This window comes from Paramisgurnus dabryanus, chromosome 1, assembly GCF_030506205.2.
Source record: "Paramisgurnus dabryanus chromosome 1, PD_genome_1.1, whole genome shotgun sequence".
NCBI lineage: Eukaryota > Metazoa > Chordata > Actinopteri > Cypriniformes > Cobitidae > Paramisgurnus > Paramisgurnus dabryanus.
Genome location: NC_133337.1, coordinates 24,640,992 through 24,691,496, shown reverse-complemented (window position 1 = coordinate 24,691,496; position 50,505 = coordinate 24,640,992). Strand labels below are relative to the sequence as shown.

General features: G+C 37.0%; 12 protein-coding genes across 12 annotated transcripts; 5 read left to right on the top strand and 7 right to left on the bottom strand.

Annotated features, from left to right (window-relative positions):
- Positions 1-8,689: 8,689 nt before the first annotated feature.
- Positions 8,690-9,531, bottom strand: LOC135779418 (histone H2B-like). Its single transcript, XM_065290139.2, has one exon. It carries the CDS (start codon positions 9,514-9,516, stop codon positions 9,142-9,144), a length of 375 nt encoding a protein of 124 aa, XP_065146211.1. The 5' UTR covers positions 9,517-9,531; the 3' UTR covers positions 8,690-9,141.
- A 727-nt stretch (positions 9,532-10,258) lies between these two features.
- On the bottom strand, positions 10,259-10,702 carry LOC135752595 (histone H4). The gene has a single exon (XM_065271092.2). It carries the CDS (start codon positions 10,694-10,696, stop codon positions 10,385-10,387), a length of 312 nt encoding a protein of 103 aa, XP_065127164.1. The 5' UTR covers positions 10,697-10,702; the 3' UTR covers positions 10,259-10,384.
- Positions 10,703-11,239: 537 nt separating this feature from the next.
- Positions 11,240-11,763, bottom strand: LOC135779304 (histone H3). The gene has a single exon (XM_065290033.2). It carries the CDS (start codon positions 11,663-11,665, stop codon positions 11,255-11,257), a length of 411 nt encoding a protein of 136 aa, XP_065146105.1. The 5' UTR covers positions 11,666-11,763; the 3' UTR covers positions 11,240-11,254.
- Positions 11,764-12,670: 907 nt separating this feature from the next.
- On the bottom strand, positions 12,671-13,114 carry LOC135779311 (histone H2A-like). The gene has a single exon (XM_065290039.1). The coding sequence runs from the start codon at positions 13,112-13,114 to the stop codon at positions 12,728-12,730; it is 387 nt and encodes a 128-aa protein (XP_065146111.1). The 3' UTR covers positions 12,671-12,727.
- A 1,848-nt stretch (positions 13,115-14,962) lies between these two features.
- LOC135752611 (histone H1-like) lies at positions 14,963-15,879 on the top strand. Its single transcript, XM_065271107.2, has one exon. The coding sequence runs from the start codon at positions 14,993-14,995 to the stop codon at positions 15,614-15,616; it is 624 nt and encodes a 207-aa protein (XP_065127179.2). The 5' UTR covers positions 14,963-14,992; the 3' UTR covers positions 15,617-15,879.
- A 546-nt stretch (positions 15,880-16,425) lies between these two features.
- On the top strand, positions 16,426-16,958 carry LOC141281955 (histone H2A-like). Its single transcript, XM_073814099.1, has one exon. The coding sequence runs from the start codon at positions 16,426-16,428 to the stop codon at positions 16,810-16,812; it is 387 nt and encodes a 128-aa protein (XP_073670200.1). The 3' UTR covers positions 16,813-16,958.
- Positions 16,959-17,923: 965 nt separating this feature from the next.
- Positions 17,924-18,365, top strand: LOC135779305 (histone H3). Its single transcript, XM_065290034.2, has one exon. It carries the CDS (start codon positions 17,926-17,928, stop codon positions 18,334-18,336), a length of 411 nt encoding a protein of 136 aa, XP_065146106.1. The 5' UTR covers positions 17,924-17,925; the 3' UTR covers positions 18,337-18,365.
- A 516-nt stretch (positions 18,366-18,881) lies between these two features.
- Positions 18,882-19,327, top strand: LOC135752599 (histone H4). The gene has a single exon (XM_065271095.2). It carries the CDS (start codon positions 18,890-18,892, stop codon positions 19,199-19,201), a length of 312 nt encoding a protein of 103 aa, XP_065127167.1. The 5' UTR covers positions 18,882-18,889; the 3' UTR covers positions 19,202-19,327.
- Positions 19,328-20,074: 747 nt separating this feature from the next.
- Positions 20,075-20,658, top strand: LOC135779419 (histone H2B-like). The gene has a single exon (XM_065290140.2). It carries the CDS (start codon positions 20,075-20,077, stop codon positions 20,447-20,449), a length of 375 nt encoding a protein of 124 aa, XP_065146212.1. The 3' UTR covers positions 20,450-20,658.
- Positions 20,659-23,610: 2,952 nt separating this feature from the next.
- LOC141282907 (asialoglycoprotein receptor 2-like) lies at positions 23,611-30,577 on the bottom strand. The gene is made up of 3 exons (XM_073816025.1): positions 30,235-30,577; positions 28,471-28,556; positions 23,611-24,622 (listed from the first exon to the last, which is right to left on the bottom strand). The coding sequence occupies exons 1-3, from the start codon at positions 30,539-30,541 to the stop codon at positions 24,485-24,487; spliced, it is 531 nt and encodes a 176-aa protein (XP_073672126.1). The 5' UTR covers positions 30,542-30,577; the 3' UTR covers positions 23,611-24,484.
- A 15,116-nt stretch (positions 30,578-45,693) lies between these two features.
- LOC135779420 (histone H2B-like) lies at positions 45,694-46,172 on the bottom strand. The gene has a single exon (XM_065290141.2). The coding sequence runs from the start codon at positions 46,134-46,136 to the stop codon at positions 45,762-45,764; it is 375 nt and encodes a 124-aa protein (XP_065146213.1). The 5' UTR covers positions 46,137-46,172; the 3' UTR covers positions 45,694-45,761.
- Positions 46,173-46,626: 454 nt separating this feature from the next.
- LOC141282906 (histone H4) lies at positions 46,627-47,083 on the bottom strand. The gene has a single exon (XM_073816024.1). The coding sequence runs from the start codon at positions 47,022-47,024 to the stop codon at positions 46,713-46,715; it is 312 nt and encodes a 103-aa protein (XP_073672125.1). The 5' UTR covers positions 47,025-47,083; the 3' UTR covers positions 46,627-46,712.
- Between the last annotated feature and the right edge of the window lie 3,422 nt (positions 47,084-50,505).

Genomic DNA, 50,505 nt, shown 5'->3' with positions numbered 1-50,505 from the left:
TAAGAGTGACTTACAGGCAGAGGTGTAAGAGTAGCTGAAAGCCATACTTGAGTAAAAGTACAAATTCCTTACTGTAAAAATTACTCCACTACAAGTTACAAGTCACCAATTTAAATATGACTTGAGTAAAAGTATTAAAGTAACCCAATTTAAAAGTACTCAAGTATTTTTACTCGTACTGAATGTTGGCTCAAAGATGCACTAATCCTCAACACAAAGAGACATTGTAGGTCTGGGCAGTGAAAACTAAGAAAGTTTATTTATGAGGTTTTATTTCCTAATATACAAAAGAAATCAAACACCTCAAAATTTTGACCTGGCAGAACAAACACAGATTAAACATAGTCATAGTCTTCTTTTGACTAAAATTTAATTTAGTTTTAGTCATATTTTTGTCATCTGAATTGATTTAGTTTTAGTCTAATTTTATTCAACTAAATGCCATGAGATTTTGGTCTAGAAATCTACATAAAATTTAAATGTGCCATGCTGAAAAATATATAGCCTAACTTTGTGATATAAATATATGGTAACACTTTACAATAAGGTTCATTAGTTAACATTAGTTAGCTACATTAGTTAACATGAACTAATAATGAACTGCACTTATACAGCATTTATTCATCTTTGTTAATGTTAATTTCAACAATTACTAATACTTTAAATCTTGTTAACATTAGTTAATGCACTCTGAACTAACATGAACAATTAAAGCTTAAATTTTTATTAACTAACATTAACAAAGATGAATAAATAATGTAACAAATGTATTGCTCATGGTTTGTTCAAGTTGGTTAATACATTAACTACTGTTAACTAATGAACCTTATTGTAAAGTGTTACCAAATATTCTTATATAGGCCTATCCTAAAAAATATATAATTTTAATATTTAAAAAAATCCAGTAAACTAAAATTACACCAACAGATATATGATAATGCATATTAAAACGTGAAGTTGTTCATTTGAAAGATTAATTGAAAACACATGTAGTACGTAACACCAATATCTCACATTAAGTGCACTACATTTCTTCCGTCATGCATCCCTCTTTACAGTAAATACATTACAGCATACTTGATTAAATGTGAGGACAGTGAAATTGTACACTTATTATCAATATTATAATGTACTTAAGTTACTTGGGCAATCAGTACAGGACCTCGCTGGTTTATTTTGGCTTATATAGTAAGTTATATCAAGTTATGTAACTCAGGTTAGCTGATAAAGTAGCATCAGAGTATATAAACATTTGTGCTTGCTTTTGAGTTGCGGGATGACCCTCCTGCAATCGCGCATCACTTTTGTTTTGGTTGTAGCATCACAAGTTTAACAAAGGGTCCCTTGACTGAAGCAAATGTGATATGCATCCATATGTTTGCTCTTTATCTCTTCTTTCAGTCCAGACGCGAACTTTTCTCTACAGTTTATGACATACGCAGCACGCAGATGTCCCGCTACGGTGGCTCAATGCAAGCCATTCAGCGTTTGACATCAAAGTACCGCGAGACCAGACTTCTCCATATGCATTTGATTCGCTCTCGCAGTACTTTGATTTTATACGATTGCTCTGCGCAGAGCCAAATGAAGTCCCTCAGTTGTGTGTGTGCGTGTAACCTCGCGACCACAGATTCTATCCATCATCACTCTCTGACACTTTCGTCTCGTTTTTATTTGACGAATAAACAATGTAGCGAGTAACGTTAAGTGTTATTTCAAATGTAGTGGAGTAAAGAGTACAAATACCCAATCAAAAATGTAATTGAGTAGAGAGTAAAAGTTGCCTATATTTTTGATACTCAGTACAAGTACAAAGTAGCCCAAAAAATACTTAAGTACAGTAACGAAGTACATTTACTCGAGTACTTTACACCTCTGCTTACAGGTCAAGCAAATGAAGGGAAAGTTATCTGAGCAGAGCTGATCACTTATTCTACCACTAGGACCTATAACTCCACTAGGTCGGATCTGCCCAATCATGTCAGGTTGTCCGGTCATCCAGTTAATTAAAGAAGTGTTGACTTGTTTTCCATCTGACTACTTCCAGGAGTCCCTAAACAGACCGTGCCACGCGTATTTGTATGGATTCTTCATTGGCACCAATGTTCAGTTTGATCGTGAACAGTGGCCAGATCTGTGTGATGCTGTCTGCAGTATTTCTGAGCTTCAGGCCAACTCTTCAAGGTCTTCATGAAAACAAACTTGTTTGCATTCATTTGATTCTCTGGAATTAAAAAACACATTGTGTACATTTTTCAGAAAGTTTCATCAGTTCTGGAAAGGTTGATTACATTAACACTTCCAATAGAAAGTGTGGTGGATGCGCAGAGAGATGTTAAGAGCTAAACATGTTAAAAATGCACTGCAAACCTGCAAAAAGTTCATTTAAAATCATGCACACACTGCAAAAAAAATGACTTTCTTGCGTAGTATTTTCGTCTTGTTTTCAGTAAAAATATCAAACAATTCTTAAATTAAAATGTATTTTCTTGATGAGCAAAATGACGTAAGAAAATAACTCTAGTTTTTAGACAAAAAAATATTACATTTAAATAAGTTAGTGCTTAAAACAAGCAAAAAAATCTGCCAATGGAATAAGAATTTTTTTCTTGAATTAAGTGTTAATTTTTTTGTGCTTGTTTTAAGCACTAATTTGCTTAAAGTTTATATTATTTGTCTAAAAATTAGACTTATTTTCCTCTGTCATTTGTCTCATCAAGACAATACATCTTAATTTACATTTTCCTGAAAACAAGACAAAAATACTAAGTAAGAAAGTCATGTTTTTTTTTTTTTTTGCAGTGTGTGCATTTACAAAGAGAAAAATCATAGTAACTTGCACAATGTTCACTTTTTGTTTATATGGCTCTTGTATAAAATGACAGCCATGTAAACAGCAACTAACAAGCACTTGCTAATTCATTATAATGACATAAAATAATGCGATTAAACGTACAGATATTGAAACTTTGTGAACATGATTAGCAAATTGCATACGTTTGTGAAAACATCATCTCACAAAGTTTAACTCTCTTTCATTAAGCTTTGTTTTTGTTAATGTGTTATTGTGTAATGGTGGCCTCTAGTGGTGAAAATTGACATATCAAGGCTTTAATATAACACATGCAGTTATACTGAGTATCCTAACAGGCAATACACTACAAAATATTACTTTTTTACTTAGTATTTTTGTCTTGTGTTCAGTACAAATATCTAAAAAAATAAATAAAGATGTATTTTTTTGATGAACAAAATTACCTAAGAAAATAAGTCTAGTTTTTAGACAAAAATATACAATAAAAGTTACAAGCAAATAAAAACAAGCAAACAAATACGGAGCCCCAAAGGGGACATGGAGCAAAAATTAAATAAAGTTTAGTTTCACGTGCGCACGTGAAACTATCGCACGCACATGAAACTTTTGCACACGCACATGAAACTAAACTTTAGATTTTTTTACTCCAATGTCACCTTAGGGCTCGGTAAATAAATCTGTCAATCCTGAAAAAAAATCTTGAAATATTTTTCCTTTTTTTCTTAAACACTTAATTCAAGCAACCATTATCTCATCCCATTTTCTTTCCTTGTTTTAAGCACACATTCACTTTAATTGTATATTTTTGTCTAAAAAATAAACTTATTTTCCTAGGTCATTTTGCTCATCAAGAAAAAACATCTTAATTTAAGAATTGTTAGATATTTGTACTAAAAACAAGATAAGAATACTATGTAAGAAGGTCATTTCACAATCTAGGTTAACTATACACCCGATATATTCCAAATTTGAGCAACCTACTTCTAGCTAAAATAAACTTACATTTGGCTGCAATGTGAACAGTGAATACAAGCTGTTATTTCTGTGTTATGTTTAGATATTTATTTCATTTTCAATGACAGCCCAAATGTTTAACCTAGAAGTTTGGTCTGTTTTTGACTACTACACGTCTTGTAAACACAATTTTGCTTGGTTTGGTGGTGGTTTTGAATTTGTATAAAAATGTTCATACAGCAGTTACATTTTAATGTCATGAATCATTAGACCGCTTTGGACTTTTCAGGGAAATCTTTACAAGTTCTTGATTTTAGAATAGTATTTAACGAGTATTAAAATGTTGACATGCGTTGGTATTATTTCTTACCATCGTAGCACAAGAATGTAAGCAGTTCACTGCACTCTAGATCAACCCAATTATTGAACTCAAATGCAACACATTCCTGTTTCCCATAGCCATTGTTTGGCTCTCTAGTCTTCCAAGCCGTAAATGTTGGATTTTCATCTTGATAAGACCACCGCCAGCCATTAATGTCATTGTACAGTCCAATCCACCCCACTGAAGTCAATGCGTGCTCGGCAGCTTGTAGTCGTGTCCAGTCTTCATTGCTTTGAACAGTGGCCAGATCAATGTGATTCTGTCTGCAGTAAGCTTGTGCTTCATCCCAGGTTTTCTTCTCCTGAACATACTGACATGAGATGCTCTGGATGAATAGACAGAGTCCTGTTGAAAGGAAAGTGTTGAGTGTACAGAAATACTCATATTAACTCTTAATTCATAAACCAAACCAACGTTTGGTGCTTCATTCCATTCTACTCTGGAAACGTTGCTCTTTATGTCTTGGCAAACATTTTCATGCTTTGCTCAATGGAGATTTGCAGTTTCTTAAAACTTCATTAGACATTAGTTTGAGAACTGCAGCCCCTGATGACCACGGTTTCAGCTTTACTGCAGAAATGTACAACAATTTTTCATTTTTAAGTAAACTAACCCCCAAGCACATGTCCAGAACAAGACAGATATTCAAGTGCAGGCACACCATACAAAACCAATTTAACAACCAACACTCATGATAACAGTCAACACACAGCAAACTTTCAAAACACTACACTGCAAAAAAATACTTTCTTTTTCGTCTTGTTTTTAGTAAAAATATCTAAAAATTCTTAAATTAAGATGTATTTTCTTGATTAGCAGAATGACCTATTAAATTAAGTCTAGTTTTTAGACAAAAAATATAAAGTTTAAGTAAATATTGCTGAAAACCAGCAAAAAATCTGCCAATGGATGAAGAAAAAAAATCTTGAAGTAAGTGTTTATGAAAAAAGTTAACTTACACTGCAAAACAAAAAGATTTTCAAGAAAAAAATCTCTTAGTATTTTTTGCCTTGTTTTTAGTAAAAATATCAAAACATTCTTAAATTAAGATGCTTTTTCTTGGTAAGCAAAACGACCCAAGACAATAAGTCTAGTTTTTAGACCAAACGTATCAAATTTAAGTAATTTTGTGAATAAAACAAGCAAAAATATCTGCAAATGGGGTAAGCAAAAAATCTTGAACTTTTTTCTTAAACACTAAATTCAAGAAAAAATACCTTAACCCATTGGAAGATTTGTTTTGCTTGTTTTGTGCACAAAATCACTTAGATTTAATTTTTTGGTCTAAAAACTAGACTTATTTGATTGGGTCGTTTTGCCCATACAAAAAAAAAAACATCTTATTTTAATAACTTTTAAATATTTTTACTGTAAAACAAGACAATAATACTAAAATTGTATTTTCTTGAAAATCAATTTTTTTGTGCATAGGCAGATTTTTTTTTTGTGCATGTTTTAAGCACTAATTTACTTGAAGTTTATGTATTTTGTCTAAAAACTAAACTTATTTTCTAGTAATTTTGCTCATCAAGGAAATACATCCTAATTTCAGAATTTTTATAAATTTTTACTAAAAAAGGCAAAATACTGAGTTAGAAAGTCATTTTTTTTTGCACCGGAGCCACATGCTTAACACTACAAAACATGCGAACAACGAACTCAGAAAAGACTATCGTGAATTTGAAATTATATTTAGTTCAAACCTTCCTATATTAACATATATTTCAAAACGTATTTCAGCGACAACAAACACATTTCTATGTTTACAACCCCTACAGCAAATAACATTATTTTCCTTGCCAAAATATAAAGGTTTTTACAAAGTATAAATATAAAATGAATAAGTACGGATAAAATATTACATTATATGTATATTTTTGCAGATGAGCGATTTTAATTTAATTTTAATTTTTTTCCAATGTAATGTTAATATAAAAGCGTTACAATGAAATTGGTAAAATAAAAAATAAAAATTTCAAAATATGTTTCAGCACATAAATTAGATTTGAATATATATATATATATGTTTTGCCATTTGTGAACGATCTTCTGTAAATCTCTCAAGATCTAACCAGAGGATGAATAAACAATTCCAATTAACTTATGTTCTAGGTAAATAAGAAGTCATGCTATGTCTGTGTTTTAATTAATTAAACCAAAATAAAACATATATGTTCATTCAAAACGCATCACAGAGCATAGTAGAGTATATATTCACCTGACAATATTGATTATTACTCCCAAAGCTGACAAAGAATACGTTTTAATGTTTTTACAACATATTGAGAGCAACTTGTGGACGTTCGAACTATGTTTGTGGACATTTTTCAACCCATGAGTATAACAGCTTATAAATCATACTTAATGATGTGGTAACACTTTACAATAAGGCTGTATTTGTTAACATTAGTAAATGCATTAACTAATGTGAACTAACAACAAGCAAACATACTGTACAATGAATTAAAACGAGTCAAAAAGTCTGCAAAATGAATTCAGACTAACCTGAGAGAAGCAGCAAATTCATCAGTTTTTCCATCGGAGACAAATTGACAGAATGTAATACTGAGACAAAAATAAAATGAAAACAGCTTGAATCATTTGACAAAGTTGATCAATTTAATCATGCCGAACATGTAAATATGTCAAATATGAACAAGCTCGCAAATATAATAATTCATAAAATTCAAGATAAAACAAAACAAGCAGTTTTGAATTAAATGAGAAAATATATCTTATCTCTTAGTTTACCTGCATCAACTGAATGTCATGTGGTTCTGACTGAAGTCTCCACATTCTGGCTTTTATTTCTTATGCAAAAAGTTTTGCTTGGAAACACAAGGGAACACTTTGCACTCAGATTTTGTTTGAGGTTTTACATTCAAATTTGATCACAGAACATGACAAGCTTTGTCCCAAAGTGCAAAATGTGCAAAATGTAAGGAGTGCTTTGATACACAAGTACAATATCTGTGCATTACAAGTTGCAGGTAGAGTTTACATTGTAGCAATGCGATATAAAATAAAGACAGTTCAAAATGAAATCAATTCAATTGAATTATGTCTAATTAGGCTATTCAAGAAAAGTGGTCCTGTATGCATAGTTGAGAATAAATGGTGTGTGTCAGAATAACATGAAACTTAAAAATGTGAAACATGGCAAAGAAAAGATTAAAAAGAGGAATAACATCTTAAAGGTAAATATGTTTATTTGGAAGTCATTCGTGCTCCTATTTGATTACAAATATCTCCCATTGTGTTCAGGAGAATAACGTTTTTTTTTTTTAAACAGGCTTGAAAAACATTTTAATTTTTTTGGGTGAACTGCGCCTTTAAACTGATTATCTGTTCGCAGATCCTTAGCTTTGTCATTCAAGATTGTATTTACTGTTTCAGTTTTGCTCTCTCGTCTATCTCTGATTTATTTTGTCATCTTGATTTAATAACCCAAAGTTTAGGAGGCCATCACCAGTTATTTGGTTCCCTTCTTAAAAACAGTGTTAGGCAAGGGAATAACAGTTGGTGTGTTAGCACAAACATCATTGTGAGTTTTACAGTGTTTTGTTCTTGTGACTTTAGTTATTTTAAGGATAACCAGCACACAATGAAGGAGAAGTCACAGATGAACACAATGTACGCTGCTCATTGCTCCGGTGCACTTGTGCACACGCTTCTGTTAAGACCGAAGACAAACTTTGCATTACTTCATAGTAAGACTATTTTTATTTGAATAAGTGACCTGTATAACATCTTCTGGGTTAAAAGATTGACTGTTTTGCGTTATGTTCATCTAGCTTGACAAGATATTATGGCTTTAATATATAATATTTTATGTGATTTTTAAAGACTTAATAATTCTTTGTTTTGTGGGTAAAATCAGGTCCAGATTTACTAAACAGTGCAAATTAGCATAAGAGCACAATTTCATTAAAGCACTGCTGGGAGTGGACATTTCTGTGGGTGATTTACTGAAAAACAAAGAGTAAAGCACAAAAAAATCAAATCTCACAATGACTGGTATAAACAAGGATTGTTAAAACAAATTAACATGAGCATTACTTCGTAACAAACTTAAGCAAAAAAATAAATAAATAATAATATGCACATTTTTCTGAAACACATATGTTTACAAATGTATTTATCATGAGATGTTTCTGTGCAAAAAAATATGGAGAAAATTTAAGTTGTGACAATTTAGGGCACCTTTAAATAAACGCTTTATTTAAACATTTGTTTGATTAAAAATGAAAAAATAAATAAAAGACACTTGTACATTTTTACTTTGTTTTAAATTTTCACATTTGACTTAACTTACACGCAATAACACAATAATCAATATAAATTGTATTTGTGAAATCTTACCCATCCTGTGGACATGGGTTTGTACAAAATAAAAAATATGCTTTTTAAATAAATAATAGACATAATGTAAAAAAAGAACTTGTGACTTTTTCATTATCTGTCACTTTTTTGTATTCAGGAAGAAATACAGGAAGACATTATTTTATAGTCTGAATGGTTTTATTGGAATTACTTCCATTATTTTTTTTTTTCGAAATGTCATTGCATTACAGTATATTATTGTTTTATCTGCCATTCTAACTAGTGTATCTTTTAAAAAACGGCCACACAGATCCTTTCAGAAGAGGGAGAAGTGTTTGTCTAAAGTAGCAATAAAGGAAAGGAAACCCTGGCCATGCGGCAAACAAAACGATTGAAACAACTGTGAAGGAAATGCCATCCTAGAACTGTGAGAGACTAAAACCACACTTCGTTGAAAACCACAAACTTTAGACTCACTAATAAATATTGAATCCAGCAAACCTGTGGTTCATGAGAGATCAGACACATTTTAAGTGCGAAATTGCAGTCGTTCCCACTTAAACTAAACTCTTGCACGATTATTAAAAGGTAATAAAGGAGACTCTTTTCTGGAAACTGTGGGTGGCTCTTAAAAGAGCCTTTGGGTTCAGATTGGGTACTCTCAGCTTTACTTGGAGCTCGTGTATTTGGTGACGGCCTTTGTTCCCTCAGACACGGCGTGTTTGGCGAGTTCACCGGGCAGCAGGAGACGCACGGCGGTCTGGATCTCTCTCGAGGTGATGGTGGAGCGCTTGTTGTAGTGAGCGAGACGAGAAGACTCACCGGCGATGCGCTCAAAGATGTCGTTGACGAAAGAATTCATGATGCCCATCGCCTTTGAAGAAATGCCGGTGTCGGGATGAACCTGCTTCAGGACTTTGTACACGTAGATGGCGTAGCTCTCCTTCCTGGACCTCCTGCGCTTCTTTCCACTCTTGGCGGCGCTCTTGGTGACGGCTTTCTTTGAGCCCTTCTTGGGCGCGGGCTTTGCTGGTTCAGGCATGATGATGCTTCAATTCTCAAAACAAGAATCTGAATATCTAAGTGACCGCGTGAAGGGTTATTTATCCCCAGCTTCATGTAAATTTTAATCCAACAGCACTCGTGCTCTGATTGGGTGTCTTTGTTGGCCGCACCCTTAAAATGTTTCTATTGGTTAGCTCAGAGTTTGACGGGGCTGAAAGAGAGCCAATGAAAGAGGTCCACCCACAGCCTCACGTTTGAAACAGACCCTCCCCCACGTGATTCAGTTCTTTGTTTATTTCCCGCTCTTTTTGTGAGTTTATTTTTGTAATTTTCCACACAAAATGTCTTATACTCACATTATTGTGCGTAATCAATTATAGATTATAACTGAAAGGGTTTAGTAGAGAGTGAAAAGATTTACTATTTTCTATTTACACCACAATGCTTAAAAAACAAAACTTATCCATGACTATATCAAAGTCTCAGAAAGATATACTCCTTTGTTCATTTTTCATGTTTTATGGTCGACAAATTGTTTTGGATATCAAACAACCCTGCTAAAAAACAATAGAAACCATCACAGAAATTCTATTGTTTTATTGGTTTTAATGGAATATGGCCCAAAACAAACTACAGAATAGTGGTTTTAGTGGTAAAAGCTAATGGTTCCTCTATTGGGATTTTAATGAAAACCATAAGAATTTGTTGTAATGTTTTTTTTTTCAGCGAGGTGGTTATTGTTCATTTATTAATAAACAGACAATGTTTTCAGTCGTACAACTATGTATGTGAAATAAACACTACTCTACTACATCACATGATCAAGATTTGAAGGTTCAGCTCTTTGTATGATAATGTGGGTGGCTCTTAAAAGAGCCGTTGGGTTTTGTTTTTCTTTTAATCGTTTAACCTCCGAAACCGTACAGTGTGCGTCCTTGTCTCTTCAGCGCGTACACGACATCCATAGCGGTGACGGTCTTTCTCTTGGCGTGCTCGGTGTAGGTGACGGCATCACGGATAACATTCTCCAGAAACACCTTCAACACACCGCGGGTCTCCTCGTAGATCAGACCGGAGATACGCTTGACACCACCACGGCGAGCGAGACGACGGATGGCGGGTTTGGTGATTCCCTGGATGTTATCACGGAGAACCTTACGATGACGCTTAGCGCCTCCTTTTCCGAGTCCTTTACCGCCTTTGCCTCTTCCAGACATGATGAACTGTTGAGTTGTCTAAAGAATGAGCTCGTTGAGGCAGGGAAGGACTTTTACTTTTGCCTACAGGACCTTGTAGAAACACAGACACGAGGGCGGGGTCAGCATCACCTAACGCAATCACGCTCCTCACAATTTTGCGACTCCGCCCCCTCCAAAGGCGTCAGTAAATCTCTAACAATGCAACTTCCAAAAATGACGATGTTGAAGATATGCAAAAAACTTAAATGTTACGAGCAAAGAGTGATGTTGCACAGTAGAAAACATTAATGCGCTGGCATCTCGAAAATTAATGTGTTATTATTGTGGTTTATAACTTTTTAAATCATATTCCGGGATTAAAAGTAATAGTTTTAAATATGAACCGATGATCATTAAATTACACTGAAACGAGGATAGAAGGACCTATAGTACATCAAATATTTAAAATCAGTGCATTCACAAACCATATTCCGGGTTCACTGTGCGGCATTATCAGAAAACAAACGGAAATCGTGTCCTTTCAGTGGATTGGGTGGCTCTTAAAAGAGCCGTTGGGGTTAACGTTACACTGTGGTCTTAAGCGCGCTCTCCGCGGATACGGCGGGCCAGCTGGATGTCTTTGGGCATGATGGTGACCCTCTTGGCGTGGATGGCGCACAGGTTGGTGTCCTCGAACAGACCGACCAAGTAAGCCTCACTGGACTCCTGCAGGGCCATGACAGCAGAGCTCTGGAAGCGCAGATCCGTCTTGAAGTCCTGAGCGATTTCTCTCACCAGACGCTGGAAGGGAAGTTTGCGGATCAGCAGCTCGGTTGATTTCTGATAACGGCGGATCTCTCTCAGAGCCACGGTGCCGGGCCTGTAACGATGAGGCTTCTTCACTCCACCGGTGGCCGGGGCGCTCTTACGGGCGGCTTTAGTAGCGAGCTGCTTCCTTGGGGCTTTGCCTCCAGTAGATTTACGAGCGGTCTGCTTGGTTCTTGCCATTGCTGCTGAGGTCTCTCTTGCGTTCTTAGCTGAACAATGTCAGTTCGGTCTCTGCTGCCCGCTTTTAAGGACTAGAATGCGAAGTACGTCAGCGAAACAGTGACTGTGATTGGCTAATCCATGATGTCCGCTGAAGACACAGGGCCAATGGCTGCGCGATATCTGTTCAAAAGAAAATGGCGGGCGTTTCTGTTGTTCAGTTTATATTTGTTTAGATGTTTTGGTACTTTTGCTGATTAGTACAGAAACGGAGCTGTAAATATTACCTAAAAAATCTTATACATCAATCTGTTCATTTTTAAATATGTACTGATACACGTGTGATTGTTTTTGTTTACGGGTTTATAGGAATTCAGAGTTGACCTCTGTCCGTCAAATTTAACAAAATAACAAACTGGAACACATACTAGAAGAAACTTTAATAATGTCGAATCTGTCATGACAAAAAGGCTGCCAGTAAAACAACCACGACATGAAACAACCAGGACAATTCCCTGCTGAAAAAACAATAAAACCATTTCAGAAAAAATATAATGGTTTCCATTAAAATACCAATAGGAATCATTAGCTTTTACCATTACAACCACTACACTGTAGTGTGTTTGGGCCATATTCCATTAAAACCAATAGAATTTCTGTGATGGTGTCTATTGTTTTTTTTTTTTAGCATGGTATGCAGCATGAAGTCACTGACGATGACAACAAGCCGAAACGTTTGTCCGTGTGTATCACGTTTTAATCTAGGAGTTGAAGTGTAGACTTTGCATTGTCAATTTTAAAATAAAGGCCTTAGCACCTACAACTGAAAGAACTCAGTGAGAGTTCTGATTGAAGCACCAATAAGAAAATCAAGGGAATCGAATCACTTTATATTATATGAACGTATACAGATACGTAGTTACACATCAAGTCGCATTCCCAACATTTGTTCACTAACGTTTTAGCATAAAACGCCACGCATTTGAAGCATCAGTACCACAAAACTATAATAAATTGGCTCTTTTATGGATCGAGTGGGTGGCTCTTAAAAGAGCCTTTGTGTTTAAGTGAACTTGTGTTCGTTTATTTGGTCTTGGCGGGCTTCTCGGTCTTCTTGGGCAACAGCACAGCCTGGATGTTGGGCAGCACGCCGCCCTGAGCGATGGTCACACCGCCCAGAAGTTTGTTCAGCTCCTCGTCATTGCGCACCGCCAGCTGCAGATGACGGGGAATGATGCGAGTCTTCTTGTTGTCACGAGCGGCGTTTCCGGCCAACTCCAGGATCTCAGCGGTCAGATACTCGAGCACTGCGGCCAGATAGACGGGAGCACCGGCACCGACACGCTCAGCATAGTTGCCTTTACGGAGAAGTCTGTGAACACGACCGACGGGGAACTGCAGTCCAGCTCTAGATGAGCGAGTCTTGGCCTTCGCTCTCGCCTTACCGCCGGTTTTACCTCTGCCACTCATTTTAGTTCTGATTCAATAAACACAAACTCAGAAGAGAAATGTAAGTCCTGCAGGTGGAGCATCTCGTATTTAAACCCGTCTGTCAGTCGCCTATTGGTTGGATTCTGTTAAACCTGTAAACCAATCAGTAAACTTCCCTCCAAACTTCAACCCCACCCCCTCAATCTGCCTGCATTCGTTGTCTGAGACATCAAATTATATTTGTTGTTGATTAATTAACATTGTACCTTTGAAATATATTTAATTAACATGTTTTTGTTTGAAAATATGTTTTTGCAATGTGAAAATCATTGCAATAAAGTTATATTTAATCTTGAATTTAAATGAATAAGTGAATTAATTGATGAAAAAAGAAAGCAGGTTAATAACAAATGCGTGCAAGGAAACGGGAACAACTCTTGCGGGCTGAAAAATGTGCAACTCATGGCAGTTTTTAATGTTGATGTGAAACTACAGTGAGATAAATCAATTGCATTATTTATTTGTATTTAGACTTAATAATATGACTATAATTTATAATCATTTATAACATTTAATCCTTACAGTCATCAGGTATTGGTCACCATCAATCACTGATATCATCATCATCATCATCATCATCATCTATATTATCATCGACTTTTACACTGCTTAATAAATAAAAGATACAAAGTTACTGACGGTATACTTAAATGTTAGAGAGGGTGACGCGCACATCCAAACACTAGCAGGTGCTGGAATCTAAAAATGCAACTAAATGAGACAAAAAAAAGGAATCCGCACAGTGAACTGACAAAAAATACTTAAATGTAACTTTTCATCGATGGATTCGTATAATTAAGATGTATTTTCCTGATTAGCAAAATTAACTAAGAAAATAAGTCTAGCTATTAGACACAAAACATAGTTTAAGGGAATTTCTGCTTAAAACAAGCAAATAAATAAATAAATAAATATATAAAACATCTGCCAGTGGGGAAGAAAAAAATATTTTACTTTTTCCATAAACTCAATAATAAAAAAATGCTTACCTCATTTGCAGAATTTATTTTTTATGTTATGGGTTTTTTGTGTGTCTAAAACTAGACATGTTTTCTTAGGTCAGTTTTTAGATATTTGTACTGAAAACAAGACAGAAAATACTAAATAAGAAGGTAATCTTTGGCAGTGCAGGAATTGTATTTGCTCCATTTAAATCCCCTTTAAAAATGTCAATAATCTTTCATTTCAAATTTAGTAGTCACGTGTATTTGTCGAATATCCCAAACATGTACATAGTGGTGCACAAATCCACACGTTTAGAAGCATTTTTTATATTTTAAACTTTATTGAATCCAATGTCAAAATTGGGAAACCAAAGGGGATTTTGATTTTGTGAATTTCAAACATTACACTCAAACATTACTGGGAAACAAGGGCTATAAACAGATGTTTAAATAATGTGTAAAAATAAAACTAAATTACATAACTAATACGCTTCTAAATATTATTAAAGACAAATAATCAAATGATTAAAGAAATTACAACATCGTTGGAAAAGCACAAATAATATGAAATTTGTCCACTGCTTTATCCGGAGACAGATGCTCGGAGTAGATTTGATCTGATTGTGTCAAAATAAAGAGTTTATCCTCGCGTAGTTTGGTCTCTAAATAAAGCTCTGAATCTCAGCTCTGTGCTCGCGCTGTTTTCACTCCGATAAAATTCTTAAAAAACAAGGTTTTTATTCGATATTTCAGAGGAGAAAACACAGTCACTCGCGGCTGGAAAAGGCGCGCAGTCACAGACAGACTGAGTCTATAAGGTTCTCATGTGTTGTATAAGCGCGCGGCGCCTCTCGGCAGTCCAGCATTACTGATCGAGTTCAGTTCTTGTGACAGTTCAGATCTATTTAGAAGAATGGCAGAAACCGCTCCAGCTCCAGCTGCTCCACCGGCCAAAGCGCCCAAGAAGAAAACTGCAGTCAAGGCGAAGAAAACGGGTCCGAGCGTGAGCGAGCTCGTCGTCAAAGCTGTGACAGCCTCCAAGGAGAGAAGCGGCGTCTCCCTCGCTGCCCTGAAGAAAGCGCTCGCCGCCGCCGGCTACGACGTGGAGAAGAACAACTCCCGCGTCAAGATCGCCATCAAGGGTCTGGTGACTAAAGGCACCTTGGTTCAGACTAAAGGCACCGGCGCGTCTGGCTCATTCAAGCTGAACAAGAAGCAAGCAGAGACCAAGAAGGCCGCTCCTAAAGCAAAGAAACCCGCAGCCAAAAAGCCCGCAGCTGCCAAGAAGCCCAAGGCTGCAGCAGCAAAGAAGACCGCCGCAAAGAAATCTCCGAAGAAGGCAAAGAAGCCCGCTGCCACAGCCGCCAAGAAGGCGACAAAGAGCCCCAAGAAGGCAACCAAGAGCCCCAAAAAAGCAAAGAAGCCTGCAGCCCCTAAGAAAGCAGCAAAGAGCCCCAAAAAGGCGAAGGTTGCGAAGCCCAAGACGGCAAAGCCTAAAGCGGCCAAGCCTAAAAAGGCCGCACCCAAAAAGAAGTAAAGTCACCAGCTGAGGTGTTTTGCTCTGGAAACAAACGGCTCTTTTAAGAGCCACCCACCATCTCACAAAAGAGTTTCAGATCTGCATGTAATGATGTTTATTTACACTTTAATGTCATTTAATTTAAACGGTTAAATCAACCTGTGTAAGGTTAAGCACTTGGTTGGCTGTTTCTGTCAGACAGGGTTTTGATTGATCCAGGACTAGGCATTAGTTACATTAGGACATTATGTAAGTAGCATTTACAAATAAAACAAACAATACCAGTGTGCATCTTGAGACTAAACATTTTCATTAATATATGTTAAGATATGTCAGTGTAAAATCTTTCACCATAATCCAATTTTAATCATGGACTAAGAAAAGCCCTATTTGGGAAACCACACAACAAGTATTTGAATTTAAAATCAATAAACTGGCAGCGGTTTGCAGCACTTATGTCAATTGGTTGAATGCATCCAATTAATTTATCGCATTTTGAACAAAATTATAGGTATATTTATTGGCATGGCATGGTATCTATACATTGCCAAAGCATAAAGGCATTTAACTAATTTACAAACAAAATACGTTTATAAAACAAAGGTAAATATTATATCTATGGGTCCGTGGAATAAGAATACTAAGTTTACTAGGCACACAGACTGGCGGGGGTGGGGTTGCAGTTTGGAGGGAAGATTACTGATTGGTTTACAGGTTTAACAGAATCCAACCAATAGGCGACTGACAGACGGGTTTAAATACGAGATGCTCCACCTGCAGGACTTACATTTCTCTTCTGAGTTTGTGTTTATTGAATCAGAACTAAAATGAGTGGCAGAGGTAAAACCGGCGGTAAGGCGAGAGCGAAGGCCAAGACTCGCTCATCTAGAGCTGGACTGCAGTTCCCCGTCGGTCGTGTTCACAGACTTCTCCGTAAAGGCAACTATGCTGAGCGTGTCGGTGCCGGTGCTCCCGTCTATCTGGCCGCAGTGCTCGAGTATCTGACCGCTGAGATCCTGGAGTTGGCCGGAAACGCCGCTCGTGACAACAAGAAGACTCGCATCATTCCCCGTCATCTGCAGCTGGCGGTGCGCAATGACGAGGAGCTGAACAAACTTCTGGGCGGTGTGACCATCGCTCAGGGCGGCGTGCTGCCCAACATCCAGGCTGTGCTGTTGCCCAAGAAGACCGAGAAGCCCGCCAAGACCAAATAAACGAACACAAGTTCACTTAAACATAAAGGCTCTTTTAAGAGCCACCCACTCGATCCAGAAGAGAGCAAATTGAATGTAGTTTTTAGATACTAATGCTTCGAATGTGTGGAGTTTTATGCAAAACGTTAGTGAACAAATGTTGGGAATGCGAGTTAATGTGTAACTGTATCTGTATACGTTCATATAATATAGTGATTCGATTCCCTTGATTTTCTTATTGGTGCTTCAATCAGAACTTTCACTGAGTTCTTTTAGTTGTAGGTGCTAAGGCCTTTATTTTAAAATTGACAATGCAAAGTCTACACTTCAACTCTTAAATTAAAACGTGATATACACGGACAAACGTTTCGGCTTGTTGTCTTCGTCAGTGACTTCATGCTGCATACCATGCTAAAATAAAAACAATAGACACCATCACAGAAATTCTATTGGTTTTATTGGTTTTAATGGAATATGGCCCAAAACACACTACAGTGTAGTGGTTGTAATGGTAAAAGCTAATGATTCCTATTGGTATTTTAATGGAAACCATTATAATTTTCTGAAATTTTTATTTTTTTTTACAGCAGGGAATTGTCCTGGTTGTTTCCATGTCGTGGTTGTTTTACTGGCAGCCTTTTTGTCATGACAGATTCGACATTATTAAAGTTTCTTCTAGTATGTGTTTCAGTTTGTTATTTTGTTAAATTTGATTAAAGGCTCTGATGCTTTGTGACATACTGTGTGTTGTGAGAGAGGGCGCGCACGGAGGTCAACTCTGAATTCCTATAAACCCGTAAACAAAAACAATCACACGTGTATCAGTACATATTTAAAAATGACCAGATTAATGTATAAGATTTTTTAGGTAATATTTACAGCTCCGTTTCTGTACTAATCAGCAAAAGTACCAAAACATCTAAACAAATATGAACTGAACAACGGAAACGCCCGCCATTTTCTTTTGAACAGATATCGCGCAGCCATTGGCCCTGTGTCTTCAGCGGACATCAAGGATTAGCCAATCACAGTCACTGTTTCGCTGACGTACTTCGCATTCTAGTCCTTAAAAGCGGGCAGCAGAGACCGAACTGACATTGTTCAGCTAAGAACGCAAGAGAGACCTCAGCAGCAATGGCAAGAACCAAGCAGACCGCTCGTAAATCTACTGGAGGCAAAGCCCCAAGGAAGCAGCTCGCTACTAAAGCCGCCCGTAAGAGCGCCCCGGCCACCGGTGGAGTGAAGAAGCCTCATCGTTACAGGCCCGGCACCGTGGCTCTGAGAGAGATCCGCCGTTATCAGAAATCAACCGAGCTGTTGATCCGTAAACTTCCCTTCCAGCGTCTAGTGAGAGAAATCGCTCAGGACTTCAAGACGGATCTGCGCTTCCAGAGCTCTGCTGTCATGGCCCTGCAGGAGTCCAGTGAGGCTTACTTGGTCGGTCTGTTCGAGGACACCAACCTGTGCGCCATCCACGCCAAGAGAGTCACCATCATGCCCAAAGACATCCAGCTGGCCCGCCGTATCCGCGGAGAGCGCGCTTAAGACCGCATTGTAACATTAACCCCAACGGCTCTTTTAAGAGCCACCCAATCCACTTAAAAGGCATGATTTCCGTTTGTTTTTTGATAATGCCGCACAGTGAACCCGTAATATGATCGGTGAATGCACTAATTTTAAATGATTTATAGGTCCTTCTATCCTCGTTTCAGTCTAATTTAATGATCATCGATTCATATTTAAAACTATTACTTTTAATCTCGGAATATGATTTAAAAAGTTATAAACCACAATAATAACACATTAATTTTCGAGATGCCAGCGCATTAATGTTTTCTACTGTGCAACATCACTCTTTGCTCGTAACATTTAAGTTTTTTGCATATCTTCAACATCGTCCTTTTTGGAAGTTGGATTGTAAGAGATTTACTGACGCCTTTGGAGGGGGCGGAGTCGCAAAATTCTGAGGAGAGTTATTGCGTTAGGTGATGCTGACCCCGCCCTCGTGTCTGTGTGTTTCTACAAGGTCCTGTAGGCAAAAGTAAAAGTCCTTCCCTGCATCAACGAGCACATTCTTTGGACAACTCAACAGTTCATCATGTCTGGAAGAGGCAAAGGTGGTAAAGGACTCGGAAAAGGAGGCGCTAAGCGTCATCGTAAGGTTCTCCGTGATAACATCCAGGGTATCACCAAACCCGCCATCCGTCGTCTCGCTCGCCGTGGTGGTGTCAAGCGTATCTCCGGTCTAATCTACGAGGAGACCCGCGGTGTGTTGAAGGTGTTTCTGGAGAATGTTATCCGTGACGCCGTCACCTACACCGAGCACGCCAAGAGAAAGACCGTCACCGCTATGGATGTCGTGTACGCGCTGAAGAGACAGGGACGCACACTGTACGGTTTCGGAGGTTAAACGAGTAAAAGAAAAACAAAACCCAACGGCTCTTTTAAGAGCCACCCACATTATCACACAAAGAGCTGAACCTTCAAATCTTGATTGTGTGATGTAGTAGAGTAGTGTTTATTTCACTTAAATAGTTGTACGACTGAAAATATTTTGTCTGTTTATTAATAAATGAACAATAACCACCCTGCTGAAAAAAAAACATTACAACAAATTCTTATGGTTTCCATTAAAATCCCAATAGAGGAACCAGTAGCTTTTACCACTAAAACCACTTAACTGTAGTTTGTTTTGGGCCATATTCTATTAGAACCAATAAAACCAATAGAATTTCTAAGATGGTTTCTATTGTTTTTTTAGCAGGGTTGTTTGATATCCCAAAAAATTGTCGACCATAAAACATGAAAAATGAACAAAGGCGTATATCTTTCTGAGACTTTGATATAGTCATGGATAAGTTTTGTTTTTTTAAGCATTGTGGTGTAAATAGAAAATAGTAAATCTTTGCACTCTCTACTAAACTCTTTCAGTTATAATCTATAATTGATTACGCACAATAATGTGAGTATAAGATATTTTGTGTAGAAAATTACAAAAATAAACTCACAAAAAGAGCGGGAAATAAACAAAGAACTGAATCACGTGGGGGAGGGTCTGTTTCAAACGTGAGGCTGTGGGTGGACCTCTTTCATTGGCTCTCTTTTACTCCCGTCAAACTCTGAGCTAACCAATAGAAACATTTGAGAGGTTGGGCTAACAATTCAACATCCAATCAGAGCACAGGCCCTGTTTGCTAAAAATTTACATAGAGCTGGGGATAAATAACCCTGCACGCTACCTCAAGATTATTCAGTTTCTTCTTTTAAGATTTGAAGCATCATCATGCCTGAGCCAGCAAAGCCCGCGCCCAAAAAGGGCTCAAAGAAAGCCGTCACCAAGAGCGCCGCCAAGAGTGGAAAGAAGCGCAGGAGGTCCAGGAAGGAGAGCTACGCCATCTACGTGTACAAAGTCCTGAAGCAGGTTCATCCCGACACCGGCATTTCTTCAAAGGCGATGGGCATCATGAACTCTTTCGTCAACGACATCTTTGAGCGCATCGCCGGTGAGTCTTCTCGTCTCGCTCACTACAACAAGCGTTCCACCATCACCTCGAGAGAGATCCAGACCGCCGTGCGTCTTCTGCTGCCCGGTGAACTCGCCAAACACGCCGTGTCTGAAGGAACAAAGGCCGTCACCAAATACACGAGCTCCAAGTAAAGCCGAAAGTACCCAATCTGAACCCAAAGGCTCTTTTAAGAGCCACCCACTGTTTCTAGAAAAGAGTTTCCTTCATTACATTGTGTCTGTAAAATAGTTTAGTTGTAAAACTTGCTGGAGTTTGGGTGAATTGGAAAGACTCCTTGCTTTTATAATCAATTGAACAATCTTATTAAAATTGAGTGTGTTCAGGTGAATCTGTGAAAGCATGTAAAATATTTTTCTATATTAATGTTTTCTATGCGATTCTTAAATCTTTACAAGCAATCCTAATCCACCACTTAAAATTTGATCATTCACCCCCCCCCCAAAACTGCTCTCCTTCACTGGCCCTCAGGCCATCTGATATGTTGGTTCCATTTTTTTTCTTCAGTAGAACAATATAGCAGAGATTCAGCAGAAACCCCAGTTTGGACAGCTCTTAGATTGATTTTAGTCTAGGACTGGTCTAATACATGTCCGGGATCTAAACCGCAGTAGCAGCTATTTCCGCTACTGGCTATTTCTGCATCAATGTCAATTTGCTTGTCTCTGCGTCTGAATTGTTCCTCCTTTAAGACTGCAGCCTTTCAGCCTCTGCTAGGGTTTTCACAATTTTTGGCCATTGAGGCACTCTGTGTAAAGAACTGAACAGAGTACAATGGATTATTGTGTGCTTTGGATACTTCAGTGAATGTAGACATGTCTAAACAACAGAAAACACATCCAAGATACAAAAGCATATAGGGAAGGAATTTCAAGAAATTACAAATTATAGGCAGTGCAGACCCCTATGAGTTAGCTCCCTCTTCTTGGATCCATGATGACCCGGCGGTCCTTCTTTCAGTTGCATAATTTAAAATAGTCAGTGTCCTACCAAAGTGCTTTACAATAAAAAGCACACAGTAAAACAATAAAAACAATAATTGTTTTTACCCTTTACTATTAAAAATATTATTACAATAGAAAATTTGTTATGAGCAATTAAGCACACTGGCATTTAGGCATTGCAGCGCAAATTTAAGTTGTGGTTAAGTACATTTTGTGCATACACTAAAAGTACATATTAAATACTCTTTAAATAAAGCACAACAAGTAGAAGCATACCTGTTTTATTCTTTATGTACTTCAATCATATTTCTAATACAATACTAATCTTTTTCTTGAGCTTTGCCAACCACAAGCGCCTCCTCTGATAATTTCTTGCCTTCCTTTCCCTGGTTTTTAATAACCTTTGAAAGTCGATAATATTCCAAATGTTTTTCTCGATCTGTCCTATTGGTATAACACGGCAATAATTAACCATTTCCTTGACGATGTTCGGGATATAAATCAGTGCCTGTGCTCTGTTGTGATGCGGAGTGCCTCCAATATGGCGTCTTCCGCTCTGATGACGCGTCGTGAAGATATTTTTTTACCAGATAGCTTTGACACTCTTTAAGAAATGTTTTAAATGCTATCATCTGGCTCAGCATCATTTTCTAAAGCAATGGCATTAACACCAGAGCAGAATACTAAACATTCAATAAGCATTTTTTGAGATCATTAAACCCACATCTTTGCACTAAACCATGTTTGCTGGTTTTCCTTTTGGTCATTTGGCAAATTAACCATCAAATAACTGGACCTCTTTTTCATACTCATGGTTAATCATTAAGTTGTTTATCTTTTGTAACTGACTAACTCTTGTTTTATGCAAATCAGTCACTCTTGTGGGAAAATGCTGTTTGACTCTTCGCTCACGTTTAATCACGTATGGTTTAAATATTTAAAAGAGTTTACAAAGTACAAATGCAGATACAGATCTTATGGCTTTCCAATGTTTGACGCCAATCTCACGGTCAGAACTGGTACTGTACGCTCATTACCCACACCTGTGCAGCATTTCTTCTTGTACTCCACCTAGTGTACAAAATAAAAATAACAACACATACGACTCTGTCAGCCTGCTTTTGCAAAAATTCAGCTGGATTTCAAAATGCATTTGAAAATTGATATCTACATAATTCTGAGTTTTTAAACAATAAAATCATGAAAAAAAAGTTATTTGTAAATTGTGCTCCATTTTTAACTCCAAAAAAATGACCCCAAATGAAGTTGTTTAAGGGATTTCCATAATTTTCCTGAGTCATTTCTGTATTCAGCTATTTTTTCATTAAAATATGCCTTCTTTGTATTAACCACTAATCTAATTGCTTCATTTCTTGCCTTTTTATAATCCTCCCATCTCTGCTCATCCTTCTTGTCTCTACATTTACCATGCTTCTTATTTCTTATTTTAATTGCATCAAGGAGGTCATCATTTACCCAGGGTTCTGTTCTTTGTTTTATTCTAATTTCTTTACAAGGGGCTACTTTATCTACGGCTTCTAAAAACATACTTTTAAATGACCCCCATGCCTTATCCCCGTCACTCCATTGCAAAACTGTGGACCAATTCATTTTGTTTTAAGGGGCCATGGCATGAAAATCTGACTTTTTCCACGTTAAAGTGCTATGATTGGGTCCCCAGTGCTTCTATCAACCTAGACAATGTGAAAAAGAACAACCCAGTAACTTAGTTTTGGTAAACCATTCTCTGCAAGCATGTGAAAAATTAGGTCATTTAAATGTGGCTCTCCTTATGATGTCATAAGGAGCTCTTATTATAATGATACAACCCCTTAATCTGCACTATCCAAACACAGCACTGCCATTTAGTGCAGAGAGAAAAAGAGAGAGAGAAAATAATTCACTGCACAATTGAGTATGAATTGCATCAAATCCCTATCATTGCGATCAGTGTTTGCACTTTATCTGCTCATTTGCATTTTTAAGGACACACCCAAAATGGCACATTTTGCTCACACCTACAAAGTGTCAATTTTATCATGTTATAATAAATGATCTATATGGTATTTTGAGATAAAACTTCATATGGGGACACCAAAGGTTTATTTTACATCTTAAAAAAATATTGTGACATGTCCTCTTTTAAACATCCATTCAGTGCTTCTTTGCTGTACCTTTTCAATGACCGAATTTTTATAGAAGCATGACAATTGAGCACTGATTGTTTAATCTTTCTAGTGCAAAAAAATAATATAACGGTCACTCAATCCATATGATATAACCCCACTTTCTGTTATCCTAGATTTATTTGACACCAAGACCAGGTCAATCGTGGTTTGGCTGGTAGAACACACACGTGATCCTTTATCAGCTGATACACATCTGAACACATTATAAATCGTAAAAAACAATGAGTACATTTACACACATTTGCAGTCACTCGCTTTAAATCTCTAAATGTAATGCAATGCATTGTGGGGACAAGGAGAATTGTTGTAAACCCCTGTAAAATAGTACCTACTTTTTAGCATTATATTCCATTTTGTGATACCCAACAACATAAAATACAGTGGATAACAGTTTAAATATTTATTACCAACAAGCAAATTGCACAAATTTCATAAAAAAATAATCCTGCAACATGGCCTTTAAGTGTCTTGTCACACCCCTAATTAAAACACTACTGAAGCTTTTATAAATGTTTTAAACATGCATTAAATCAAATAGGCCTAGTGCAGAAAAATTATAATAAAATATTAAGCATATATACCATCCATTCATTTTATAATAAGGTCTAAATTATCACCAATATGAAAAGCATGAATTCAGCAGCTGTTGCTGTTCCTACATTCACTATACTTCATTAAACCACACTTACTGACTACATGTGCTGTGTGTGTATATAGATCAGTGGATCTCAAACTTTACACCCCTTGTGTAGGGTGCATCCCTTTGTGTCCCCCAAAGAAAACTCATGGCATAAAACAATCTCAAATATAAAAGACAATATCATAAAATATACAATGTAGTGCCGTTGGTTGGGAATTTTCTAATGAATTAAAATAAAACTGGAGACCCCCTGGTTCCATCTCACGCCCCAGTTTGAGAACCACTGATATGAGCAACATTTATTATAAATGATGAGGAGACAGAAGGCATAAACACGCCTGTGATTTTAAGATTGTACAATTCTATACTTATATCCATATCTATACGAGTAATTAATCAGAAGAAAGATCTGTGACACTGGACAGGTGCTCTTATATCTTCATGTTTTGGTGAGAAAACATTTCCATCTGGCTGCAGTCTCCAGGTCAACGTTGTTTCTTTCTCTATCCCATGATCCTTTAGTTTCTGCTTGATCTAAAAACACAATTGTACATAAGTTTGAAAAAATAATTTCGTTACATTTTACACTGAAATGCTACAAAACAGGGCCAGAAATTATTTAAAAATTATATTTGAAAGATTTCTGGGAAGGGGACTTGAGGACCAGGATTGGGAAGCACTGGACTAGACAAACACTTAATATGAGATTTGTATGACATTGATGAGACAGAATATGATTTATGTATTTTCTGCATGATTTAAACCTCTGTGTTGAGTTTTGTTTCTACATGAATTTCACGACGAGTGTGGAACAAAAGATTATCAAACCAAACCAACAGGTGTGAAGCCCAAAGGCTTATTTGCGTAAATATTTAACGGCGAAAAAAGGCATCACAGAGAGCCGAGAACATAAAGGCAGAGGATTTATTTGGGATGCCAGATGAACTTGTTATTCAAAAATATTGTTTGCCAAGCCATGTTGTTTTTCATTTGCTGAACGAAATAAAAGAGGAAAAGTCACACAATACCAGACGTTTCAAAACTTCTTGTAAACCTTTTTTGTCCTCCAGTTCTTTTCAGTGTACTATTGCAGGGATTAGACATTTCAGATTTTCTGCTGTGATGTCCATGATGCTGAACTCGAGATCAGTTCTGCTTATAGAGGATGTGACATCACCTTTAGCGAAAGTGACTGCGGTTACGCCCATCGACTGGCAAAAAGTCTGAGCGTCAGCATTAGCACAGCGCAGTGCCGGTCTTTCCTATACGCAAAGTACGCAATTTGCATAGGGCCCCGCACCACTAGAGGGCCCCCTTGATCTCAGAATTATTTAAAACCATTATATCAAAAAAAAATTATTATTATGTTTAATGAAAACAAGACGCTATAATTTAAATAATTTGCAAACTTCCGAATTTGTGCGGGTTTTTAAAAATACTTAATGATTTCTTAAATCACTGATATGTACTCGGACAACATGCAGGCAGTTTCTCAATCCGAAGGCTGCAGCCTTCAGAGGTCACATTTGTAGGCTGCATATGCGTCATAAAAACGTATTTTAGAATATTAACAATTATAATGTTGACTATTATTCTTAGTTAATGGTTAATTGTTATATTATGCTTATGACTTGCAAATGAAATGCTTATTTAACTTAAATAAATCAGGCTTGATGACGTATGCAGCGCGCATATGCGACATGATCCGGAGGTTGCAGCCTTCAAATTTAGAAACGGCCGCGTGCATGACGCAGAAGAGTGATTTGGTAACGATGCGCATATTATATGCCCACCATTGATTTAAAACAAAGACAAAGCTATCCGTCTGGAGCAGAATAAAGGGAAAAAAAACGTGAAGCAAGGGAACAAGATAAAGGATTTGCGCGAGCAGATTAAGTCAATGTAAAGACACGCGTCTTAGCATGGGGCGATTCAAATGACGCGAATTGGGTGACACAATTGCCGCGAAAACACGCGCTTTTTCCTTTGAACTTCAAGAACGCGCTCTCGTGCAGGATAATTTGACGAGAGAGAGAGAGAGAGAGAGAGAGAGAGAGAGAGGTAAGAATGGTGCCCACGTCGAGAAAACTTAATAGAAGACTTGAAATTTGTAAAGGATTAAAGTATATGTCACTCGTTTAATTACAGTATGTTAACTGGATAACACGGGATATAACTCATTGTATAGATAATAAAATAATGTATTTTGATTACACAAATCAAACCTAACTATATGATTGTAGCTGCTGACCAGCATAGGGAATCTCTATGGCTAATTTCTAAGACATGTTGCTGATACAGTACTGTGTGTTGTACCTTATCTTGTTAATTGAGTCTTTTTGGGCATCTTATGCCTAGAATTATTCAAGGAGATTGATTCTTTTAACTTCCTTTAAAGTTTGATCAGTTGTGCATAATGACATGTGCAACAAATGGATATAGGGTGTCAAACTCATAGATTTGCAATATTTAAAATCAGACACTATTTTTAAAATATTTGGGGTCAACCTCTGTGACAGCTTTAAAGGGACACTTCACCCATTTGCATTAAGCTTTGTAGTCATGTTTTTGAATGGTCATGCATCATTTCCTCAGTTGCCGCTGAGACTGGAGAAATACAGATTTCAGTGTTGCACATCCTTCTTTCAATGATGTAAAAATCATCATTTTGCATCATTGAAAGAAGGAAGTGCAATGTCTTTGTTGAGGGAATGAGACTACAAACACCCCTTTTCTCTGTCAAATAGGCACCAAATTCTAAATGTATGTTACATTTCGACTACAAATATAACACTTTCAATAAAGATTAATGTTTCTACGGGTGAAATGCTCTTTTAAAGCTGAAACTTATCAAATCCTATCAGAGGTCCAGAATGTCATTGAAACACACCAGTGGCTTTGCTGTCATCAGTATTAAACATGTTACCCCTCGAAGTACCCCTCCCCACAGAGCCCCCCCCCCACATAACAAATCCCAATTTAACCCCTGTGTATTAACAGTATGTATTTATATGTAATTTAATTTGATTCATTACATTCATTTAGATCAGGTTAATTTTTTAGTGCTTCTCACAACACATTTTAAATCAAAACAACTTATCAGCAAATACATGTTTCATGTTATAATAAGCAAGTTTATCAGTCAGGGTTTCAAAGTAATGTGCATATGGGAATATTATACAGCTATAAGATAATACACTATGTGGTTAGTTAACAACTAACTAACAGCATCATTGACTGGGTTTTACCCAGATAGCACAGGTACGTCTGTGAGATGTCTGGTAAAGATCTGGAGATCTGGAATACATCTGGTGTGTAAAAACATCTTATAAAGAAAAAAAGCTGCTTTACATACATTCTAAATCAAAAACGTCTTGCAGACATCTTCAATATGTCTATATGACATCTTTTAGGAGACGTCTCACAGACGTATTGCAGATGAGAAAACAATTTAAATAAGACATCTTGCAGATGTAAACGCAGACATCAAATAGACGTCTCCGAGATGTATGTGTGCTATGCTATAAGGGTCTGAATGCACTGACAGAGGGCCCCTCACAAAGCTTTGCTTAGGGCCCCCCAGCATCTAGGACCGGCACTGGCACAGCGTGAAAAATGCGTCTAAAATGGGAAACGTAGTTGTGTGATCGACTGTGCTAACAGATTCAACGAAAATTTGGAGCTTTCCAGACTGCAAAAAACACTCAAAGGAGAAGTAAATCAGCATCAGTAGCCATACGTCAGGTATGTACAATTTTGGGATAAAAAAATACATGAAATTGGTGGAGGACAATGAATTGGTGTTTACTTTGTATGGGTTTTTTATGAAAAAAAAAAAAACAATGAATGTAGAAATGTTTGTTTGAATTGTTTGTGGTTTTTGAGATGTATTTTTAAGTTATATTAAAAAATAAAAATCTCTCTCTTTCTCTCTCTCTCACTCACACACACACCTTTAAAAAGCATCAGCTATTTAAATACATAAAAACTTCAAAAGTAATTTCGTATTTTTAAGAAACGTACCCATATTTGAGAGGTTATAAAAAGAAAACAAATGCAGATAAGATGAAACGTTATTCCTGTATATTTTGTTTATTTGTTTGAAAGCAGATGGTTCTTTCAGTTGACATATGTACTTTTGTATATTTATAGAAGAACATTTTCTGGTTTTAAAACATTTGTGAAAACCACACAAAAACTTTTAAAAACAATGTTGGCAGGGAAAATGATTAAACATTGAAACAGTCAGATTTTCATGCTTATAAAACAACAACAATGTGACACCAAACCTACTATAATTTAAAATATTGTATTTATTGAAAATCTGTTTTGATTTGTCTGTATGTGTTTTAGTGTTCAACACAAATAGTTAAATACTTTACCAACTGTAAGATCTTCTCCATCACCGCAGGGTCATTCAGATTCAGACCAGATTTGATCTCCGTTCTCACAATCTGCTTTCTTGAATCTATCAAAACATTAAATAGACACAATTCAGCGGGTTATTGTCGTCAAGGACCAGTGTGAGACAATCCTCTGTTTAACTGAATCAAGCATAACATAAAAAACCTTAACACTAAAACATCAGCTTCCAACTGAGTTATTATGTTGGCTTGACGAAGCCAGTTTTCAGTAGAAATAAACTCAGCAATGGCATAACAGTATGTTGCAGTATTTGTTGACTGTAACTCCTCCTACAGATTTTAAGCTACATCCAGTAAAGATTTATGCTATATCTCTTCTTACAGTTTTCATAAAACAAGCAATTCAAGTTTGATAAAATTTCATCCCATGTTGTGAATTTTTGAAATTTATGAAAGTTAAACGGTTATAAACAAAATAAGTTTAAGTGCTGTACATGTGTTGATTATTTACACTATTCACGCTTTTTTGTGTAACATTCATAGCCCTGTTAAACTGCAATAAAATATGAGTTTTCAGTAATTAAAAGGCAAAATACTGGAAGTGTGCATTTTTTTATTTTTATTTATGACCTATAACAAAAAGTAACAAGAAGAACATAAGTTATAACACATGCAGCTGCAACTATAATAAAATGCCATACACTTACATTGACAGAGTAATTAAATCAGCCAAGCTACAATACAAAGTTCAGTCACTAGATGACCTAACATCTTTTGTGGAATGATGGGAGTTGTGGTTCTTGGTCAATGCCTTTATTTAAGGATGCATTGCGTGAATGACTTAATTTTCCACAATGAAATGCAATGCTTAATAGAAAATACCATAGCATACTTAGCATAGCATTGGCCAACTGTTATAAATTAATAGAACTGTTTTAGTAAACAGAATGTAAATGTAAGTGTTTTGTAGGCGGGAGTATGTGTGTAAAAACTTCAAATCTGAGATCAGTTTGTAGAGTGACTTCATATTGTACATATTTATGTTTAATAATGCACGCAGCCGCACATATGGTTTTGAAGCAAATCATGGATATTAACAGCAAATATTGGAGTACGATCTTTTCAGATTTGTAAAATCTTTATTACATACATATTTATATGGGATGTAAATACTGTTAAATTGCATCAACTTAATATTGATATAACTGCTAATTTTAGTCTGTGTGCTCTGCTGCCGTTGGCATATTAAAGGTTGCACTCGCGCCATGGCCATTCCCTATTTAGATGGATTAATTCAATACTGAAAAACTAAGTGGAGGAAGAAAACCACCAGTTAAAGATTGATGTTAAAAAAAATTTATAGTTTTTATTTGTTTTGAAATTGTTATTTCTGGTATGAAAACCTTCTCTTTAAAAGTCATTTTCTTTCAGTCATGGCAGTAAAAACCGAAGGCTAATGCTAATAACTGTTTAACAACAAAGTTCTTTCTATCAAGACTTTATTAGCAGTACAACCTCCTAACTTAACAATCTTGTTAAGATGTCACAAAATAAGAACGAATCGAGATAGCAACGGATTATAACTCCGGCAGATGCATGTTTAGGTTTAACCGGGGCCTTCGTCAAGCCAACATCAAAGTTTTTTCAAAAACTTTAACCTCTAGTTAACAGGTAGTTACAAACAAAAGTGAATTATAGGTAACAAGAAAGTATTGTAAGTAATTAAAAAAATGTATTTCTGATGTTTGTAAAATAGATTTAGAAATCACACAAAAAACTTACACTTCAAGCAGATGAAAGGAAGAAGATCTGAGCAGAACTGATCAACTATCAGACCATCAGGACCTGCCGTGCCACAAGGTCTCTGATCCTTCCCACTTGTGTTACGGCTACTAGACTTCCACCTAATGGAGGATGAGGGGACTTTTGATCCATCTGACCACTTCCATGAGTCCCTAAACAGACCAATCCATGCGTGAGTATCTTTCCCAATCATTGTTGTCAGCAGGTCTATATCGATTTGAGTCCGGATGGTTGCCAGGTCTGTGTGGTGCTGTCTGCAGTAGATCTGAGCTTCAGGCCACGTCATCACATCAGTGATTAAAAAAAACCTGTTTGATCCAGTTGCCATCTCTGTAATAAGAAATAAGATAGTCTAGTTATTTCTATAGATAATTTGTATTCTTTTACCTAACATGAACTTAACATCACCTCCGTAAACTTCACAAAAATATCACATACACATATCTGTACAGATAATACTGACTATAGTTTCCTGTTTACGCCATAAAAACTGAGCCATTTTAGTTACAACCTGTATAAATATTCAAGTGAACATAGTCATGAATCATTTATTTGTTGTACATTTGAATCCAGTGCAGTATGAGCTTAAACGTTACAATTAAACATAATGACTCTTTCTTCAGGCCATTTGTTTGTTTAGGTTTCTTGAGTCACTGCTTATTGTTCGTATTAGGAATCTAGATTTAGTCTTTGTTGATTAATTGATTATTAAATATTTATTTATTATTCTTTTATGCCTATGGGTCATTTTATTCATCCTGTGGCTCAGTTGGTAAAGCCGTCGAGTTCATCATCTAAAAGCTTTTTTTTACCATCTTATTCCTATTTATATAATATAACTTATTAGTTTTACATAGGAATACTTTACCGTGACGATTATTGAGCAGTACTACCACGTGAAACTATTTATCACTAATAAACAGTTAGCATTTAGCCCGCTAGCATCCACACGGTGGAGGCTGAAGCTAGCATTTTCCGATCTAATGGCGGATTCATCTGATATATGCTTTTCTGACCTATCCTCACCTGAGCGGGAAGCTGTGGAGGAGTTGTTTCCCGGTTTTAGCAGATCCAAGGCGAGGTACAGCACCCACTTCACCCTGCCTTCCGACGTCCACAAGCGAGCAACAAACATGCATTCCACGCGATGCAGCTTCACGGACCGTGAACGACATGAAAGCGATCGGGAAGCTGTGGAGGAACCGCTGCCCGGCCTTCGCAGATTCAGCAAGCCAAACATCACCCTGACCCCAGACGTTCGCAGGCGACCGAGGCGTGTCACAACCGAACACCCCACGCGATGCAGCTCCGGGGACCGCGTTCGGGTAAACGAAGACGCCATCGCCCAGCATGAAAGCGGTAAGACTCCGCTTGTTATTGTAACATGTACTACTTGCCACATGTATAGTTTAGCTTCTGCTGTTAGCATAGAGGGGTTTACATGCACTAAGTGTATTGAAGTATTAAGGTTAACTGAGAAGGTTGCTGAACTAGAATCGCGCATCCGAACGCTAGTTGAGGATATCAAAACCGCTAATGTTACTGTCGCAAATAATCTATCGAGCGAAAAGACTAATGGCTCGGTTCCGACATCAGATGCTAATATAAATATTACAAATACTGTATCAAGCGCGCATAGTGTTTATCAAAATACACATGGCTCGGTTCCGTCATCAGAGTCAAGTCGGCGGTCAAACTGGGTGACTGTTAGGCGGCATAGTCATATAAGGCGTCCTTCTAAGACCCATAACGTAACGACAATTTCTAACAGATTCGATCCCCTAAGGAGTATACCAGCTGAAACACCTTTTAAAAGTGCCCTGGTCATTGGAGATTCTATACTCAGGAACACTAACATTGAGTCACCAAACACCATAGTCGACTGTATACCGGGAGCCAGAACGTCTGACATTAGATCCAAACTTAAAGTGCTGGCTAATGCTAAGCGGAAGTTTTCTAAGATTGTTATTCACGCCGGCACGAATGACACTAGGCTCCGCCAGTCGGAAATCACCAAAGATAATATTAAGGAGATGAGTGAAATTGCAAAAACAATGTCAGACAATGTAATATGCTCTGGTCCCCTCCCCGCCTACCGGGGAGATAAAAAACATAGTAGATTAGTGTCTCTCAATGGATGGATGTCAAAGTGGTGCCCTCAGCATAACGTAGGGTTTATAGACAATTGGAAGCATTTCTGGGGAAGACCATTCCTCCTAACCCGAGATGGCCTTCATCCGTCATCGGAAGGAAGTGCTATACTCACTAAAAATCTGATCAATAGTCTTAATTCTGATATAATCTGACTATCCAGGGCCCAGGTCAGGAAACAGACGGATCGGCTTAACCGTCCATCTGTTAGCTGCCGTGATATGTCAAGACCACTTATATCCCAGCACTTTGAGTCAATCTTACCGAAATATCAGCACATTTCAACGGTATCTGTTCCCCGAACAAATAAATACAGGGCACCGCTTGTTACATCTGGTACAAATCTGATTCAAATAAAATTAGAAAACAATACATTAACAGATGAATCTCGAATCTTAAAATTCGGCCTTCTTAACATTAGATCGCTTACCAATAAAGAACCTATTGTCAATGAAATAATTACAGACCAAAACTTAGATGTACTCTGTTTAACAGAAACCTGGCTTAAAGCAGACGACTACATTAGTTTAAATGAATCCACCCCACAAGACTATTATTATAAACACGAACCTCGATTAAAGGGGAGAGGGGGTGGTGTAGCTACAATATACAACACAATGTTTAAAGTAAACCAAAAATCTGAGCTAAAATTTAAATCATTTGAAGTAATGTTGTTAAATATGGAAATAACTGATCGTAACCACAAACAGCTTTCTTTTGCTTTAGCGACAATCTATAGACCACCGGGCCACCATGCAGATTTCCTTAATGAAATAGCAGATTTCCTATCTGAGCTTGTAGTCACTGTAGATAAAGCTCTTATTGTTGGTGATTTTAATGTCCATGTGGACAACCCAAAAGACGCATTAGGACGTGCGTTTATAGATGTTCTAAATTCTCTCAATATTAGACAAAACGTGACAGGGCCAACGCATACTCGTAATCACACATTAGACTTAATTCTGTCACTCGGACTCAATATTAATGACGTCGAAATATCACCTCAGAGTGATGCAGTTTCTGACCATTACCTTGTGTCATACACTGTACTTCTAGATAGGATCACTCAATCTACAACATGCTACCGACTAGCCAGAACAATAATTTCCACCACTAAAGATAGCTTTATTAGCACTCTTCCAGACCTGTCCCAAATGAAACATGTAGCAGATAACTGTGACGATCTAGATATTGAAATAGAAAACCTAAACAATGTCTGTTCTAACACATTGGATGCCGTTGCTCCCATTCGAAAAAAGAGATTAAAAGAAAAACCGCCAGCTCCATGGTATGACCATCACACAGCAGCCCTTAAAAAGGCAGCTAGAAAAATGGAAAGAAATTATAGAAGCACAAAGTTAGAAGTATGGCGCGCAGCATGGAAACAGAGTGTTAAACACTACAGACAGGCTATTAAAACCGCCAGATCTACATATCTTAGCAAGCTTATAAATGAGAATCATATTAACCTCTTCAACCCTGAGGACCCTGTCCCGGGTCCAGAATTTCGTATTTTGACTTAATATAAAATATTCTTTTAATCTTTGATGCTCCGTCATGGACCCCAGTAACACATATGAGATACTGTTTGAAAGCTTAGAGTCTCTACTTTCTGCAGATATGCATCACTTTGACACATCTTTTACTGTAAGAAAGTTATTTACACCTAATTTACACTATCACCCCCCCAATATTTTTTGATATCATATAATATTCACATATTTCATATTTTTCAAAAATGACAAACATGGGCAAGTCTTATATCAAATGAAAGCTCTCACTCTCAGGAATAAGGCTACAGCGTTATTTTTGTTCTAATATCAACACATATCCAAAAATCGCTGAATGAATAATAAGGTAAAAAATGGTCTTTTGTAAACATAGGTGAAACTTGAGTGTGGACTGCCTCAGATAGCACATATAGCCACAAATGATACACCATCTTTTATTTTAGGTCCTACTCTAAACAATGAGTCCATTCACAGCATTTTCTTTGGTTGTGTGCATATATCATCCCTTGCTATTTATTATATGTGCAAAACAAAAAAATAATATTTATATGAAAAATGTATTTTCACACCCTTTAGTAAAATGAGAATAACTTTTGAATGCGACATGCTAAAGAGTTCATTCTTTTTTTGGGTGTTTACTGTCTGCTGCTGGTAACAACCAGAACTGTCTGCAGTCTGCTAGATCACCCAGAACCAGAGTTATACACTATCAAAGACAGTGTTTACAACATAAAAAAGAAAATTTGGTGTTTCATCATATGAAAAACAACATAAATAACAATATTTGTCACAAACAGCAGCTTTTTATGTAACTTCAAAGGTTTTTCTTTAAAATGATATAAAGAAATTGCATTTATTCCACTGTATGCGGTTATGGGAGCACTTCAAATGTTCTTAGGCAGAAATTGTATACAAAAAGGGTATTATTCCTCCCTTCAGTTGGAGTAAAATAACTTTTGCATAGATTATGATAGAGAAAAAAATTCCTTTTTCCTCTGTAAGCTGGCAATTGCTGGAATCAAACAAAACTGTCTGCAGGGACCTGAGATACCCAGGGCCAGAGTTATATACTTTCAAATAAAAACTTTAGAAAAAAACATCAAAAAGCGCCTATTTATTTTTGTGTTTATTAGAGGACTGATATCACATACAACCATGTTGAGCACTTTTAACAGTGTTTTATGTAATTTCAAAGGGTTACCTGTAAAATGATACCAAACTTTTGTATGTAAACCTCTGCATGTGGGTATGGGATGCTTTTGAAATTGGGTAGGCCAAATCCAGGCGAAAATCCCCAAAATAGCTTCAGGGTGTAAGAAGTTAACCCTCGTTTCCTCTTTAGCACAGTTGCGAAACAGACTAGAAACAAAGAACAAACAGAAACCAATAGTAAACTTCAACACAATAGTAACGACTTCATGAACTTCTTTTCTAACAAAATTTCGGCTAATAGGTAAAACATCGTAGCTACCCAGGCAGCCACCACTCTACCCATTAGTTCACTTAACACTAGACTACCATACGAACATCTTGATTCATTTAAACCTACTACAATAGATGAGCTCTCTAAACTAGTCACATCATCCAAATCATCGTCCTGTATATTAGACCCCGTTCCCACAAAACTACTTAAAGAAGTATTCCCTGTAGTGTCAACCCCGGTTCTAAATATCTTTAACTCATCGCTAGAAATAGGATACGTTCCAACAGCTTTCAAACTAGCAGTTATTAAACCGCTGATTAAAAAACCACAGCTTGACCAAGGAGAACTTAATAACTTTAGACCAATCTCAAATCTCCCTTTTCTTTCGAAAATATTAGAAAAGGTAGTGGCAAGCCAGTTACGCACATTCTTGACAAATAATAGTACATATGAAAAGTTCCAATCAGGATTCAGGCCCCACCATAGCACAGAGACAGCGTTGCTTAGAGTTACAAATGACCTCCTATTAACATCCGATCGTGGTGAAATCTCAATTCTTATATTACTAGACCTTAGTGCAGCATTTGACACAATAGACCACAGAATCCTACTCAATAGACTAGAAAACTATGTTGGTATCAGTGGTCAGGCGCTAGCCTGGTTTAGGTCATATCTAACCAATCGCTATCACTTTGTTTATGTAAATGAGGAAGAGTCATATCACTCCCTGGTTAAATACGGTGTACCGCAGGGATCAGTTTTAGGTCCTATCCTGTTCTCGTTATACATGTTACCCCTAGGAGACATTATCAGGAAACATAACATAAGTTTTCACTGCTATGCGGATGATACCCAGCTTTACATCTCCTCGCATCCCAGCGAAACACACACGTTTTCTAGGCTAAAAGACTGCATTAGCGATGTTAGTGACTGGATGGCACATAACTTTCTTAAGCTCAACTCCAATAAGACAGAGGTACTTATTATTGAACCAAATCGCTACAAACATAATATGTCAGATTACAAATTGCACATAGATGGCTGTACTGTGGTGCCATCTTCCACGGTTAGGAACTTAGGTGTGATGTTCGACAGCAACTTATCCTTTGATAGTCATATCGCCAACGTCTGCCGCACAGCATTCTTCCATCTTAGAAATATCTCAAAAATACGCCATATACTGTCTACATCTAACGCAGAGAAGCTTATTCATGCTTTTATGACCTCTAGAATAGACTATTGTAACTCGCTACTCGGGGGATGCCATTCAAATCAGGTCAACAAGCTTCAGCTAGTTCAAAACGCTTCTGCAAGGGTACTTACTCGATCTAAGAAGTATGACCACATAAGCACAATTCTGGCATCTTCACACTGGCTACCAGTTAAATATCACATCCAATTTAAAATATCACTAATCACCTACAAAGCTTTAAATGGCTTAGCACCCTCATATCTTAGAGAATTACTATCAGAATACAATCCATCACGCACACTACGGTCGCAAAATTCTGGCCTATTGATTATCCCTAGACTATCAAAAGTGTCTAAAAGTGGAAGATCCTTTTCCTACTTAGCCCCTAAGCTCTTGAATGATTTACCAACCGATGTCAGAGAATCAGACACAGTCGATCATTTTAAATCTAGACTTAAAACTTTTCTCTTCAACAAAGCATTCGCATAATTTGTCTAGTAAAGGTTCTTAACTCGCAATAGTTATTTGCACGGAACAAAGCACTCACGGTCATAACACAGACCAACCAAATAAATAAATAAAAACCTTTTCTGCATGAACACTTAAAATGAATTGCATTAAATAGTTTGCCACCGTTTGCCACTGAACCTGCATTAACGACGACAGTGGGGCTTCCGGCCTTAGTCAAACGGTTTGGCACGTATGGTCGGGTTGCGATTTTGGTGCTTTCGTGTGTCTTGTGAATAGTATGCCATGCAGACCCGTTTGCCACTGAACCTGCATTAACGACGACAGTGGGGCCTCCAGCCTTAGTCGAACGGGTTGGTATGTATGGTCGGGTTGCGTTTTTCGCGCTTTCGTGTGTCTTGTGAATAGTATGCCATACATACCCGTTTGCCACTGAACCTGCATTAACGACGACAGTGGGGCCTCCAGCCTTAGTCAAACGGGTTGGCACGTATGGTCGGGTTGCGATTTTGGCGCTATCGTAAGTCTTATGAATAGTATGCCATACAGACCCGTTTGCCACTGAACCTGCATTAACGACGACAGTGGGGCTTCCGGCCTTAGTCAAACGGGTTAACACGTATGGTCGGGTTGCGATGTTTTTGGCGTTTTCTCCTGGTCCTGTAAATGGTATACAATATAGACCCGTTTGCCACTGAACCTGCATTAACGACGACAGTGGGGCTTTAGGCCTTAGTCAAACGGGTCGTCAGGTTTCATTTTCTCTTAAAGATCGGAAGGTGACCCTTATTTACCATATATACCCTCGCATTGGGCCCCCAATTTGCTAAATCCTCAACTGTGGATAACATAATTATGCCGCAATATTTAGTCTGTCTGGAACTAAGCTGAGTTAAACCACATCACTGTGTGACACTTCAATACATATGAACGGCCGCTACGCTAATACGATTTTGTTTTTCTCTCCCTGTCTCGTCCTCGACCCGAGGACGAGACCAACAGACCCAGTCCCGGTAGATGTGAAAGTCGGCACACCTCTGATCTACTGGCTGTCCTTCAACGTTATGCCCAGCTGATACCTGACCAACGATCACCGGCAGAACCGCTTAATCTCCGCTAAATCTCCATTTCCGTTCTCCCAAGGGTTTTTCCCTCCTAGGACTTATTTTTCCTCGGATAAAAGCCCGGGGTTTTTTTTCTCCTAGGGGGTTTTTCACCCCGGGGAGGCAGCCTTTTTGGGCTTTACCTAGCTTCCTCTTCTATACGTTGCTTTAGTAATACGTGCAATTATAATATTGAGTCATAGCCGCAGCAAATTTAACTGCTCATGCTATCATGTATTTTGTTGTGCTATCTGTCGTTTTCTGTGCTTTTCACTGCTTCTATTTATGTAAAGCTGCTTTGAAACAATTGACTTTTGTGAAAAGCGCTATATAAATAAAATTGAATTGAATTGAATTGAAAACTGTCATAGCGGTTAGCTGTCGGTGTTGAGAAGTCTTGGTGATCGGTGATGCTTTGGTTTCTTACCATTGAAGCAAAGAAAGGCAGCTACACTGGTGCATGGCCAATCACTCCATCCTTCTAAATCTGTACTACCACATTCTTCTATTCCAAATGCGTTGTTTGGCTCTGGAATATTCCAGGAATCCCAAGTCACATTTTCATCTTGATAAGACCACCGCCAGCTATAAATATCATTGTACAGTCCAGTCCAAGCCGCTGAGACCATTGCAGATTTAACCGTTTCTTGTAGCAATGTCCAATCTTCATCGCTTTGAACAGTAGCCAAGTCAAAATAATTCTGTCTGCAATAAGCTTGTGCCTCGTCCCAGCTCATCTGTGACTGCATGAGAATATACTGACATGAGATGCTCTGGGTGAGTCCTGTTGAGAGGAAAGTGCACAATTACTCCTTTAACTAATTAAGCCCACAAAGGATCTTTGTTTATCTGTAAATGTGTTTTGCTGCAGCCCAACTGGGACTTTGTTCTGGCCCAGATCTTATTTGTAAGATTACTAATTTCATACAATATAAAATCAAGATGCTGCAGTCCAGCGGTGCAAAATATTAAGGTTACTGCTGCAGTGACATGAAAAATTATTGAAATTATTGAAAAACGAGCATGGCAAAAAAACCCTCAGAAATAGAGATGTCCCAATGACAGAGTCCGGTACCGTTTTTTTAACACTGTGTTCAGCACAAACTGAGCTACAATATTATATAAGCAACCTGTATGTACATGTTTGTATTTTGCAGAGAAACCTTATGCATGGTCCACAAAACATGTTTTCAAAAGACAAATAAGAATCTAGTAGTCTGGAGTTTTTTTAAATGATGTGAAAATAATTCTCCCTACTCATTCACATAAAACAATATATTGATTTAAAGTTTTTAAGACACTTTTTGCTGAAAAAGGCCATATGCAAGAAGGTGTGAAAGCCCCAGAATAATCTGTGATTGACACATGAGGAAACAAAAGACCTGCCAAATGAATTGTCCAATCATCTGTCCTCAATTATGTCCAAGAGACTATATTCTTTTACATATAATCATTAACATTTTAATCCTTTATTTTTTCATATTTAAAAACATTTGTGTGCTGCTGCGCACCCATGTGTGTGATAAGCAAACGTGCTTTGTCGTCTCGTTTATAGGCGCATATTACTAACATGCTCTTTAAATAACAAAACAATATTGTGCCATTGACTTTAGATCAGGTTTTTGTCCGTCAATGGCGTAGTCTATTTTAGTTGCCTCAAAATAGCAACGTGCCAACAATGCACCTGAACACACCTAGTTTTCAGACCAGAACGCAAAAATGGTTGCAAAAATGGGCGCAAATCCACTTGCTCTCTAAACAACGTGGTGCTAAATGTGAAAATGATAACTGCGCCAAGGAATGCATTAAACTAATATGTTACATTGTTCTTCGATATCTAAATATAAGGTATGCAGCTTTTTTAAGTGAAAAAAAAAATATCATAACGATTTTACATGTCATTTACAACCCTAAGAGTTGCCCTCAAAATAAAATGGTTTTTCCTGTTATTACCTTATTTGAAAGGGTTATGAATAATAATAATGAGCTGCGCTCTGATTCGCTGTTTCCCAACGAGTGTCACTTCACCAGCACTCATAGTAAATAGATTGCGGCATGAATGATGGAAAATTTAGGCATCAAACCTTATATGTTTGAGCCTGTCTCAGACAAAGATACAGATTTTGAACATAACCAAGTGTTAGGAGATGGGAAATGGAAGTTTCTGAGTGGTAAGTTTATTTTTGTGTCTTTCATATTCACAGGAAAAAATGTATGTTAACTGTAACACCAATGGTAAAAATTCAGCTTAAACTTTAACTAGCAGCATTCATATTTTTTACAACAACATTGTAATTAATGTAACGTGTCACCATATGACAATGACTACGTTTACATGTACACCAATAATGCGATTATTTCCAATAATTAGAGTAAGGACTTAAACACAAAATGTTTACATGACTGGAGCTACAAGTATAAGATGCCTCTTGTGTTTGTGTGTGCGTTTGGCCATCGGCCGTTCTGTCTGACTAAAGTACAAATAAATCACCCATGTCTGGAGAGAGAGGAGACAGGTGCGATTAAATAAGGATTTAGATGTCATGTTTGCTGCACTCGGATAAAACAACTCAACGCATCAATGAATGGATAGACTGGATCAGGGATTAAGTGTTCTTTGACTGGGTGTAAGCAATTAATTTGGATCGTCTCTGCTCTTTAATTTATCAATGGCGCGGGGTGTGGCGATCTCAGCTCATTTCAGATAATGAGGTAACTGGAGAAAGATGGTACTTCTCCTCCTGCTAATACAGTTTCACCAAATAAGAATATTTGTTTTCGATTTCACTTACATCATTTAAAAGTAGACATTCCAAGCCTTATATATAGACATTTATCTTTTGTTTCTATGACAAGTATTCGTTAAGTTACAGTTTATTTTTCTGACGCGTTTCTGAAAGGACTTGACTGAGGGAGAGAGAACAGAACACGTAACATGTTTATTTTCTTAATTTTGCGAAAAGCACAACACGCTCTTTTAATTGGGAGTGGACACAAAAAACTACACACTTTAATGTTTTAATTGGGATCCCTAGGGTCGCTACATATGGACGCCAACCATACAGCGGGTGGCACACACTCCTTACCTTATCTGTATCTAACAAAATATTACTCATACGTGTTCACAATGTACATTGTGCAACCTGCTTACCTGTTCTCTTCTCCAAAAACAACAAATAAACAAGACACCAGACGGACAAAGGAGAACAGGTAAAACAACAAGACGTCACAACAACATACAAGTCATGGAAGTAATAATAACGGATGTAACGAAAAGTAGAGACTATTGTAAATGTATATTGGTACTCTTAAAATGGTACATATTAGGGCCAAAATAAATATATAAATGAAAGCAAACATTTTGTAATCACTGTTCTACAATAGAGTTTCTAAAGCCTTGTTCACACCAATGCGTTTTCTTTCTGAAACACATTTTTCTCTGTTTTGGTCTTCTGTCCAATGAAAATGAAGCTTTTTAAAAACATAAAAAGCATGGGGGCCATAAACACAACCTATCACGATCAGTTTAAGAGTTTAGTCTGTCTCTGTAGATGAGTTTAGATTTAACAAACAACTCTGAAAAAATATCATAATCATAATTTCCCCCAAACCTCATGTAAACATAAATGCTCACCTGAGAAAATCAGTAAATGAATCAGCCTTTCCATTGTTGATGTATTTACAGTATGCTACTGAAACTGAAGAAATAAAACAGCATTACTAAAACAAAATAAATGATGGCAAACACATTTTAAGAAACCATCTTTATATGCTTTACTTTGTTTTCTTAACAAGAACAGTAAGACAACATCCCACCTGATTCAACAGACACGAATGAATACCTGAAGTACAGTCTCTCTGTTTACTCATTTGTGCTCTTTCCATTCTTTAAACACGTCTATTTACATACACAAATTTTCATGCATCGCTGTGAATGCAAAATGAGTTCAATGACACCGAGACAAATTTCCATTCATATTTAAATGAAGATCCTTTCATTGCAACCGGAGCATGACAAATTATCTGTTTGACTGCAATTATAAAGTAAAGTGTAGTATAATAAACTAAATAAATAATTATCTTTCAAAATAAATATCATTTAAAATTCTGAGTATTATGTCTGGTGATTTAGCAGATACCTTCAAGATATAATCAGTGTTAAATGTACACTGCTGGTGTGGGTATCATCAGGTCTGGTGGTACTAATATAAACATCAGCATTGTACATTCAAGACTGGGGATTTTGCTGATAAGATTTTACATTAAGGTACTATGATGAACTCATACAAAACAACTTACGAATGAGGAGCATCCCATTTGGAAACAAAATATTGTGCAAATTTGTACCCACATACAGATTTTGCAGAACTGCAATGCCAAGATTCAAGAGTAATGTAGAGAAATGAAATACAGAAGAGAAAAAAGAAGAAGAATTGACAAACTGAAAGTGTTTTTGCAACACGTACACCAAATATGACATTTGTAATGTAAATAAAAAGAGGCTTTATTTCAGCCTAAAAGTGCTTGGAAACAGCTGTTAGATTAAAAGAACAGTATGTAAGAAATGTATATCAATTAATCATAAAATGGCCCTGATATGTCACGAGACATTAAGAAATCATTTTCATTTCAAATACTTATATCACTGACAACAGTGGTCCAGCCAGGATTATGTCATTTAAAAAAGTGGAGTTGTAGCCCTTAACTGACGTTTATGTTGTCATTTTTTGTTTTAGCCACAAGTTTTGTGGTTGCAGTACCAGTTTTGGCCACAATCCTACATACTGTTCCTTTAAATCACACTGTAAACTGGCAACAACATACGCTTATGAACCATAGAAACCAGCATGGTCAGTATAGAGATAGGATAATGATAAAAAAATTTACATGTACAAAGCAGCATTTGTATTATCTATTCATAAAAGTCTGACCTTAATTTCTCCCACACCTCGTCTTTCATCTTCACTTTTATTTCTCCGTTTGTTTTGTTGTTCTTGCTAGCGCGGGAGATACTTGGTGCTTTCGTGACGTTAGGCCAAAGTGTCAAGCTTTTATAAAAGAAACACATCTGCCACATTTCATGTAACTTTCTAAACTAAAATAAAAACAAAGTTAAATTAAAATGACATTAAATTAAAATTACATTAATGTCACTAAATTTAACGTGTTATGCACTTACTGAAAGAAATAATATAATAAAGGTAAATGTTAGCAGGGAAGTGCTTTTTATTTAAGTGAATTTTATTAAATTGATACTTTAACACATATCATTCCTTTGTTTTATTTGGGGCCTCCATAACTGTTAAATCCATGTGTGCTAGTTCGATTATCACTACTGACAGCAATAAATAAAGTTTTGAGTTTGACTATGCAGCAGCGCCGCCACAAGAACCGCAGGCGGATGACATTAAAAGTAACGCGAGAACGACTGATAAGCAGACTATTCTGATTGATTTCTCAATTGGCTCTCATGGTGCTTTAATATCATCCACCTGTCGATTCATGAAGTTAAAGAAGCCTAGATGAAAAGCATTCAAATCTCTGCAGCTGACCGACTTTGAGTGACGCTGAAGGCGGCTGTAACGTCCTTTGATTCCTGCTTAGCAAAAGTGGAATGCAAAGACAGTGCAGCACATGATGCAAGTATTTTGAAATAATGCCTTTTAAAAATAAACTTAGCGCTGTTCTGTGTATCAACGTCATTTCAGGACAGATCAAACTCCCCCTACTTGAGCACTGCTGACTTTGAATGCGTGTGCACGATAGCATCACGTGGGGAGCTCGCTATCAAAATAGTCAAGTTAAAAAAGTTTGTATTTAAAGTCAGACAGCAAACAAAACTGGCGTTACCTTAAGTAAACTGTTTGTATATCTTGTGAGTCCTCCTTATTTTAGTTTTCAAATCAGGAAACCACGATGCATATTTATTGGAAAAAAAATAACAGTTTGTCTGTTTAACTTCAATTGGCTGCTGATTTGTATGAATATTTAAGCAATAAAAAGGTATTGAAATACATATGAATATATATCTATAGTCTATTAGATAACTTATTGGTTCAGTAAGATGGGAATTCCTCTTCATACCCAGCTTATATAAAGAAACAAAAAAGGTTTTCTATGAGGTGTTCATCTGTAGTTTTTTTTACAGTTAGGGTTTTTGCAATGTAGTGTTTTATTTATTTTTTATTTTTTGGAGAAAGCAAAACTGTTATCCAAAAAATAGGTGTTTTAAATAAATTACTGCATCCACAACAACAAAACAAATTTGACCTGCCTTAAAATGTTTAACACGTGGTTTTGCATAATTTCTAATTACATTTTAACATAACAGAAAAGTGATGGGAAAACATGTTTAATCACTGCAGTGATTAAATTATTTACAACAGGGTATAAAAAACATTTTCTCAGATTATTCTGAAAATTAGAGAGGTGTGAGGGTCCTCCAATATAGATTTTGCCTAGGGCCTCCAAATATCTAGAACCGGCCCTGCATACATAATACGTTACATTTCATTTTTCAGTTTAAAGTCCACAAAGATTGCTTTAAAAAAAAGTTTGGTCTAGTTTTGCTCGGTAGAAACAAACAAACCAGCAGCAAGCAGAACCATAAAAAATGCTGATAGTTTTCTGTTGAATATCAATAACATAACTATGGTTTTAAACTTCCTAGCAATGTGCAGCTTTCAATATGTTTTTATAAAAACACAGGCAACATTAAAGGCGCATTTAAAATGGTCTGTCTCGGACGCTTGCACATAGCTGATTTTTTTTTTCCTGAACAGCTGTCCACATTTGGCTTTCAGCTTATAGCTCACTATCATTTTAGTTAGTATTACTAGCGAGAAGAATTATGCCCTGGAAGAATGAGTGCACCTTGTCTGTGCTGCTCCTTATGACAAAATTTCATTGCTTCATTTGGGGAAAAACTTGTGTTGTTTTTTAAAGTAGTACTTGTCCTTATGCTGTAGATGCCTCAACCTGCTTAAAAGAGCAAACTCCAGGGCTTTAGGTGGTGCTAACTGCAGTAGAAGGTGGCAGTAAACACCACAAGAAGAACAAGATGTTACTTTTTTTTTTTTAATTTTATTGAATTAGTGGTTTTCATTTATTTTAGTACTTTTCTTCATTTTCCTTACGTGTACTGAGAGGAAATCTCCTCAGATAGTTGGACACCTTATATTTGCAGTGGATCTGATCATTGTAAAAGATATTCTTACAAATTGAGATTAATTTGTAATGCAATCCACAACTGCCTCAACATAAACTATTCTGTCAAACTCACAGCAACTCTGGAGTTCTTGTCAAGTAAGAGAGCAAATAAATATAAAAAACATAACAATACATTTCTAGAATATAAAGCATGTTTCCTATCCATATGGTTCAATTCTTTGAGTTTCTTCTTTCTGATGAACTCAAGATATGATTGGTAAACACACCTGATTGTAATCAAACGATCAAGTTAAGTAGTTTTTTTACCCAACCATTTAAGGAAGTCGGGTTACAAAATGATTGTCAATAAAAAACTCAAAAACTAACATTTTTTTTACGCTTAACCATGTTGAGGTTATTCGAATGGACAGTTACATAGAAGACTCTTTTCTAGAAACTGTGGGTGGCTCTTAAAAGAGCCTTTGGGTTCAGATTGGGTACTCTCAGCTTTACTTGGAGCTCGTGTATTTGGTGACGGCCTTTGTTCCCTCAGACACGGCGTGTTTGGCGAGTTCACCGGGCAGCAGGAGACGCACGGCGGTCTGGATCTCTCTCGAGGTGATGGTGGAGCGCTTGTTGTAGTGAGCGAGACGAGAAGACTCACCGGCGATGCGCTCAAAGATGTCGTTGACGAAAGAGTTCATGATGCCCATCGCCTTTGAAGAAATGCCGGTGTCGGGATGAACCTGCTTCAGGACTTTGTACACGTAGATGGCGTAGCTCTCCTTCCTGGACCTCCTGCGCTTCTTTCCACTCTTGGCGGCGCTCTTGGTGACGGCTTTCTTTGAGCCCTTCTTGGGCGCGGGCTTTGCTGGCTCAGGCATGATGATGCTTCAAATCTTAAAAGAAGAAACTGAATAGTCGAGTGATCGTGTGCAGGGCTATTTATGCCCAGCTTCATGTAAATATTCACCAAACCGGAACGAACACTGATTGGGTGTTTTTGTTTGCACAACCCCTAAAATGTTTCTATTGGTCAGCTCAGAGTCTGCCCAGACTGAAAGAGAGCCAATGAAAGAGGTCCACACGTAGGAGTTTGAAACAGACCCTCCCCCACGTGATTCAGTTCTTTGTTTTATTTCCCGCTGTTTCTGTGAGTTTATTTTTGTGATTTTTCTACACAAAATGTCTTATACTCACATTGTTGTGCTTAATCAATTACAGATTTTTACCGAAAGAGTTTGGTAAAGAGTGCAAGGATTTACTATTTACAACACAATGCTTAGAAAACACAACTTAATTTTGTTCATTTTTATGTTTTATGGTTGACAAGTTTTTGTAATTCAAATAAACAATTAACACTAGCTTTATTGAAGCATGTTATGAATGTTCAACTCTTTGTATGATAATGTGGGTGGCTCTTAGAAGAGCCGTTGGGTTTTCTTTTTTCTTTTATTCGTTTAACCTCCGAAACCGTACAGTGTGCGTCCCTGTCTCTTCAGCGCGTACACGACATCCATAGCGGTGACGGTCTTTCTCTTGGCGTGCTCGGTGTAGGTGACGGCATCACGGATAACATTCTCCAGAAACACCTTCAACACACCGCGGGTCTCCTCGTAGATCAGACCGGAGATACGCTTGACACCACCACGGCGAGCGAGACGACGGATGGCGGGTTTGGTGATACCCTGGATGTTATCACGGAGAACCTTACGATGACGCTTAGCGCCTCCTTTTCCGAGTCCTTTACCGCCTTTGCCTCTTCCAGACATGATGAATTGTACAAGACGAGCTGTACGAAGAATTGAACGAAATCTTCAGTGCAAAGGGGATTTTTACTTTTGCCTACAGGACCTAGTAGAAACACGCACACGAGGGCGGGGTCAGCAATCACGTCACAGCATCACAACTTTATTACCTCACAATTTGCCTACAGTAAATCGAAATGCAACTTCCAAAAATGATAATGTTTAATATTTAAAATAAATAAATAAATATTATTTTCAGAAATTAAACTATTAACTAGACGTTACGATCAACGGCAGTGATGTTGCACAGAAGAAAACACCCACGCGCTGGTATCACTAAAATAAAGTGTTAAGTAAGCTTAGTTTTTCTATAGCATAATTTTATATTATATTTAGAGATTATGATAGTAACTGTATTAAATATAAACCAATTGAAATCTCTTTTTGATAAACAACGGTCACCGCGGGTCTTTTAAGGACAGGGTAGATAAGAACTGATGTTTTAATCATTAAAGGCGGAGTCCATGATCTTTGAAAGCCAATGTTGATATTTGAAATCACCTAAACAAACACGCCCCTACCCCAATAGAATCTGGACCTTCTTTTGATAGACCCGCCCCACACATACGCAACCCGGCATTTGATTTGATTTGATTGGCTATAAGTGTGTTTTGGTAGTCGGCCCGTCTCCTTTTCCAAACTGTTTTTCAAACATCGTGGACTCCGCCTTTAAATCATACTAGAACATGCGGTTTTAATGGACAGCTGAAAATTCGGATAAAGGGATCTGGGCCAAAACTCTCTCATTAGTGCGTTCAACTCCTTATTAAAAAACAAACAAACAAAAACTCCTGATTAAAATGACACACATGGCTGCGCGATATCATTTTAAAAAGAAAGTGGCGGAAGAGTGCGTGTTCAGTTCATATTTTGTTTAAATATATTTTTTAGTTTTGGTGATTAATACAGTAACGGAGCTATTAATATTCTCTGAAAACTTTAATCTTATATATAAATCTGACAAAAGGTGAGAAAAAAGCTTGACATAAGTTTACACTTAATTTAAGAAAAAAGTAAACTTTTTTAAGCTTTTTTTTTCTCACCCACTGGTAGATATTTTTGCTTGTTTTAAGCACAAATTCACTTAAATTGTATTTTTTTATCTAAAAACTAGATTTATTTTCTTAGGTGATTTTGCTCATCAAGAAAATACATTCTAATTTAAGAATTGTTAAATATTTGTACCGAAAACAAGACAAAGGTACTAAGAAAGTCATTTTTTGCAGTTTAAGATTTGCGAGATATATGCATTTTTTCAGGATGTTCTTGAAACCCGGCAACTTGTCCATGATCTGGTATTGGGTTGCGCCCGGTGTTTGGGGACTTCTGAATTAAATGAGACAACAATCACCTGTTTCTCTGTCTTTACTGTTTGTTTTAATGTTTGTTTTAAATGATGACCAAAAAACTGATCTCTAGACATCCTGAAGACGGGACAAAGCTCCAGGAGAACAACCATCACTGCATCAAAACATAAACAAATCAACCACACACTAACTAAACATGTCCATGCTGGTTTGATGCTGTTTTTTCAGTAGGGTAACATGTAATAAACAGAGAATGAGATAAAGCATATTTGGTGTGCTGTCCGAGGGGAGCACTCAGAGCTCAGAATATTAATCCCCCCACCCCCTCTTTAACTGGAATAGATGTAATAACTGAGAAGACGGCAATGGGGTGGAGGAGGGATGCTGCAAAACCTGTCACGGGACAGAGATAAGGGACAGTAAAACTGTGCATAATCATATTTTTATCAAGAGATCAGAATGAAAGTGTCTATTGAGCTTTATAAAAATAATGCCATTGTTTAAATAAAGTACAGCTTAAGCAAATTAAACAATTAAATAAAAGTAAAGTGGCCCTGCATACAGTTTTAGGTTTATTATAATTATCAACAGGGATAAAAGTTACACTAGGAAATCTGATCAATGGACAAAACAGACCATCAATTCAATTAACGACTGACAAACCAAACCAAATACAGGCAGGGCTATAAATGCACAGAGGAAACCTATAAACTAATAAATTACTATGGCAACAAACAGGGATGTGGCTAGAAGGAATACAGCTACGGCCAAACAGCAAAAAATCTTTCCAAATGATCGCTGTTTTCATCCTTATCCTACCCCCAAACCTAGCCCTAAACCCAAGGTTGGTTAGCCAGAACTAACAAACAGGGATGGGTGTAGCAAAACGGTATGAAAGACAAAACACAACACAACAATTATAACAACAAAATAACAGTACAAGACCATTGAGACATAGACATAGAGGTCATAATGCGACTAAACTTTAAGATATTAAATTACTTTTATTAAGGTTTAAATGTGTTACAATGATTTTTTTACAATCATTACCTAACATTTTATAATAATATTTGTATTAATTATTTTTAAATAAACTAAATAGTTCAGCTTAAAAGTTACACTTACACCAGCATAATAGATTTTTTAACAGTACAGATGTCTTTTTAAAAGTTTACTATTTAAAGTAAACAGTTCAGCTTAGTTACAGCAGTATATATTTGATATGGTTAAATATATAAAAATACTAAACCAAATTACAATTTAATTTTTAAATGCCTTAGATCATGCAAAATTAATTTAAGTAAATAAAGCTCCAAGCAGTGATGGCGGGCCCTCGCATGTCTTTTTATCGCTACACGGTGCCTCCCAGAAAACGATGCACGGTGGGCAAGTGCATCAAGTAGGTAAATATCAGTGGACTATTTCATGTTGTTGTTGACCCATTTGGGTACTGTAAGTACAACAAACCCGACATTTTAGACAAACAGGGGCACTAGTGAGCCACTAAATAGACACGCCTTTGTCTGACCTTTTTGTCAACATTTTACAGCTGACTGTGATGTGTGTGCCAAATTTTTAGTTAATTTAAGCAAGCCAAGAGCCTTAAATATGTTGGAAATAAAAGCAAACTTGTACACAATGCTATGGAAACAGCGTTTGCGATATCAAAAATTTGTTCGCAATTTAGCATCTCCAATGTCATGATCGATGCGATCGGAATCTTCAGATGAACAAACACCCCGCATGTCATCACAATCAGAATTTTTTTACCTTAGATATTAGACACTTCCTGTTTCTCTGATTTCGCCACGAATTTGTCGCCTCGATGGAAGAATTGTTTGAGATATAAAAAGATCCCTTTGCAATTTAGCAAGTCCAATGTCTCAACAGCAAATTTCAAGAGTTTTCGAGTATGTTAAGGCACCCAAATTGCCCAAAAAAAAAAAAAACATTTTAAATATAGCAATGTCGGGCCCTTGCACATTTTTTCTTTTCACTATGCGGTGTCTCAGAGAAAACGATGTTCATCAAGTGGGTAAATATTGGTGGACTTTTTTTGTAGTTACTGACCCATTTGGGGACTGTAGGTAAAAGAAACCCCACATTTTAGACACAAGGAGGCACTAGTGAGCCACTTC

Coding starts and splice junctions, on each gene's coding strand:
- LOC135779418 (XM_065290139.2), bottom strand. CDS start 9,516: ATGCCTGAACCAGCAAAGCCCGCGCCCAAGAAGGGCTCAAAGAAAGCC.
- LOC135752595 (XM_065271092.2), bottom strand. CDS start 10,696: ATGTCTGGAAGAGGCAAAGGCGGTAAAGGACTCGGAAAAGGAGGCGCT.
- LOC135779304 (XM_065290033.2), bottom strand. CDS start 11,665: ATGGCAAGAACCAAGCAGACCGCTCGTAAATCTACTGGAGGCAAAGCC.
- LOC135779311 (XM_065290039.1), bottom strand. CDS start 13,114: ATGAGTGGCAGAGGTAAAACCGGCGGTAAGGCGAGAGCGAAGGCCAAG.
- LOC135752611 (XM_065271107.2), top strand. CDS start 14,993: ATGGCAGAAACCGCTCCAGCTCCAGCTGCTCCACCGGCCAAAGCGCCC.
- LOC141281955 (XM_073814099.1), top strand. CDS start 16,426: ATGAGTGGCAGAGGTAAAACCGGCGGTAAGGCGAGAGCGAAGGCCAAG.
- LOC135779305 (XM_065290034.2), top strand. CDS start 17,926: ATGGCAAGAACCAAGCAGACCGCTCGTAAATCTACTGGAGGCAAAGCC.
- LOC135752599 (XM_065271095.2), top strand. CDS start 18,890: ATGTCTGGAAGAGGCAAAGGTGGTAAAGGACTCGGAAAAGGAGGCGCT.
- LOC135779419 (XM_065290140.2), top strand. CDS start 20,075: ATGCCTGAGCCAGCAAAGCCCGCGCCCAAAAAGGGCTCAAAGAAAGCC.
- LOC141282907 (XM_073816025.1), bottom strand. CDS start 30,541: ATGACGTGGCCTGAAGCTCAGATCTACTGCAGACAGCACCACACAGAC. Junction 28,557..30,234: donor TCCTTTCATCTGCTTGAAGT/GTAAGTTTTTTG, acceptor ATGTTTTGATAG/ATTCAAGAAAGCAGATTGTG. Junction 24,623..28,470: donor TGGAGAAGATCTTACAGTTG/GTAAAGTATTTA, acceptor TTGTGTTTTTAG/ATCAAGCAGAAACTAAAGGA.
- LOC135779420 (XM_065290141.2), bottom strand. CDS start 46,136: ATGCCTGAGCCAGCAAAGCCCGCGCCCAAGAAGGGCTCAAAGAAAGCC.
- LOC141282906 (XM_073816024.1), bottom strand. CDS start 47,024: ATGTCTGGAAGAGGCAAAGGCGGTAAAGGACTCGGAAAAGGAGGCGCT.